At 33.7% G+C, this 72089-nt stretch overlaps 1 protein-coding gene across 1 annotated transcript; it reads right to left on the bottom strand.

Moving 5' to 3' along the window:
* Positions 1 to 17444: 17444 nt before the first annotated feature.
* Positions 17445 to 35569, bottom strand: LOC126890992 (zinc finger protein 626-like). The gene is made up of 3 exons (XM_050660173.1): positions 35326 to 35569; positions 24187 to 24369; positions 17445 to 17521 (listed from the first exon to the last, which is right to left on the bottom strand). Exons 1-3 carry the CDS (start codon positions 35567 to 35569, stop codon positions 17445 to 17447), a joined length of 504 nt encoding a protein of 167 aa, XP_050516130.1.
* Between the last annotated feature and the right edge of the window lie 36520 nt (positions 35570 to 72089).

Raw genomic sequence — 72089 nt, 5'->3', positions numbered from 1 at the left:
TTACAATGTATTTGAACTAAGTTTCTATGCATATGGAAACTACCTCAAATACTTTGTAAGCGTTAAGGTGTTTTATTTTAAAGAAAGTTTTTTTGTCGTAAATTGAACAAGAAATTAAAAAATGATTTTTTGTTTGACATATCTCAGTGGCGTCCTATTTTTTTCTTAAAAAACTCTGACCATTACCCGTACGCGCGCCAATGATGAATATAAAATTCTTCTGTTACCTGTAAAGGAGAACATTTTAAACATTTCTTGCAGCTTTGCACCTAGTTAAAAACTTGTTAATAATATTCTCTGTTATTGTTCCAGTTTAGTATTATTATATTGGATATTTCTTAATAATGTATTAAGAAATGAAAAATATGCGTCAGGATGTTTTATTTTTCTACATAAAAACGGTGCACCATGTGAAAAAAAGTAAGAAAGATTTTTTATCAAAAATTAAACGTGAAATTTAACAATAATTTTTAATTTGAAATATCTCAGTGGCGTACTATTTTTTTCTTTAAAAAAATTCAGACTATTACCCGTATGCGCGCCAATGATGAATACAAAATTCTTAATTGTATGTCAAAAAATGCGCAATAACTGCCTCCTAAAACTCACCAAATTTCATTTTCATAGCTCAACTGGTCTTAAAGCAATAAATAAATTGGCAGTTTGAAATAAAAATTTCAACACCCCGTATCTCGGAAACGAAGCATTTGCGGACATATGTTTATAGAGCAAACCGGCATTACTTCTTCATGTAGAATTAGCCCTTAAAGTTTTTCATACTTATTTACTAACACCCTGTATAAACTGTGTTAACACATTATACCTAATAATGGAACAAATAAATTTAAACGATTTAATATTTAATAGCACCGAATTTGGGGTATTTCTAGTTTCAGAGTCTTTGCTATTATCAGAATATAATGCATATAAAGCGTCACATATGTTTGCTACTTTGTATCTAAGAACTCTAAGCGCATCTATTCTACTTTCCCATCTAGTATGTACTAGAAAAAGGTTTTAGTGTCAAAATTCGGACTTCATCTTTTAAGACTTGGCAACGTTAAGTTGATGCGGAAAAAATCGTAAATTTCCTGCACCATAGCAAAAAACTTATTTGCGTCACATAATTTTTACAGCGTCAATAATTACTAAAGTTAAGCTATGGGCTGGCACGTAAAAGGCTCTAGGGTTTAATTCAAGAACTATTTTTTGTAAACATTACATTAGTGCAACCGTTCATATTCGCACCATTATCGTAGCCCTGTCCTCTTAAATCCTCTAAAGAAATGTGAGTCTCCAAAAAATCTAATAAAATATTTGTTAAACCTTGTCCTGTCGAACCTGATATTAATATAACTCCTAATAAATGTTCTCTAATTTCGATATTTGTTTTGATTTGTTGTTTAATAAAACAAACTTTACGACAGCGGTAAGTTGGTATGACTTGAATCAGGAATGGAATCTAAAAATATCGAAAATATTTGCTAGTTTTTAAAAAATAATTTCATTTATTATTTTTTCTCCTGAGAGGGAAATTAGTTCGATTTGAATATGAACACCTAAATAATGAGTCATATTTAATGGAGTAATTTTAATCCTATTAATGTGGTCGGCTATCGTATCATTAAAGTTTGCAAGTATTGTCTCAATTAATTGCACAGAGTCCATTTTGTTGCTCTTTAAATTACAATTTCTTTTATCACATCCAACCTTTCTGTTAGTAGTATTAATCATATATTTATGTTTTTATAATTTTTATAATTTCCTTACAAAATTTTTGTTTTATCTAATCTATAATCTACTTAAGTAAATCTTTAATCATATATTTATGTTTTTATAATTTTTATAATTTCCTTATAAAAATGTTGTTTTTCCCTATTTTAGGGCGGCTCACGCTGCCTCCTTGCACCCCGGGTCGGAATGGGTCTGTATACCAATAAAGATGAGAAATGTAAGTTGTTATGAACAGTGAATGATAACGCTAACACAAAGTTAACACAAGTTTTTGTTAAATAAGTCGTATTTAGTAATTGTTTAACACGGGAGCAGTCGCGCTCACTTCTGTCACGTAAGCAGTCGCGCGTAGAACAAAATCTAACAATACGAATTTAAAACAAATTTCTATTTTATAATATTTTTGTTTGCTTGTTATGTTAAAAATATCTATTTCTAACAATTTTAAAACTAATTGGTTCCCACCAAAACCATAAATTCCACAAAAACAAATAAAAATGAAATTAAAAAAAAATCCTACGCATTACTACAATCTTCTTCGAGGCACTTACAAGTGGAAAGTTATGTTGCGAAATTTTTCATTAAGTTATCACGGAAAATGATAAAAAGTTGGATTTTTTTAACGGCGCGACTGCTCCCGGGTTAAAAGGGGTCCCATTTCAAATTCTGCGGGGGGCCCCCACGGAGTTTGTTACGCCACTGGATTTCATTTTCCTCATTATAACCAATTGAAGCTATTAGTGCATGAAGGTGTTAACTCAGTTTTTTCAAAAATGCCAAAAATGGTATGCATGAAAGTGTTAACTCATTTTCTTGCTTTAGTAAAGACTTTGGTGCATAGATGTCGCTAGAGACCCTAAAAACCAATGTTGAAAACACGTCAATTCAAGCTTTGTCTAAAGTAGTCCGAGCAAGAAGGTGTCAACTCTTGATAGTTGTACGAGAAGGGGTTAACTTGCTGTATTCAGTATACATTAGTTTGTTTATATTATGCACGTGTTTTTTGGCGGTGCTGTATTGCTGTGAATTATTGAAAGTGAATTTTGTATTTATTGTGTTGGGCAAAAACAGTAAGTACTCCTTTCACATTATTTACTTAATATTATCGCTAAACTTATAAAAAAAACTACTTTTTACTTTTATACATAACCTCAAAATGAAAAAATACTCTGAAACTGTGTAAATAATGCTAGGATTTTAAATTTCAGCTTTGAAAATATTCTATAATGGGTGAACATACAAGAACTAATATTATTATGAAGCTAAACTAATGAAGCTGAACTAATATTAGCTATGGATGCTGCTAAAATTAGTGACCAGGAAACACAAAGCGAAGAGGACCCATTTTTAGATTCTGGATCAGACTACACCCCAGAATATGATTTCCCCTCAGACGAAGAAAGTTCTAATGATTTCCCCTCAGACGAAGAAAGTTCTAAAATTTTAAATAGAAAGAGAAAACGATCCGTTGTTAAGAAAGGAAAACAAGGTAATAAAATATCAAATCAAAATGCACGTACGGTTTTTAAAAACCAAAAGCAAGGTGTAATACGACCTGGTCGTATTACTATGGTATTTTAGTAAATATGTAGATAATATGTTCGCTTTAGAAAACCAGAAAGTACACAGTATAAAATGTGTAATGATAGGCTGACGCTCCGTCCAAACATCGACACTCGGAACCGTGCGATTCTCTCAAATCGCGCAGGTGCCCCCACTAAGTTCCACCTCTCCGAACCAACGCCGCCAGAGGGATATTTAAGAGCATCGTAAGCGACGATCCGGCAGTCCTGAACGACCGTTCTGGGCTCCATAACCAGCCAAGCGAAGTGAGCGAGGCCGGCCAACCTGAATCGCGACGTGCACCGTTCGTGAGGTGATTCGTAAACTCAGGCAGGCCAACTCGAGACGAGACGCACGGTGTACCGAAGTGAGGTAATGTGCGACTCGTAATTCAACGGAGGCAAGCGTATTGAGCGAGCCCCGATAGATATAATATATTTGAATACCTCTGTTAATTTTGGTTCTTCTGTTACAGACGCCCATCCGGAGGAAGACTTCGCTGGAACGGGATAAAATATCAAATTATTATTTTGCGTTATATTGTTATAATTTAGAGTTAATAAATTTGCTTTGTTTTCAACCTGTGTTTTACTGAGTCTGTCGTCCTGAAAGAACTACCCGTTACAAATTTGGCGCCCGAGCAAAAGTCGAAATATACGCAAGTAAACGTCGTTATTCGACGCCCAGATAATACCAAAAATGCCGACAGATAAAGACACAGACTCAGTATCAGGTGCCACGACGGGTACGTCATGGATAAATCGTCTTTCCAAAGAGGAATTACAGCGCGACGCCGAAAGATGCGGGTTGGATTCCAAAGGAACCGTCGACGAGTTAAGATTAAGACTCAGAACCTTTTATAAGGATCGCGGGGAAGCGACAGGAACAATCCCAAAAAGCAATACTTCCAAGGAAGCCGAACCAGAAACACTGACCCAAGAAATTTCATTAATCAGAAACCAATTACAAGACTTAACAATGACAAAACAAATGAGGCAATCAGATTTGCTAAATCAAGTGCGGAGGTGGAACACACACTTCGACAAGAAACATTCGGATGCAGTAGACTTCATAGAAAGGATAGATGAATTAAGCCTAGCCTACGAGATCGATAAGCAAGATCTGCTAAAAGCATTACCAGAATTGTTAGGAGACCACGCATTGTCATGGTACCGAAACAACAACAGAAATTGGGATTCATGGACGGACTTCATCAAAGATTTTAAGAAAGCTTTTTATCCCAGAGAATATTTGCTACAGCTAGAGGAGCAAATCAGAAACAGGAAGCAAAGGAAAAACGAACCAGTGGATAGATACATCACGGATATTCAAACATTGATCAGACGAGAGGGATCTTTGTCAAGAAACCAAGAACTCGACAGGATATATAAAAATATGCTGCCAGAATATAAGCTATACGCTCGCCGCCGGGATTTCGAAGACTTATCGGGATTGCAAGAATTGGCCCAAGAGTACGAAACTTTGGAAGACGAAAGGACCCGAGAAAATAAAAATTTTCACGGAAATTGGAGACGTACAGACCCTACAGAATACGATGCCAAAAGGACATGCTTCCGGTGCAAGATGACAGGTCACTTCCGTAGGAATTGTAAAAACCCATGGAAAAAGTTTTGTTCGCGATGCGGCAAAGAAGGGGTCTACAGCAGTGACTGCTGTTCCAGACGTCAGGGAAACGAATAACAGACTGGAGAAACAAGGAGTCGTCCCAGTCTGAGGAGCAAGATTCGACTCCGCTCGTTCTAGCCGTTACACAACAAGCAGGAAACGACATGCGACTATTCGCATCACTGAAAATCGGACAAAGTTCCTACAAAGCATTAATTGACACAGGGACCACCCAAAATTACGCCGGAGATAGAATAGCGCAGATATTCAAACACTCCCTACATAGCTATAACGGAAGAACTAGACTAGCAAACGGATCTTCAATGGAGCTCAACCAGAAATTAACAATTGACTGCGAGATCGATAATTTACAAACAAGACAAACATTTATAATAATGCCAGGGTTAACGGAAGATGCAATACTAGGAGTGGAATTCCTCAGGGAACATTCGATCGAACTTAAGTTCGATAGGGATACATCCAAACAGTACGAACAACATCAAGAGGAAACATGTAACATTTTAAAAGACTCCACCCAAAATACAGAGATAGAAAGGTTCCTAAGAAGAGAGCTTAGGGAATTCGAGAAGTTAACAGGTCCCACCAACTTAATAAAGCACGAAATAAAATTGAAGAAAAGGTGCGATCCCGTCAAACAGCCGTATAGGCGGCAAAATCCCGCAATGTTGCAGATCATCAACCAAGAGGTGGATAAAATGTTGAAAGAAGGAACTATCGAACCCTCTGCAAGTGGTTGGAGTTCACCGATTGTACTAGTTAAAAAAAAAGATAACTCGTACAGATTTTGCATTGACTTTAGAAAAGTCAACGAACTATCAGAAAAGGACGCGTATCCGTTACCGCGGATATCAGAAATTTTGGATAGACTTAAGGAAGCAAATTTCATCTCAACTCTCGATTTGAAGCAGGGATATTTTCAAATACCCCTGGAAGAAACAAGCCGCCCAGTGACAGCATTTAGCGTACCCGGAAAAGGTCATTTCCAATTCAGAACTACCCCGTTCGGACTGCACTCCGCCGGAGCAACTTTCCAACGACTGCTAGACAAAGTAATACCGCCCGATGTAGAATTCGCGTTCGCATACTTGGATGATATCGTGGTAATATCGAAGACATTCCAAGAGCATTTATATCACCTACAAGAGGTCTTCCGAAGACTAAAAGAAGCCAGATTACAACTTAACTTCGAAAAATGTACATTCTGCCAGCCAGAACTCAAATATTTAGGACACGTTGTGGGAGCAGAAGGAATAAAAACTGACCCGGAGAAGACCAGCGCTATAACCGAACTTGCACCACCGAGAAATGCACGTCAGCTCCGTCGCTTTTTAGGAATAACCTCATGGTATCGGCGATTCATAGAGAATTATTCGACAATAGCAGGACCACTAAACATGCTTCTAAAGAAGAAGATAAGATGGAAATGGACGGATAAGCAGGAAAACGCGTTTAAGGAACTCAAAGCGAAACTTACGACGGCTCCAGTATTAGCGTGTCCCGATTTCTCAAAAACATTCTACCTACAAACAGATGCATCAAACTGCGGACTTGGAGTTGCGCTAACACAAAAATACGACGGCCAAGATAAGGTAATCGCATACGCTAGTCGAACCCTCACACCAGCCGAGACAAAATATTCCACAACGGAAAAAGAATGTCTATCCATAGTGTACGGGATAAAGCAAATGAAGCCATACATAGAAGGGTACAACTTCAAGGTTATATCGGATCACCAATCTCTCAAATGGCTGAAGAATCTCAAAAACCCGTCAGGTCGATTAGCCAGATGGAGTTTAGAACTGCAGCAGTACGATTTCGAAGTCATATATAGAAAGGGAGTTCTGAACAAGGTAGCAGATGCTTTATCACGGCAACCACAAGAAACCCTTAATGAGGAACCAGAGCTGGAGTTGTTAGCATCGGAACTAGAATCATGCGATTGGTACGATAATTTATATAGGAATGTGCTCCAAAACCCAGGTAATTTCCCGGATTTACAGATATCAAACGAGAAACTATATAAACACATTTGGAGCAGCCGCAATTTAGCCGACCCAGAATTTAACATCACATGGAAATTATGCGTACCAAGTTATAAAAGGAAAGAGATTTTGAAAGAAAATCACGACTCAACCACAGCAGGCCATTTAGGAATTGCAAAAACAATTTGCCGGATAGCGCAGAAGTACTACTGGCCTAAGATGTTCAAACAAATTGCAGACTACGTTAGAACCTGTACGAAGTGCCTTCAATATAAACCGTCTCAAATGCAACCAGCCGGGAAAATGCAACCGTCAGCTGTAGAAAAGCCTTGGCATACTGTCTCAATCGATTTAGTGGGACCATTCCCAAGATCTACAAAGGGAAACGCTTTCCTGATAGTCGTGCAAGACCGGTTCACTAAATGGGTCGTCGCCCAACCAATAAAAGCAGCTTCTACGAACTCCCTCATCGACTTTCTACGATCAAAAGTAATTATGCAATTCGGAATCCCAAAGAAAATCATCTCGGACAACGGCGCGCAGTTCACAAGTAGCAGCTTTAGGGCATTCATGAAGTCATACAATATAGATCACATTCTGACACCACCATACTCGCCTCAATGCAATCCAGTAGAACGAACAAACAAGGTACTGAAAACAATGATAGCTACTTACGTGGAGGATAACCATAAAGACTGGGACAAATTCATACCAGAATTCTGCTATGCCATAAATTCGTCAAAACATGATTCGACAGGATTTTCACCAGCGCTTCTCAATTTTGGAAGAGAATTAGATACAACAGACGTGACAAATGACCAGGGTATACAGGGGTACGCAGAAAACTTAAGCAAGTTAGAAGCGTTGAGGGAATTGGCAAAAGTACACATGGAACACGCTTTCGAGGACCAAAAGAAACATTACGATTTAAGGCGAAGAAACTGGCGGCCACATCCAGGAGACCGTGTCATGAAAAAGGAACACTATCTATCATCGGCTAGCGCAGCGTTCACCAGCAAGTTAGCGCCAAAGTACTCAGGACCATACACAGTAACATCCGCGATATCGCCAGTAATCGTAAAACTGAAATTTGCCGACAGCAACAGCCGTAAGCAGATAACGGCGCATGTGAAAGATTTAAAGCCATGGGTGGGGGAAGACGTCTCGACAGAAATCCCATCCCCACCAAAGGAAATCACTATATAAGCAGCAATATTAGCATTCAGAATTTAGTTCGTCCACATCCACCATGGAAGATATTCTAGAAATTCCTGAACAGATGACCCCCCTAGGAACGCCAGAGAGACCCGGTCTGCCCGTGACACCAGGGAAAGACGCGGAACGGATGTTAAAGAGATTCCACGAACTATTTGGAACGCCGCCATCCCCGCCAAGGAAGCAGAGTGTCCTCGAATCCCCGGCGGCCCCAGATACACCAACGGGGCTCGAAGCCCAAGCCGCATCCACTCCAGGAGAACCTCAAACCGCAGAATACTCTGACCTATTGGAAGTCGTCCCAAAGCGACTAATTGAAGGAGGGACCAAAAGATACAGAATTTCATGCAATAACGGGAGAAAAATTGTAATAAAGATACCACGAGGGATAGATGGAATCAAACGACTATAGACGCCAAAAAAAAAAAGGTATGTTACTTCTTTTTTTTTTTTTCGAAGAAGAGGGGGTGTAATGATAGGCTGACGCTCCGTCCAAACATCGACACTCGGAACCGTGCGATTCTCTCAAATCGCGCAGGTGCCCCCACTAAGTTCCACCTCTCCGAACCAACGCCGCCAGAGGGATATTTAAGAGCATCGTAAGCGACGATCCGGCAGTCCTGAACGACCGTTCTGGGCTCCATAACCAGCCAAGCGAAGTGAGCGAGGCCGGCCAACCTGAATCGCGACGTGCACCGTTCGTGAGGTGATTCGTAAACTCAGGCAGGCCAACTCGAGACGAGACGCACGGTGTACCGAAGTGAGGTAATGTGCGACTCGTAATTCAACGGAGGCAAGCGTATTGAGCGAGCCCCGATAGATATAATATATTTGAATACCTCTGTTAATTTTGGTTCTTCTGTTACAGACGCCCATCCGGAGGAAGACTTCGCTGGAACGGGATAAAATATCAAATTATTATTTTGCGTTATATTGTTATAATTTAGAGTTAATAAATTTGCTTTGTTTTCAACCTGTGTTTTACTGAGTCTGTCGTCCTGAAAGAACTACCCGTTACAAATGATTGAATGATTGTCTTGATTTAAAACAAAACATTGCTTTTCATCCCTAGAAAATATAACGTAATAAATAATCAAAATATTCTTTTTATTCACGAAAATATAAAAATAATCTAATTTTTGTCTCATGTATTTCTACACAATTCAATGTTTTCTTTAGAAGTCACAATGTTCTATATTTTGGTAAGTAAAAACTTTTGTATTTTTAGAACAAAAGAAAAAGCAAACACAAAATTTTATTGACGTAAACGACCCTATTCATATGATTGAAAATGAACCAAAAAATAATAAAATCGAAGTAGTAGAAGAACAAACACAATATGTTATTGACCTAAATGATCCTATTCATATGATTGAAAATGAACCAAAAAATAATATAACCGAAGAGGTAGAAGAACAACAGATTACTGGTAAGACTTAAGCAAATTGTATGGTACCTACTTGATAATAAAAATAAGCGAAGTTTGACATTATTTTGGTCAGAAAACTTGTTTTTCTGCTAGATAAATGTTTATTTTTTTTAGGCATTATGGGAGAAGAAAATGTAAACATTCCTGAGGTTAATGTCAACCAACGGCTAATAAATGGTAAAAAATCAAGGAAGCGTAAAGCTCACCCACAAAATTGGAAAAGAAACATAAATATGTTAAAGAGAGAAAAAGGAGAAGCATATACTGACTATAAAAATAGACACGTCCCAAAAAAATCGTCTGCAGTTGGAATACCACTGTGCACAGCAAAATGCAGACTAAAATGCAATATCAGCTTTGCCGATACTGATCGAAATACTTTATTTAATAAATACTATTCACTGCCTACCACTGATGAAAAAAACATCTATGCTGTCAATAAACAAAATGTATGAACTATATAAGAACCAGTGTTCTGAACAAAATCTGCAATTTGTCAAAAACAGTCGATACAGACAAATTTTTGTTTCCGAATTTAACTTTGGTTTTGGATCTCCAAAATCAGATACCTGCAAGGTTTGTGACTCTAAAGAAAATAATGACCAACACGTTAGGCGCTACAAAGCAGCATTTGAAGAACAGAAAAAAGACAGAAATTTGGCAAATGAGGGTACCATTTTGTACATAAATTTTGATATGCAAAAAACATTGCCTTTACCAAAGCTGTCTACCAGTGTTGCCTTTTATCTTAGACAAGTGTGGCTATATAATTTGGGTATTCATTGTGTAAGTAAAGGTGATAGTTTTGGTAATGGGTTTTTTCACCTCTGGACTGAGGACAAAGGTGGTAAAGGTCCAGAAAAAGTGGGAAGTAGTATTTTATCGTTCTTTCAAAACATTAATATTGAAAATAATCATTTAGTAGCCTGGAGCGATTCTGCAGGTGGACAAAATAAGAACTTTTTTATAGTTTGTTTATGGCATTACCTAGTCCGCCAAGGGACTTTTAAAATTATTGACCATAAGTTCCCTGAGGTTGGCCACAGTTTTATGGATATTGACAGAGACTTTGGGGCTGTCGAGAAAGTTATCCGAAAAGCTCAAAATATTTATACGGTAGACCAGTACATGACGTTAATGAGGGAAGCTAGAAAAAGGAATCCATTTGGGTTAACTAGAATGGAAGATAAATTTATTGATTTAAAAGAATTGCCACGAAAGTTACGTTTGTTTGACAGAAAGAAAACTAACAAGGGGGAAAAGATACTTTACCGCAATGTACGATGGATAAGAGTTGATGAATTTGGTATAACAAAATATAGATATTCACTAGATCAGCACGAAGAGTGGAAAGAAGTAGATATTATTAAACACAAACCAACCCGCGCAACAGAAATACACGAAGATCTGTTAGTTCCATTAAATAAATCAAGGTCTATAGCAACCAAAAAATTTGATAACATTCAAGAGCAGCTCCCATTTATTCCGGAGAATTTACGGGGATTTTATATGAATTTAAGTCGATCTGAAAGTGATTAGTATTAAGTATACTTACCTACTTTTATATTTATCAATTACCACATTTTTGTATTTCTTTTCATCAATAAATATGAGTTAATTCTTTCTTTATTGGTCATTATTTCGAATAATAAAATAAATGACTGTGCATAAAGGTGCTAACTCAATTTTTTTGTAAAAAAAATTAAAAAACACATATAACATAAAAAAAATTTGTACAATCTAATCGTCCTTTCAAAATTACTTTTATTGTCTGTATATTCATGCAATTTGATTTTAATTTTATGTTAAAAAAAAAGCTCCGACAATATAACTTTAAACCTTAATATCTCAAAAGTGTTAAAAAGTGACTTGACACCTTCATGCAGTAATAGCTTCAATTATGCCTCGCTATAGAGGTGTTATAGTTCAATAGGAATTCGTATATCCGTTTTCGTTATAGAGGGTCCACTGCATTTACCGAAGAAAATCTCTTCTTTTCTTTGTTGCTTGTCCCAAGACACTAATATAAGTTACCTACTTTTAAATTTAATCCAAAAATTGAACTTGGAATTTCGAATGAAGCCTTGCTTTAAGAAATTCTCCGCCACTTGAACTTAACCGCCTTCCAACGATAGAGTGAACCAAAATCTTTTCCGTCAGTCAAAAGCAAGACGTCACATTATTAATCAATCTCGCCGCCAGGAGTAACCAAGGTAATACCCAACTTAAAGGTAAAGTCTATACGATGTCAATTGGAACAAGTATAAAAACACAATTTGACACCAAGTGTTGGCTTCTTCTGTAAAACATAGACGGCACAACGGAAATTAAGTAATAAACTATTACTTTTCAATTCAGGTCTAATATTTGTTAAACAGTAATAATTATATAAAATGAAAATAATATGTGAATAATTAATATCTAATATTGTTAATGATTCACATTTCTCTATGAAATTGACACAAAATATAATAAAAGTACATAAACATTATAGCCCAGTCGGGTTTGCATTTGACCTTGCATTAGGAGCTGGCCCAAATTTTATTTTTCTTATCTTTAGGAGGGGTCAATAGTAATGTAAATTTAAAATCTCGACTGAATTCTGCCGTTGCGTTAGTCGCCATGTTGATTTTAAACGAGAACCGTTTTTGCTCAATATTTTCGCCATTTTCAACTTTTCGACAAAAAGTATATTAACTAAAATTGTTGAAAATTTGATTTTCTATAATTTCTTTTATTACAACTTTTTTCGTGCAGTCGATAATTTCCGAGTTATGGGGGGAAATAGTGACAATTAGAGCATACTTATTGAATTATCTCGTTTATAATTAGTTTTCCGACAAAAATGTACGCATATAAAAATAGAGAGAAATAAATTCTACACAATTTTGATCTCCTTCATCTTCTTGCTAAAATCAATATTTAAGGTAGTATGTATGCCGTAATAACGCGACCGTAAGACCTGATTGATTTTATAGCAATGGTTTTTGTTCAATATCTACGCCATTTTCAACCAAAATTGTTCCAAAGATGATTTGCTAAAATTTCTTTATAACAATTTTTTTCATGCGGTTGATATTTTCCGAGTTAAGTGGGAAAATAGTAAAAAGTGGTGGGGAAGCATAATTATTGAATTGAATCTTGTTTCCGAGCTGTCCCAAATTTTATAATTCTACCCTTTAGGGAGATAAATGATAGTGTAAATTTAAAATCTCGACTGAATTCCGTGGTTGCATTAGCTGCCATATTTGTTGTATTTTCATTTAAATTTGAATTAACTTATTTACACGAGGAAGGCAAATAGTCCCAACTCTAGTTATTTTGCCTTTTATCGCGATAGAAAAGAGGTTTGCTTTAATGAGTGCAAAAACTGGAGCCTCGTAGTGTTCGTCAAAAGCAAGAGAAGCGAGTTGTTCTACAATCAATGGCTCGCAAGTTGCTACTCAACCAACGGCTCGCTAGTTTGCCGGTGTAAAAGCCTAGCTTGTAAGGCTTTTTTTGTGTATGGACTTGGTGCAGTGTTAAATGCAGCTGAGGGCCCTCTTGAAGACCAAATGCAGGGATTGAATTGGTAAGTGGACCTCTTTGCGCCTCATTTAATTCATCATTTTATTCTTTTTTGCTTAAGTTTAAGTTTTTTTATTGAACCGGTGTCAGAACTCCTTTAGAAAACAAAGAATCAGCCCCTATTTGAGATCCTAACATCAAAGAACGCACATTTTGGTCACTTCGAACGTGGATATTGTTTTTTGAGGTGTTTTGATAGTCGGTTTTTTAAAGAATTTAAACTTTTTTGCTTTTATAATTAATTGTTCAATTATTGTTGGGGTGGCTTGTTTTTCCTCGCTTGTATACAAAATTGCTTGTTAACAATTAATTTTGAATAATATAATAAAATTTGCATTTTGAAATAACGCCCAAAAAACATTGCGTACAGTTTTTGCTTCTTTTCTTGTCTAGCAGGTAATGTCAATTGGTTGACCTTGAATGGTTTTCAGGTATTCAATACACAGAATTTTGTGAGTTTTCAAATTTTAAAGTCCTCGCCTTTACGGCAGCTTGATAAGGATTCTTGTTTTTTGATAAATTTATTAAATTTAATTGTTTAGTTCATTAAACTTGTAAAATATTAGCTATTTGAATTTATTTATAGTTAAAATTGCGTTCTCTTTATGCCAGTGGCAGCTTGACCAGGGGACCGTTGATTATTTGTATTTTTAATTTTATCGTTGATTACGTTAAACAAATTTTTATTCTTTTTTCTCCATAATGGCTGATAAATTGAAAAAATATACGTTTCAAAGGAGAATGGCAATGAACGATTTAGAAACGTTATTGCGTTTATCCAATTCTTCTCTTACAGAGGTTCATAAGCAGTCGCTTTTTCGTGTTCGGTACTCAGAGTTAGACGATGTTTTGGAGAGTTTTAATAAAAATCATCAAAACATCGTTACAAATCTTTTGAACTCTGAACCTACGGATGCTCAATTAGATTCTGAGGACATTATTCGTTCCCAATTTTTAAATGATTATTATCAGATCAAGGCTAATTTCGCGGATCTCTTTGAAAATGATGATAATAGTCAAAAAATGAGCAAAATATCGCCGCTTCGAATGCAGTACAACCTCCTAGTAATGTTCGCTTGCCGCAGTTAGAATTAGTTAAATTTTCCGGTGATTTTACGTCAGCAATTACTTTTTTTGACTTGTTCGATGCGCTTGTGCACCGTAGACCGAACGTTGATGATACGGAAAAATTAACGTATTTGATTCAAAGTTTAGAAGGGCCTCCTTTACGGTTAGCTAAATCCTTGCCTTTAGCTAGAGAAAATTATGTTAGGATTTATGATAAATTAAAAAATAGGTATTTAAATAAACGTTTGCGTGCAATGGCACATTGGTGCAAAATTGAAGAAGCTCCCGCAACTATGTTTAAGAATTCTGATAGTTATAGTAATTTAATTGATACCTTTTCGGAAAATTTATCAGCTTTAGAAAATTTGGGTTAAAAAATTTCGGATTTTGTGTTAGCTTACAAAATTCTCACCAAGCTTGACGAGGAGACTCACCAATGTTTTGAATTATTACATGGGTCTAGTGAAATGCCTACTTTTATTCAATTATCTGATTTCCTAGAAAGTCAATGCATTTCGTTTGACTCATCCTTGTTGTCGCCTTGTTCTCCCAAAGATTCTAATAGAAAAAATAAATCGCCTTCTAAGCACAATGCAAATAAAAATGGTTCTAAAGTCAATAATCGCTATAGTTTTTTTTCGAAGCCTAATGCGACGACTTGTTTGTTATGTTCTGCCGATCACCATTTAAAAGATTGTTCTTTATTTTTAAATAAATCTCCTTATGAACGGTACAACGCTTGTAAGAGAATGCGTCTTTGTTTTAAATGTTTAGAAAAACACGATTCTCGTAGTTGTAGTGTCACCTCTCGTTGTGGTCATTGTAATTCATCCCACCATAGTCTTTTACATTTTAAAAGTTCTGAAAGTGCCACTCACGGCGCTACTTTTGTTGCTGCCGCTCCGACTGCTGCTTCTTCTGATGCTCAGGTTAATACTGGAACATTGAGCTCACACGCTGCATCATTAGGTAGTGTTGCCTCAAAAAACTCGAGCGTTTTGTTAGCTACTGCTGTGGTAGAAATTATGGATGGTTGTGGATTGTATCAACCTGTTCGAGCTTTAATTGATGGGGGCAGCATGACCTCTTTTGTATCTCAGTCTTGTATTCGTCAGTTAGGTATTAGACATTCTTCTGCTACCTTATCGGTACAAGGTATTGGTGCTATAAAAAGTACAGTGGTTGGTCGAGTTGATCTTCAGATAAAACCTGTGGATAGAGTGGATACTATTTTTTAATTGTGAGGCGTTTGTGTTGCCAAAAATTTGTGAGGACCTACCCGTTGTCAGTTTGGATGTTGAGCATTATTCTTATATTGCTAATTTAAAGTTGGCAGATCCTCGGTTTCATCTATCTGGTAAGGTGGACTTATTGCTTGGAGCTGATATCTTTTCTCAGTTATTATTAGAAGGTAAAGTTCAAACTCCTAGAGGTATGCCTGATGCTCTTAATACCGTTTTTGGCTATGTCCTTATGGGTCCCTGTAGTTCGGTTGCTATGACATCTGCCACCTCGTTGTTTTGTCACGTGGATCAAATGGTTTCGTTGGAGGAGTCTGTAAAGCAGTTTTGGAGTTTAGACACTGTTCCTGAAGTAGAATGTTCAGCTCCTGAAGATATTCTTTGTGAGAAAAATTTTGTTGAGAATGTTTGTCGAAATGGCTCTGGTCGTTATACCGTTGCTCTACCTTTCAGGGAATTATCTCCTGTTTTTCCAGGAATGTTTGAGTTAGCTGTAAATCGTTTTCTTTCCTTAGAAAAAAGGCTTTTGAAAAATCCTAGTGTTTATCAGGAATATTGTACCTTTATGAAAGATTATTTGGATTTGCATCATATGGAGCTTGTGTCAGAAACTTCTCGTCCATTATCTTGTTACTATATTCCTCACCATGCTGTATTAAAACCTGATAGTTTGACTACCAAGTTGCGAGTTGTATTTAACGCTTCTGCTCGAATTGGAAATCAGAATTCTCTTAATCAGTGCTTGTTTACTGGAAAGAAACTACAACAAGATATTTTAACTATTTTATTGGGTTTTCGACTTCATAAATATGTCTTATCCACGGATATTAAGCAGATGTATAGGCAGATACGAGTTGATAAAAGTCATTGTGATTATCAGAGGATTGTTTTTAGATTCTCTTCTGATGAAGAGTTACAGGAATTTCGGTTATTAACAGTTACTTATGGTGTATCATCAGCTCCTTTTCTTGCTTTAAGGACTTTGTTGTAGCTGAGTGAAGATGAAGGTAGAGAGTTTCCCCTTGCCGCTGAAGTTTTGCGTACGAGTACTTATGTTGACGATATAGTGTGTGGTGGTGATACCTTAGAAATTGCGCTAGATCTTCGGAATTAGTTGATATCCTTGTTATCTCGAGGTCAGTTTGAATTGCGTAAGTGGTCGAGCAATGATATGCGATTATTAGAAGGTCTACCGGAGTCGCATATTGGTAAGAAACCTATTTCCTTTGATGATAATAGTTGTTCGTCACCTCTAAAAATCCTTGGACTTGTATGGAATGCACAGTTGGATTGTTTTTCTTTTGAAGTGACAGCTCTGGACAAATCTTGTACTAAGAGAAGTATGTTGTCTGAATTGGCCCGAGTGTTTGATCCTGTAGGGTTTCTAGCTCCCATGACTTTGTTCACGAAGCACCTTATCCAATGTTTATGGTTGTCCGGAATCGACTGGGATGACTCTCCTCCAGACTCAATTTGTAAAGTTTGGAACCAGTATAAGGAACAACTGTTATCCCTTGCACAGCTTGAAATACCTAGGTGCATGTTCGTGTCCAGGTATATTTGTTGTGAGGTACATGGGTTTTGTGACAGTAGTGAAAAGGGTTATGCCGCTGTTATTTATTTGCGTTTTGTTCTACCAGATGGTCAGGTTTGTGTCTTTTTTGTTTGCGCGAAGTCAAAAGTGGCTCCCATAAGAACTGTAAGCATTCCACGTTTGGAGCTGTCCGCTGCAGTTCTACTATCTAAACTCATGCAGTTTGTAGTCAGAGTATTAGATCCTAAACTTAAAATCGCAAAATTTGTAGCTTGGTCCGATTCTCAGGTAGCTTTAAGTTGGATAAAATCCTCTCCTCATCGTTGGAAAACTTTTGTTTCTAACCGGGTTTCATATATACAGGAACGCCTTTCTCCTAATAGTTGGTTTTATGTTCCTTCTGCTCAGAATCCCGCTGATTTGGCTTCCAGAGGTGTTTTACCTGCTCTAATGTTGGAGCAATCTCATTGGTTTGCAGGTCCTGAGTTTTTGTATAACACCGATCCCATTCCAGACGCTTCCTGTTGCTTTTCTGAGTGTGCTGAAATGTTTGATGAGGAGCGTACGGTAACTTTGGCTTGTGTTAATGATGATAATTTTCTTGAGAATCTATTGAATGACATTTCCGATTTCTCGTTTATACGACGACTTATAGCTTGGATCTTGAGGTTTGCTTGGAATTCAAAATTCCCCAATGATAAGAGAGAAGGTCCCTTGCGTTCAAAGGAACTTTATGAGTCATTGATTATGCTAGTTAAATATACTCAACATCGATATTTTGAAAGGGAGTTCGAGGGAAATGTTTTTTCCAAACCTTTGCGAAAGTTGTCCTGCTTTATCGATGATCAAGGAGTATTACGGGTTGGAAGTCGTCTTAGATATTTGTCTGTTTCGATTGATAAGAAATTTCCTTGCATCCTACCTCGCGAAAGTCGATTAACTTATTTGCTGATTGATTATTACCATAAACGATACTGTCATGCTGGGCTGCATACAGTTAGTTTTTTGCTTGCCCAGTCATTTTGGATTTTGTCTCCTAAGCGTGCTATACGCTCGGTTTTGTCAAAATGTATACAGTGTTGGAGGCCCAATCCTAGAAATTACCAACCTCCAATGGGTAACTTACCCCTAGTTAGAATTTCCCAGGTTAAACCCTTCCTGAATTCAGGTATGGATTTTGGTGGACCGTTTTATGTTGTGATGAATCGCTATCGAGGAGCTAAATCTTGTAAGGTGTATCTTTGCCTCTTTGTTTGCATGGCCACCAAAGCTCTTCATTTAGAGTTAGCTAGTGATTTATCAAGTGAGACTTTTCTCTCTGCTTTGCAGCGTTTCATAGCTCGTCGTGGTAGGGTTGATAATTTATATTCTGATCGTGGCAGTAATTTTGTTGGCGCTGCTAAATACCTTAACCTCATGAAAAATGCTGCTTCAAATGAAAATATTTCCTTCCATTTTAATGCTGCATCTGCTGCCCACTTTGGCGGTTTAGGGGAGGCGGGAATAAAGTCAGTAAAGACGCACCTAGCTCGCGTTATAGGTGATCAGATCTTGTCATATGAGGAACTAAACACGGTCGTAATTCAGATTGAATCGTATCTTAATTCTAGGCCCTTGACCCCTATAAGTTCTGATCCTAATGATTTGTCAGTTCTAACGCCGGGTCATTTTTTAAATCTAGAACCTCTTTCGGCTGTGTTTGAACCTCTTGATGGAGCGTATATTCCTGCATCTCATTTGATGAGATGGAAGTTAATAAATCAAATGCATAAAACTTTTTGGGAACGCTGGAGCAAAGAATACTTGCATACTTTGCATCAGCGCAGTAAATGGACTTCATCCGATAATTTAAAACCTATCGAACTAGGAACGATGGTCCTTATAAAGGATGATAATATCCCTCCGTCGCAACGGTGTTTGGGACGAATATCCCAAGTATTTCCGGGACAGGATGGAATTATAAGAGTTGCGGATGTTAAGACCACCAAGGGAATTCTTCGACGCCCCCTGGTCAAGCTGTGTCCTCTGCCTATCTAAATAATTCCTTAGTTTTTTTTGTTGATCTTGTTATTAGTATGATATTGGTTAATTTTTTTTGGGATTTATTCCAGAGTGCCATGACTTAAGTTATTTTTTTTTGTTTATTAGCTTGTAATAGTTTTAAAATGCACCATTCAAAGCTGCATTTTGGTGGGGGAGAATGTTGTATTTTCATTTAAATTTGAATTAACTTATTTACACGAGGAAGGCAAATAGTCCCAACTCTAGTTATTTTGCCTTTTATCGCGATAGAAAAGAGGTTTGCTTTAATGAGTGCAAAAACTGGAGCCTCGTAGTGTTCGTCAAAAGCAAGAGAAGCGAGTTGTTCTACAATCAATGGCTCGCAAGTTGCTACTCAACCAACGGCTCGCTAGTTTGCCGGTGTAAAAGCGTAGCTTGTAAGGCTTTTTTGTGTATGGACTTGGTGCAGTGTTAAATGCAGCTGAGGGCCCTCTTGAAGACCAAATGCAGGGATTGAATTGGTAAGTGGACCTCTTTGCGCCTCATTTAATTCATCATTTTATTCTTTTTTGCTTAAGTTTAAGTTTTTTTATTGAACCGGTGTCAGAACTCCTTTAGAAAACAAAGAATCAGCCCCTATTTGAGATCCTAACATCAAAGATCGCACAATATTGATTTTAAAGGAGAACCGTTGTTGCTTAATATCTCCATTTTCAGCTTTTTGACAAAAACATCATTCACATCCATATGTGACCACTGGTCTAATTACTGTTTTGTAGATTCTAAGCTTAGACAAACGATTCAGTAACTTACTTTTCATTCAAGTCTTTGTATGCATAAACGCACTTACTTATTAACGCTAAGAATCCGTGGTTGTATTTCTTGACTGATGTTGTTGTCATTTATTATTGAGCCTAGGTAGGGAAAAGTGGAGGCATATTCGTAGGTATGGTTGTCTACCTTCAGATTCTCATATTGATTCGATTTTATGCACTCCAGATATTTTGTTTTGCTTTCATTTATATGTAGACCAAACGTAGCAGCTTCCTGTTTCAGCTCTATAGCTTTTTCGTTTAATACCCTTTTGTTGCGGCTTACATAATTAATTATGGCAACATCATCGTAAATATTACACTTATAAGGTTTTTCAAACAACCTCCTTCACTGTACTGCTTAAAACAAACTTCACACTTTTAAGGTTTTTTCCCAGTGTGTAAATCTCAAATGTCTTTTCAAATGATCTATTCGAATAAACTGCTTAAAACAAATCTCAATACTTGAAGAGTACAGGGGAAAAACAAGGAATGTCACATTTTATACATATTGAGATAAACACGAATAAAGGTTTAATTCTTATGATACCTAAAAACTACTCAGGATATTATTAGCAGAATTCTAGCAATTCTTATTCTGTAATCTTAATATAATATGAATCTATATTAACTTATTAATTTAATGAAGCACCAAAAAACTGCTAAAATTCCTTATTTTTGTTCAGTGGCGTGCGGACAATTCTGGTCCTTCGAATGGATAAAAATTTTTAAAACAATTTTAGACTGATCTTTATGTTTACTGTCTTGAATCGATAGCCTAGTCGATAGTACTCAGTTTTTGCTACCACATAGCGAGAAAACTGAATGAAAAAGTGACATTCCTTGTGTTCCCCCTGTACTCTTCACTTGTAAGATTTTTCTCCAGTGTGAGTCATCATATCGTCGCCTAATAGTCTAAGAGCTAGTGAACCCTCCAACTAACGGTCGTCCTGTAAGGCTAGAAATTTGTATAGTGATAATTCATAGCACACCAAGGCTAAAAACCATGACCTGGCAGGCATCGGCCGTGCACGTGTATCTACCAGGTGAATCGAAAAGTGCATAGTTTAGGGGGAAAATAAACTTTCTCCTGTAAAGTTTAAATTTAAGTATGTGTTTGAGTAAGTCATTTAGAAGAAATGTGTACAATGACAGGCGATTCTGAAGAGCACAAGACCTTGCCAGGCAAGGGGAAAGATTAGGGGTTTTTCGTAAAATTATTTTTTTTGCGTCGAAAATTTTTTTTTGGTTTTTTGAAACATTATAAACAGAAAAGGTATCTAGTGATTTTTCTCTTAGGTTAATAGCTTTTGTTATATAAGCGATTAAAAATTTTGAAAATTGCGAAATCGGCCATTTTTAACCCTAAATCGGACATTTAACTAAAAATTTCAATGTTGCTAAGGTAGGTAGATATTCTTTAAACAATGATTGATGAAATCCCGATTATTTTTTGCAATACAATATCGAAAACCCGTTTGTTTTTTAATTGCTAATCAAGCGGGCGCGACACTGTAGTATAAGTGAGGACGTTTGAGTTTGCATAAATTCATTATCTCGAGAGCAAATTTGAAGAGAAATCCTCAGACAGGTCGATTTTTATTCTTAAATTAGGACTTTTTGGCATATATATAATAATAGTGACGTCATCCATCTGGGCGTGATGACGTAATCGATGATTTTTTTAATTGAGAGTAGGGGTTGTGCAACAGCTCATATGAAAGGTTATTTAATTCTCTATTCAGTAATATAAACATTAACATAATGGTTTATACAGGGTGTACAAAAAATTTTTTCTTCTTTTTGTCTAAATTAATTTAATAAAAATTTTTTTTTGTACACCCTGTATAAATAATTATGTTAATGTTTATATTAGTGAATAGAGAATTAAATAACCTTTCAAATGAGCTGTCACACAACCCCTACTCTCATTTAAAAAATCATCGATTACGTCATCACGCCCAGATGGATGACGTTACTAGTATTATATATATGCCAAAAAGTCCTAATTTAAGAATAAAAATCGACCTGTCAGGATTTCTCTTCAAATTTGCCCTTTCTCGAGATAATGAATTTATGCAAACTCAAACGTCATCACTTATACTACAGTGTCGCGCCCGCTTGATTAGCAATTAAAAACAAACCGGATTTCGATATTGTATTGCAAAAAACTAATCGGGATTTCATCAATCATTGTTTAAAGAATATCTACCTACCTTAGCAACATTGAAATTTTTAGTTAAATGTCCGATTTAGGGTTAAAAATGGCCGATTTCGCATTTTTCAAAATTTTTAATCGCTTATATAGCAAAAACTATTAACCTAAGAGAAAAATCACTAGAGACCTTTTCTGTTTATAATGTTTCAAAAAACAAAAAAAAAAAATTTCGATGCAAAAAAAAAATAATTTTACGAAAAACCCCTAATCTTTCCCCTCGCCTGGCAAGGTCTTGTGCTCTTCAGAATCGCCTGTCATTGTACACATTTCTTCTAAATGACTTACTCAAACACATACTTAAATTTAAACTTTACAGGAGAAAGTTTATTTTTCTCCTAAACTATGCACTTTTCGATTCACCTGGTAGATACACGTGCACGGCTGATGCCTGCCAGGTCATGGTTTTTAGCCTTGGTGTGCTATGAATTATCACTATACAAATTTCTAGCCTTACAAGACGACCGTTAGTCGGAGGGTTCACTAGCTCTTAGACTATTAACCTTCGGATGACCAAGCGGGGGAAATTGTGACCCCAGCGTATGTTTTTCTTTAATAAATTCAAAAGTATTTTTAATTTTTAACTCATTAATTTTTTATTTGACTTTAATATCATTCTAGATATCCTCATATTTTGAAATAAAAAAAAATCCCTATATTTTACGAATTCTTAACTTCTGAAGTTGATTTTTAGTAAAATAGCGTCTATTATGTGTAATTACAAGTAGTTTTACGCTAATGACGTCATCTTTGCAAAGTAACAAGACACTTACTCAACATACACACTACACATGACACTAATACTTATGTTGTGACTGGCTGAATGACATAAAGTCCATGCCATAAAAAATTAACAATTAAAAAAAAAAAAAGATTTAAAAAGATTTTTAAGACATTTGTGCTGCTCCCATGATGTTGGTAAATACGGAATTCACTCTGCAGCTGTAAAATACTGTTCCTTAACTTTTTGGCTACTGATCTATTTAGGAATACGGTGTAAATTTGCTTTCCAATATGGAAAATAACATGAAAAATAAAGTTATCAACTTTTAGCACTACCATAATGTTAACATTTGGTAATGTCGCATGCCATGCCAAGTTGCATCTAAATGAACTTTTTAACAAAACCAATATTTTAAGCATTATTTTGGTGACAATTAACCCTCTGCCATTGGGGTTGCCAAATCTACTAACAATTCTAGAATTTTTGCATTAACATGAACCGAATAAACAGATAGCATTTACGTGGTAAGCTCAATGGTTTCAGAAAAACACGTGCTACAACTAGATAACTGGAGTTACCTAGTTATAGCATTCAGTGTATGTCGTATTCACGATTATTTCTATTAAAAAATAGCTTGATAACTTATCTTGTCAAGTTTTAGCACTGAATATTAGCGGCATTTGAGTTTTATCAACTTTCGTCAATCGTAAATAAATACTTAACCCGTTTGAAGCTAGTTATCAAGTTTTTACACAATATAGAGTCAAATAAAATACATCTTGTGAACTAGTTATCTCAAAAACGTCAATTTTGGAGTTATCAAGTTGTACTAAGGCGACGATATTATAATGCGCTTTCAAGTTACTTGCTGTAATAAACTGCTTAACACAAACTTTACACTTTTAAGGTTTTTCCCCAGTGTGTAAATCTCAAATGTCTTTTCAAATGATCTATTCGAACAAACTGCTTAAAACAAATTTCACACTTGTGAAGTTTTTCTCCAGTGTGCACTCTCAAATGTGTCTTCAAACGATCTATTCGAATAAATTGCTTAAAACAGATAACACACTTGTGAAGATTTTCTCCAGTGTGCACTCTCAGATGTTTTTTCAACTGTGCTGCTTCACGAAACTGCTTAAAACAAATTTCACACTTGTGAAGATTTTCTCCAGTGTGCACTCTCAAATGTATTTTCAAATAATTTGTTGAAGAAAACTGCTTACAACAAATTTCACACTTGTAAGGTTTTTTACCAGTGTGCACTCTCAAATGTGTTTTCAAATTACTTGCCGTAATAAATTGCTTAAGACAAATTTCACATTTGTAGGGTTTGTCTCCAGTGTGAACTCTCAAATGTGTTTTCAAATTGCCTGCTTCACTAAATTGTTTAAAACAAATCTCACACTTGTAAGGTTTGTCTCCAGTGTGCACTCTCGAATGCGATTTCAACTTACTTGGTGTAATAAACTGCTTAAAACAAAGTTCACACTTATAAGATCTTTGTCCAATCTCAACTTTCATATTTTGATTCAATGTTTTTTCTTCAGCTTGTGGACTCACATAATTTCTTTCGTAAGATGAATGTTCAGTAGTTGATGTCTCCTCAATTTCCATTTTGTTTTCGTTTTGGAGATAACCTAAAATACAAATAACTATAATATATACTGAACGGCAAAAAGGTGGCCACCTTATAAATTTACTAAAATAAGAATTTGTTGGAAGTTTTATGCACTGTTTAATATTGCGTCTCAATTTAAATATTTATTGCGATCATGTATGATTGATTTTGACAATTTGTGACTTAGTAGTTTTGACGTTTATGTTGTTGTTTTCTGTAGTCGCTGTTTATCTTCAGTTGAAAGCATTTAATCAAACAGTAATTTAGCTTTTCAAACGTGGATTTTGACTAAGTGAATAATTAAGATATGGTATTATATACAGTAGATGTTGCTCGAATTATTGCATTGCTACAAGAGGGAAGAAGTCAAGTTTATGTACCCGAAACTTTAGGTATTCCGAGAACTACAGTACGGAGAGCTATCCATCGCTTTATGGAGACTGGTACATACTCACGCGCCCAGATAGCATGTAAACTTGTGGCAAGTTTGATTCTTCTTTGATTTTAAATTGCTGCGTCAAATATGACTAAGCAAGTTTGTGTCAAGTTTGCTGCAATATTGTTATGACAAAGATGATGATTCAAGTTTGTAGCAACTTTGCTGCAAGCTTACAGTTGCAAAGCCGTCATCTATTTGGTTGACTTACACGTTACAGTCGGTTCGGTTCGGTTTCGTTCGTTACCCAGACTGATATCACGTCCACGAAAACGAAAGTGTTGCCACCGGAGAGAATTTTTAACATAAAGGGGAAAAAGTTAACTTATAAAGGAATCTTTGCTCCAGTCCATTGTAAAATATTTAAAAAAATCAAAATATTTGAAAATAATTCAACATATTTTCACAGATTTTTTAAATAGGAGCATAGGAGGGAATTTTATCATAAAAGTGGAAATTTTTAAGGTACGTTGAGGGAAAAAGCTTACTCGATAGCTGGCAACACGGGAAAAGTAACATGCCTGCCAAGCTAAGCGGTGATAATTTGTGGTTATGTCCTATGTCCTATCCCTATCCAGTGATGTCATGGCAAAATTAGCAGTGCGGGAACGCAGTGCCAGAACGCACTGCTAATTTTTGTTTACAAAACCTAAATTCTCTATTATTTTTTTTTTCTTTTCTTAACCAGTGCGGGAACGGCGTTCCCACGCGTTCCCTCACCATGACACCACTGTCCCTATCCTATGTTGATATTTTTCTTTTAGTTTTTTACAACATTTACCGTACAATTATCCGAGACTATTACTTTAATTACTAAGCTGAAGCTTCTTTTCTTCAGTTTTTCATAGACCCACCTGCTTGTGGTGATTATAGGTACAGATTGGTATTGTCCCTTTCATGATCATTTTTCAGTGCGTAACAAATGATAGGAAAAAGGGTAAGTCCGTGATAATACACATTTATGACATTTATTCTAACATGACATTTTAGTTAAATCTGACAGTTGTCACATTTTATTTTCAATTTGGAATAAAAACAAATCAAATGTGTTTCTTGCATTTATAAAATGGTATTTTCTTTGATTTGTATAGTCTTATAAATTATACAGATTATATTTGTAATATTATGATCTAATTAAAAAAAAATTATTTTTTTATTATGGCGCCATCTATCGACAACTAGAATAACTAGAAGAAATGTTATGAAAATGTCACCAACGAAATGTAATCACCGACGTGCCTTTTTTTCTGTCACATACAATTTAATGCGTTAGAAAGAAATCGAAAAACTGTGACGCACTGAAAGATGATCATGAGAAATACTGTATTCTTTTTGCTTTGGTGAAATTGAGGTAAGTTTTTTTATGTTTTTCGTAGCTTCTAGCTGTATTACTGTCTAGCTATTTACTATTTAAAATAAATTATATTTATAATAATATTACAGTGGAACCTCGATAACTCGGATTAATCGGGATCGCGGCCGATCCGGGTTATCGAAAATCCGGGTTAGCCGGAGAGCATTGTAAAAATTAATAAAATAAGGTATACTTATAGATAAAGTCCGTTATAATTAAAATAACATGAAATATATATGCACAGTACACATCTAACTTACCTATTATAGTTGTATATTGTAGAGTATAGTATAGACTATAGACAGTATAGATAGAGTATTGTTCATTTCTAGGTAAAAAAAACTCAGTCAGTTTCGGTTGTGTCAATTTCGTCTGCCATCGGAACGATGTTATGTTATTTAAGAACAGTGGCTCTTTCATTGTTTAAAGTTTAAAAGACCATTGTTCTAAAAATAATTTTTTAAAAGACAGTTGAAAATAAATAAAGGAATAAAAGGTGCCTGTTGTTTGCGATAGCCCGATAATGGATAATGAACGTCTCTCTGTCGCCGCTGCCGCCATGTGCCATGAGTTATTTTTATCGTATAGTTCAAATTACACAAATACCCATTATCTCTCAAATATTATATTATGGTCGAAGCCAAGTTTTATCAATGAAACTCGATATTTTTAAGACATTCCAGAAGCGGCTACAGATAAAATGTTTTAACATAATACATACATTTTTATTGTTGAAATGTTTGTCTGATGAAAATCGGTCCGGGTTAGCCGGACTTCCGGGTTATCGGGGGCCGACTTATCGAGGTTCCACTGTATATGTAAATAAGTTTTAGGTTTTATTGTAAAATTGTTACTTTAACATCTTTTTGTCTCTTTTAATAGCAAATATTAATTATGTTCACACAGCAAGAGTTTATAACAATTTCTTCTATATTTGTTTCAGAGCTGACAGACAAAACTGAGCATCGGAATCTGAAGCTAGCGGGTTTAATGTAAGTTCCAATAAATAATTTTAGACAATAGATTGTATTTTAGTTGAGTGATTACTGAATAAATAGTTATATAAAATGGTATTGTATTTTTTATTCACGTTGTTTTATTCAAATTGTGGCTAGTATGTCAAAACAAACCTTAAGGAAGTTTGTATCAAGTTTGAAAAAACAAACTTCATGCAACAAAACAAAAACAAACCTTCAGCAATTTTGTTATATCAAGTTTGAAAAAAAAAACTTCATGCAAGTTTGTCACACTCCAACTAGCAAGTTTGTCACACTTCAACTAGCAAGTTTGTCACACTCCAACTAGCAAGTATGATTTAAACTTGCTGCAAGTTTGCAAAGTTGCCATGGCAAACCTGCAGCAAGCTTTCATGTTTGATGTATCAAACTTGTTGCAAGTTTGAAACAAGTTTATATTGCTATCTGGGCGTCGACATGATTCCGATCGTAGAAGAGTTACCGCGAATAGATGATCGTTTTATACACGAGCGGCACACCCTCAAAAAAGCGCTTAGTTTTCGAGATACTGACCACGGAGGGGTGAATGGCTAATTTTATTCATACTTTATATTTTCGAGGGTGCCGAAAACGAAAATGAGGTTTATTTTGAATTTTATGTGGGGAACATTGTCAAAATCGCAATTTTAACCTAAAAATAAAAAAAAATAAATCACGTTTTTTTGCGTTTACCTCGCTACAACTCAGTTCCATTTTAATATTTTTTTCTAAAATTTTTACAGTATATAGCTTTAACATTTCTGAAGACAACGGTACCTGTTTCAAGCTTTTATTCTTATCCTGATAAAGGTTATGAATTTTTCAAAGGAAAAGGTGCGGATTTGTGCATTGCAAAGTTTAATTGCAAAAGTTGTGTGACAAAGTTCAAAATTTAGCTTCTTAATCACGTTTATGTTAAAATCGAGAGTACAAAGAAGTTTTCTGGTAAGTTTTAGATCAAAATGTTTTATAGAAAAAAAAATAGTGCATCTTTTAATGTCGACATTCGAAATCCCCAATATAACGCTTATTTTTCGAGATACTGACCATGGGTGGTGAATGGCTAATTTTGGGCTTAGATTATGTTTTTGACCGTGATGAAAACGAAAATGAAATTTTAAATTTTAGGTGGGGGAATATTGTCAAAATTGCAATTTTACCTTAAGATTAAAAAAAAAATTAAATCACGTTTTTTTGAGCTTAGCTCGCTACAACTCTGGTCCATTTTAATCTTTTTTTTCTAAAGTTTGTACACTATATATCGCTCACTTTTTTGAAAAAAATGGTTTCTGCTTTAAGCTTTTAGTCTTATTCTAGTAAAAGTTATGAATCTTTAAAGTACAAGGTGCAGATTCGTGAATTGCAAAGTTTAATCGCAAAATATGACTGCCAAAATTTGAAATATAGATTATCAAACTCAAAAATAAAGCATGGGTACAAAAAAGTTTTTTGGAAAGTTTTGGATCAAAATGTTTTATAGAAAACAAATGGTGCAACTTTTAACATCTACGTTATAAATCCCCAAAATAACGCTAATGTTTCGTGATACTGATCATTGGTGGTGAATGGCTAATTTTGGTCTTACTTTATGTTTTTGATGGTGTTGAAAACGAAAATCAAGTTTATTTTGAATTTTAGACCTAAAACTTCTTTGAACTCTATGGTTTAACATAAACGTAATCAAATAGATAAATTTTTAAGTTTGTCACCTAATGGGATTTAACTCTGCAACTCAGGGATCTGCACCTTTTATTTTTTTAAATTCATAACTTTTATAAGGAAAAGACTGAAAGACTACAGTTATTTTAATAGTCTTCACAAAGAGAGAAATATACGCTGTAGAAATTTTAGAAAAAATATTAAAATGGAACAGAGTTGTAGCGAGTTAAACTAAAAATTCGTGACTTCACTTTTTTTTTCATTTTTAGGTTAAAATTGCGATTTTGACAATGTTCCCAAACATAAAATTCAAAATAAATATCTTTTTCATTGTAAGACCAAAATTAGCCATTCACCTACCATGGTCAGTATCTCGAAAAATAAGCGTTATTTTGGGGATGTACATATAACGTCTATATTAAAAGTTGTGCCATTTTTTTTCTATTAAACATTTCTAAATAAAACTTTCTAGAAAACTTCATTGTACTCTATGTTTTAACATAAACGTGATTAATAAGATAAATTTTAAATTTTGCCAATCAACATTTGCGATTAAACTTTGCAATTCACGAATCTGCACATTGTACTTTAAAAAATTCATAACTTTTACTAGAATAAGACTGAAGTCTTAAATAAGATACCGTTGTCTTCAAAAAAGTGAGCAACATATAGTTTAGAAACCTTAGAAAAAAATATTAAAATCGACCAGAATTGTAGCGAGTTAAACACAAAAAAAACGTGATTTCACTTTTTTTTTATTTTTATGGTAAATTTGAGATTTTGACAATATTCCCCCAGCTAAAATTTAAAATAATAAATTTCATTTTTGTTTTCAGCACTATCAAAAATATAATCTAAGGCCAAAATTAGAAATTCACCACCCATGGTCAGTATCTCGAAAAATAACCGTTATATTGGGGATTTCTAATGTCGATAATAAAAGTTGCACTTTTTTTTTTTCTATAAAACATTTTGATCTAAAATTTTCCAGAAAACTTCTTTGAACTCTCTGTTTTAACATATACGTGATTAAAAGTCTAAATTTTAAATTTCGTCACTCAACTTTTGCGATTAAACTTTGCAATGCACAGATCCGCACCTTTTCCTTTGAAAAATTCATAACCTTCATCAGAATAAGAATTAAAGCTTAAATCAGGTACCGTTGTCTTCAGAAATGTTAGAGCTATATATTGTAAAAATATCAGAAAAAAATATTAAAATGGAACAGAGTTGTAGCAAGGTAAACACAACACAAAAAAACATGATTTTATTTTTATTTATTTTTAGAGGAAAATTGCAATTTTGACAATGTTCCCCCACATGAAATTCAAAATAAATCTCATTTTCGTTTTCAGCACCGTCAAAAACATATAGTATGTCTAAAATTGGCCATTCACCTCTCCGTGGTCAGTACCTGGTCATTTTGGGGGTGCCTGCCGCTAGCCTATTATTGTAATGGAACTTTTAAGAAATCGCCATTTCACTGCAATTGTTGCAAGAAACCGTCTGCACGAGGTTCGAAAAGTTAATGTAAGAGAAGGGTTAGAAGCCGCCTCAATGAAAGAAGACTAATGGCAAGAAAGTCGGCTATTGTTCCCGAATTACAACATTAACACTTGGATATACAGGATTGGAACCGAATTCTCTTTACTGATGAATCGCGGTTCTGTAAGTCTGGCGATGACCGAGAGAGGGTTTTAAGATGGAGAAATGAAAGATATGCCCGCCCATGCTTGTATGTCCCAGAGAAGAAAGTTTGACGTTGGTGGTGTCATGGTTTGGGCTAGAATCTCATTTGAAGTTCGAACTGAACTTATTTTCATCAATGGCCTCCTGAATGCTCACCGGTACATAAAGGATGTTTTGACAAAAGCAGTAGCTTCTGCTTTAGTCCCCAATAAATGAACCATTTGGTCCATTTATTGGGGACAATTTCGTGTTTATGCATGATAATGCACGACCGCATACTGCAAGAATCGTGAAGGAAGTAGGAATTAATACTCTAGAATGACCAGCCTGCAGCCCTGATCAGAATATCTTCTTCTTTTTATATAGACATTACTCTGTCTGTTTTTCAATGTGCCCCCAGTAAGTTGTCATTCCATCTTTTTCGTGGTCTTCCCACTGATCGTCTTCCTATTGGGGAACCGTCTCTCGCCGTCCTTACTACTCTATTTGTTGTCATTCGGCTGATGTGGTCGTTCCATTCTACTCTTCTGCTTTTCACCCAGTTATTAATGTTGTCCACCTTGCATCTCCTTCGTATATCTGCACTTCTAGCTCTATCCCACATCATCTTACCATCGATTTTTCGCAATGTTTTCATCTCTGCTGTTTCTAGCATTCTTTTTGTTCTTTCTGTATCAGGTCGTGTTTCTGCCGCGTATGTCATTATTGGTCTGATGACTGTTTTGTAAATTCTGCCTTTCACTTCTTTTCCGATGTTTTTATTTCTCCATATTGTTTCATTCAGGCAACCTGCGGCTCTGTTTGCTTTATTCACCTGATCTTCCACTTCTGTTTTGAGCTTTCCGTAGCTGCATATAGTATGATGCCTAGATATTTAAACTCCATGACTTGTTCTTTTATTTGACCCTCCAGCTCTAATTTACACCTTATTAGATCTACTGTTATAACCATGCATTTAGTCTTTTTTGGGGAAATTAATAACATGTTAAATTTTCTAGCGGTTATATTAAATTCGTGCAGCTTACGTTGTAAATTATCTTCACTTTGAGAGATTAGTATTGCGTCGTCTGCATAGCATATTATTTTAAGTTGTTTTTCTCCCATTTGGTATCCTTTTTTGGTTCTTACTTTTTTTATTATTTCGTCCATGATCAGGTTGAACAACAGAGGACTCAGGAAATCTCCCTGTCTTATCCCATTGCCGGCTTCAATTGGGTCAGTTAGTTCTTCTTCTACTTTTACTGTGTTGTTCTGGTAGATATTTTCGATCAGATTCGATATTTCAGATCAGAATATCATCGAACATATTTGGGATGAACTTCATCGTAAGGTTAGAAGTTAACCAGGCCAGCCAGAAAGTCTTGCATAACTTCAAAGCATGCTTCTTAAAGAATATGAACGTATTTCTCAAATTTTCATTAAAAATTTGTTCCTTTGCCTTCCAAATCGTATGCAAACGGTTATACAGAGAGAGTCTGTAATTTGGAATAAATTCAATATCTCAAATACTAACTGTTTTTTTTTTGGAAAATGCCCAGACCCGTCGATTAGAATTTCAAATTGTCCTTTTTGACATACAATAATAATGTATACAGGGTGTCCCAATTTAGAGATATGACGTCGTTGTTGATTTTCTTAAATGGCAACACTGTCATTTTGATAGCTATTTTGATAGGGTGTGTAAAGTTATACACAACTGTAAAATATCAAATTTTAATTCTTTACCATTTACAAGATAATAGAAAATAACAAAGTTATGCCTGTAGTTTGGAATAAATTCAATAATTAAAATACTAATTGTTTTTTTGAAAAATACTCAGACCCGTCGATTAGTATTTCAAATTGTCATTTTTGACATACAATAATAATGTATACAGGGTGTCTCAATTTAGAGATATGACGTCATCGTTGATTTTCTTAAATGGCAACACTGTCATTTTGATAGGGTGTGTAAAGTTATACACAACTGCAAAATTTCAAATTTTTATTCCTTATCATTTACAAGATAATAAAAAATAACAAAGTTATGAAAAACAAGTAATCAAAAATAATTGAATTTAATTATTTCAAATAAGCAAATGCTCATAACGTTGCCCATTGACAATTTGACAATAATTGAGGGCAACATTATGAGTATTTGCTTAATTGAAATAATTAAATTCAATTATTATTTGATTATTTGTTTTTCATAACTTTGTTATTTTTTATTATCTTGTAAATCGTAGGGAACAAAATTTTTAAATTTTGCAGTTGTGTATAACTTTACACACCCTATCAAAATAGCTATAAAAATGACAGTGTTGCCATTTAAGAAAATCAACGATGACGCCATATCTCTAAATTGGGACACCCTGTATACATTATTATTGTACGTCAAAAATGCAATTAGAAATACTAATCGACGGGTCTGAGCATTTAAAAAAAAAACAATTAGTATTTTAATTATTGAATTTATTCCATATTACAGACATAACTTGGTTATTTTCTATTATCTTGTAAATGGTAGAGAATAAAAATTTGAAATTTTGCAGTTGTGTATAACTTTACACACCCTATCAAAATAGCTATCAAAATTACAGTGTTGCCATTTAAGAAAATCAACGATGACGTCATATCTCTGAATTGGGACACCCTGTATACACTATTATTGTATGCCAAAAAGGACAATTTGAAATACCAATCGACGGGTCTGAGCGTTTTTCTAAAAAACAATTAGTATTTGAGATATTGAATTTATTCCAAATTACAGACTCTCTCTGTATATGTTTTAGGGCATAATAAAGATTAGACAATTTTGTTTAAGTTCTCTCGTAATTTTTATTGTTTGTAATTCGTTTCGATATTACACTATTTTCTTTTCTAGCCTTCTAATTAAATAAATTATGCTAACGAATCAAGCAGTAATGGTCGTTTTTTATTTTAAAATTGAAAGATGTTCAGTATACAATATGAAACAGTGCATAAAACTTCCAATACCTACACTTTTATTTTCGGAAATTTATAGGGTGGCCACTTTTTTGTGGGTCAGTGAATAAATATTTAGGAATAAGGGAAAATGAATACAAAGACAAAGGAATTCAACAATCAAATTATAAGAATCATAAAATTTGAGACAGAAGTGTAGTAAATGATATAAGTGTCTATGTTCCTGTATTTTATGTGCGAAATAGTTATCATCTTGCCTTTTAATGTGTACTTCAATACATTCAATATAAACAGAATAACACAAAAAAAAACAGTAATATTTATTTATTTGACATGGAACCCCATTTTCACTTTGGTTAATCACCAGAATTTAATATTATGTATCCAAAGTAAAGGACCTTTTTATAATTTTCGATGAAAATTGCCCATAATTTTACATGGGCTAACTTTTATTGCCCATATTAACAAAAATTTTCTGAAAGGTTTCAGGATGTTGGTTGGTTAAAGGGAAATTCACAAAAAAGAACAAAACAATAATTTTTTTCAAATATATTCATAATAATCAACGAAATTACTTCATAATATAGTAATTTTTTTCTTGCTTGGTCTAATAATTTGGCCAGTTACCGTAAAACAAATATATTACACTTGTAAGGTTTTTCAAACAACATCCTTCACTAAACTGCTTATAACAAACTTCACACTTTTAAGGTTTTCTCCCAGTGTGTAAATCTCAAATGTCTTTTCAAATGATCTATTCGAATAAACTGCTTAAAACAAATTTCACACTTGTGAAGTTTTTCTCAAGTGTGCACTCTCAAATGTGCTTTCAAATTACCTACTTGACTATACTGCTTAAAACAAATTTTACACTTGTGAAGTTTTTCTCCAGTGTGCATTCTCAAATGTGCTTTCAAATTACCTACTTTACTAAACTGCTTAAAACAAATTTCACACTTGTAAGGTTTTTTACCAGTGTGCACTCTCAAATGTGTTTTCAAATTACTTGCCGTAATAAATTGCTTAAGACAAATTTCACATTTGTGAGGTTTTTCTCCAGTGTGAGTCATCATATGTGATTTCAAATTAACGGCTTGAGTAAACGACTTAAAACAAATTTCACACTTGTGAGGTTTTTCTCCGGTATGCACTCTCAAATGTGTTTTCAAATTACTTGCATGCCGAAACTGTTTAAAACAAACTTCACACTTGTAAGGTGCTTCTTCAGTGTGAACTTTCGTATGCTCATCCAAAGAAATTTTATATTTGAACTGCTTAAAACAAATTTTACATTTGTGGGGTTTTTCTCCGGTATGCACTCTCAAATGTGTTTTCAAATTACTTGCATGCCGAAACTGTTTAAAACAAACTTCACACTTGTAAGGTGCTTCTTCAGTGTGAACTTTCGTATGCTCATCCAAAGAAATTTTATATTTGAACTGCTTAAAACAAATTTCACATTTGTGAGGTTTTTCTCCAGTGTGAGTCATCATATGTGCTTTCAAATTACCTGCCGTAAGAAATTGCTTCAAACAAGTTTCACATTTGTAGGGTTTGTCTCCAGTGTGTATTCTCGAATGTGTTTTCAAAGTACTTGCTTGACTAAACTGCTTAAAACAAATTTCACACTTGTGAGGTTTTTCTCCAGTGTGAGTCATCATATGTGATTTCAAATTAACGGCTTGAGTAAACGGCTTAAAACAAATTTCACACCTGTGAGGTTTTTCTCCGGTATGCACTCTCAAATGTGTTTTCAAATTACTTGCATGCCTAAACTGTTTAAAACAAACTTCACACTTGTAAGATGCTTCTTCAGTGTGAACTTTCGTATGACTAGTTGACTTAACTGCTTAAAACAAATTTCACACTTGTGAGGTTTTTCTCCAGTGTGAGTCATCATATGTGCTTTCAATTTACCTGCCGTAATAAATTGCTTCAAACAAGTTTCACATTTGTAGGGTTTGTCTCCAGTGTGTATTCTCGAATGTGTTTTCAAACTACTTGCATGGGTAAACTGCTTAGAACAAATTTCGCACTTGTAAGATCTTTGTCCAATCGCAACTTTCACATTTTCATTCAATGTTTTTTCTCCAGCGTGTGAACTCACATAATTCCTTTCGTACGTAGGATGTTCAGTAGTTAGTGTCTTCATAGTTTCCATTTTGTTTTCGTTTTGGAGATAACCTAAAATACAAACTAACTATAATACATACAAGGTACATTCCATGTCAAATCACTCAGACAAAAACTTTTGGATCTCCGACTTGTCTGAAATTTGGTTTATGTAGATTAGCTTTTCTGAGACACAACTGTCTAGTGACGTTAGTAATTTATTTTTTGGGAAGTTCAGTTGCTAGGCGTGACCTTCAATAAAGCCAAATTCAACCAGGAGTGGTCCGTTTATAGAGAAAAGCTGACGCAATATAATAAGGAGATCTGAAAAGCCAAAAGATAATCGTGGCGAAAGTTCTGCGAGGAAGTCAAACAGGCTCCCGCATGCTCCAGAATCCACAAGGTCCTGGCTAAGGATGGTATTGTGAATCAGGTCGGCCTTTTGAAGAAAGAGGACGAAACGTATGTGGAAACAATGGAAAGCTTAATAATGCTCACCAAGGCACATTTCCCCGGCTCATCTATTGACAATAATCCTCCGGTAGAGGTAGCTTATCCCAGAAGACCTACTAAGGCGGACTGGAAATTAGCTACTGACATCACGAGACCGGAAAAAGTCAGGTGGGCGATCAATAAATTCCAGCCATATAAATCACCTGGAATGGACGGGATCTGTCCAGCCTTCCTACAGAAGGGACAGGGTGTGATTATCCCGCATCTAACAAAGATCTTTAAAGCTAGTTTGGCATGGAGATATATTCCAACTGCATGGCGAAGGGTGAATGTCACATATATCCCCAAAGTTGGTAGGGTAATGGACCAGACCCCCAAGCCATACAGACCAATAAGTCTATCCTCTTTACTAGCAAAAACGCTGGAAAGATTGATAGACAGGTATATTAGGGACGATGTGCTGATGGAAAATCCACTTAGCGATACCGCGATAAGCGATTCAATATGCATACCAGCCAGGAAAGTTAACTGACTTGGCACTGGATGATCTTAACAGACTGCTCTCAAAGTCGCTAGATGACAAAGATATAGCGGTGGCGACGTTTCTGGACGTGGAGGGAGCATTTAATAACGTCTCCTTCGAGTCTGTAACGGAAGCGCTTAAAATGAGAGGAGTTCCTGCCTTCATATGCGAGTGGACAGAGGCGACCTTAGCAAACAGGATCATGGTTCACAGGACCTGCTGTCCAGGGAGGGTTTTTACTGTCTGGGATATGCGGATGACTTGGTAATTGTAGTTCGAGGACGCTTTACCAAAGTAATTTCAGAGAGACTTCAAGTCGCTCTGAGGATGGTGGACAGCTGGTGTGAGGAAGAAGGCCTGAAGGTTAACCCTCAAAAAACATCCGTTGTTCCCTTCGCCGGGAAAAGAGCACTACAAGGCTTACAGCCACTAGCGCTCAAGGGAGTAGAAATCCCATTCACAAGTCAGGCCAAGTACTTAGGTGTAATATTCGACCGTCACACAGAAGGCCATTATGGCCTTGAACAGATGTAGACGAATATGTGGTAAGAATTGGGGGTTAAATCCTAAAATGAACCTCTGGTTATACACAAGGGTTATAAGGCCCATGATAACTTACGGTTCAGTGGCGTGGTGGAACAAAACGCAACAGTCCGGGGCGATTCGATTGCTCAGTAGCACACAAAGGCTTGCATGCTTGAGTGTTACAGGAGCCATGAGAACAGCCCCAACGGACGCGCTAGAAATTCTACTAAACCTACCACCTCTGCATATATACATACAGAGTGAAGCCAGATCAACAGTACATCGGTTGATCCGGGGCCAAGCACCAATAAGTATGATGCAGGGAACTGATAACTTAAGGCTATACCTGGACAAAAAGGCAGACCCCGTTCTAGACCGAATGGTTACGAGGTATAGCTTTAACAAAAATTTTCAAATCACAATACCAAAAAGAGAGGACTGGGAAACTGGTCCGCCGATAACGGCAAACTCAATATGGTATATGGACGGCTCCAAAACCGATATAGCTGGAATATATGGCTTAAAACCAAGGACGGAAGTCCGGGTATGTCTAGGGACATATGCGACCGTATTTCAAGCCGAAGTAGCTGCTATACAAAGGTGGAAAGGTGCGCTATGGAACTAATCAGCCGAAATCTAGATAACGACTCCATCGCTATCTATTCGGATAGTCAAGCGGCTCTAAAGGCTCTCAGTTCGGGACAGGTCGATTCATGGCTGGTATGGAACTGTGTGAATGTCCTCTCTCAGGTGGGAAGTCGAAACAGATTGACACTTGCCTGGGTGCCGGGACATAAGGGTCATCGTGGCAACGAGAAGGCCGATGAATTGGCCCGAGAAGGCGCATCTACGCCACTGGTTGGTCCGGAACCCTTCTTTGGAATCGCAAATACGATAAAAAGAGCAGCTATACACAAATAGGCGCAACAGAAGTCCCTTGAATGGTGGAACAACTCCCCAGGACAGAGGCAGGCCAAACAGTTCATCAAAGGACATTCGGCTAAATTTACAACATACTTACATTCGCGCAGTCGAAGCACTGTCAGAATGGTAGTGGGTCTGCTGACTGGACACTGTAGACTCAATAGACACTTGAGTCTCATAGGCCTGACAGAAGAGGACACCTGTCGGTTCTGTCTGGAAGAAGAGGAAACCGCTCTACACGTTCTGTGTCATTGCGAAGGTCTCGCACGAGTGCGGTTTCTAGAACTCGGTGAGGAAAAACCGGAAGCACCAGGCTACATGAAAAGGCCACTATCAAGGCTGTTAAGTCTCATTAAGAGGACTAAGCTAGATAAAGTGCTTTAAAAAAAGGGGGAAACACAATAGATCTACAAAGGTCGCAGTGTATCAGGCTCTATTGGCCGCCCCATTTTCTACATTCTACATTCTAGGCGTGACTGGAAATACTACACAACCAAACATACCTGATCTTAGAAAATATTATTAATAGTTAAACAGACATAAATTTACGGGATTCTGCAGAAAGGAACCAAACCACAAATAAACTTATGTGCATAGAAATCGGCCCACTTAAAAATTTGGTCATTTTTTATGTCTCATATTTCCTAAACCTGTTGGCCGATTTAAGCGATTTTTTGAAAATGTTATAGAATGATTATTTATCAATATAATACACTGTAATATTAATAATACTGTAATATTAAGCGATTTTTTGAAAATGTTATAGAATGATTCTTTATCAATATAATACACTGTAATAATAATGTTGCTAAACAGGTAAATTTTCATTATATACCGGGTATACCAATCAAACTGTGTTTTTTCTCAAAGTTCGCATCATCCTGTGGAATATTCTAGCGTTTATAAAATAGTGAAATTAAAACCCAACTATAGCCTCAGGTTTACTTAACATTCTGTTTTTTGATTCATTCGTTTATGTTGAATAATAAAAAAGTTAGGTACTTTACCATCTAGACATGTTCTTCATCAATACACTGTATTTCTAAGTAAGTGCGATAAACTTTAAGGGGTAATTCTGCATGAAAAAATAATGACAGTTTGCTTTATAAACGTATGTTTGCAAATGTTTCGTTTCCGACATACGGGATGTTGAATTTTTTCTTACAAACTGACGATTTATTTTATTGCTTTAAAACCGGTTGAGATATGCTAATGAAATTTGGTGTGTTGTAAGACGTAGTTATTGCACATTTTTGACATACAATTAAAAATTTAATAGTCTCCCTTAGCGAGCATACGTGTAATATGACCGATCATATTAACCGTATGCACACTAATGATGAATATAAAATTCTTAATTTTACTATACTTCTTAATAACTATCTCTTAAAACCTACCAAATTTCACTATACTATATTCTTAATAACTATCTCTTAAAACCTACCAAATTTCATTTGCATATCTGGACTGGTTTTAAAGCAATAAATAAATCGTCAGTTTGTAAGAAAAAATTCAACATCTAGGAAACTGTCATTTCTTTTTCATGCAGAATTACCCCTTAAAGTTTGTCGCACTTCTTTAGAAACACCGTGTATTGATGAAGAACATGTCTAGTTGTTAAAGTACGTAACTTTTTTATTATCCAACATAAACGAATGAATCAAAAAGCAGAATGTTAAGTATTTTTTTTTTTTTTTTTTAATGGCATAGACATTAGTCATACAGCCAGTTGCAATAAACAAAATACAATCCTAATCCTAATACAAAATTAAACAGAAACAATATAGTAACACAATAAATAATACAATACAATAATAATACAATAAAAACAATAATGGAACTCTGATAAAGTGATAAAATATTTATGACAAAAAAAAGAAGATGCAAATCTGAACTTAAATCATAAAAAATCTCATGCCCGCGTACAAATCTTATAGGACCGTGCGTGTATCTGACAAGAAATCTATAATGATATTGTATATTTGTTGTGAGCCTGTAGCCAGCAAAGACTGTATATTGAATGGTGCATGCATATCAAGTTTAATTAAATTTTTATAGAGAGAGTTTGAATGCTGTTGAATGTTAAGTAAACCTAAGACTATAGTTGGGTTTTAATTTTAGTATTTTATAAATTCTAGAATATTCCACAGGGTGATGCGAACTTTGAGAAAAAAACACAGTTTGATTGGTACACCCGGTATACAATGAAAATTTACCTGCTTAGCAACAATATTATTACAGTGGTATTGTTAAAGAGTCAGGCTATAACATGTTCAAAAAATCACTTAAAACGGAAGACAGTTTTAGGAAATAGGAGACATCAAAAATGACCAAATTTTTAAGTGGGCCGATTTCTATGCACGTAAGTTTATGTATTTTTCCTATTAACAGTCTCATAAGTTGTAAAATACCCCGTAGATACTAGTGCAGAAAAGAACCAAGCCACATACGATATATAATATCCTGTATGAGCGGAAGAACCAACCAACATTATCTTTGCAGCATGACAGCGTTCTGCTGAACAGATCCATGTGGGTTGGTTCCTTTATGCAAAACGCTTAATGGATATTTTAGTGTCTAGTAACCGTTACATATGAAAAGTTTGGTTATAAGTATGGTAAGTTATGGTAATGGAAGGATGTCAAAAAAAAATAAGTTCGTCATTACACGTATTAACCCATTTGAACCTACCGTCCTTTATAAAGGCCGGAAGGTTTCTTCTAGTACATTACAAATTTCAATGTTTCAACTGCTTCAGCTTGGGCTTAATTATACGTTCCGCAAAAGCTAATCTGAATTCGCCCTGCCGAGATTCACTTTGAGACATTCGGAATAGGAAACATACATCACAAAAATTCCTACCTCGCACTATTATCTGCTCAAATCAACTTAATTTTTCATTAAAAAAAGAAGAATTATTAGAAATAGTGTGCGTGTATACTAATCTCATAAAATCTTGTGTCGAGTTTATTTCTACAAAATATTTTTATTTTGTACAATAAATAATTTTCTCATCTGTTATCCATACGTTATAATGGTGTAAATAAATAATTATTGAGATTTGTTCCTTCTTCAATCTTCTAGTTATAACACAAAAAGAGATATGGTAGGTAAAAAGAGTTTCTTTTTTGGTGCATGCTCAAATCAGTGTATTCAACTTGAAATAACAGAGAAACAGTCGATTTTAGGTGTATAATGCTACCAATACCATTTATTGTGCTTGAAAAGTCCTTTCAAATATGCAATATTAAATGTCGATTACATTCAAACTAAGCGAGATATGCTGCAAAAAATTGATGACTAACGAATTTTAAGAAAAAAATTGAGAAATATATTTAACCCCTCATCCATAAGAATTTAAATGCATCGTTTTCCTTCTACAATACATTTTACTACAGTGTTATTTTATGTTGAAAAAGTTGAGAGGGTTTAAAATGAATGGTTTTTGAAAAAAGTAAGATCAAATTATAGAGCGCATATTTAAATTTTATTAAAAATCTTCTTTTTTCTCCATGTAACTTGAAAATGATAAGAGATACTGTTTTAAAAAATAAAATCAAAATGTTTATCTAGAAGAAACCTACATTTTTGTATGGCATCTTTTTTTTTTGCATCTCTTATCATTTTTGAGTTACATGGACAAATGTGAAGATTTTTAAGAAAATTTAAAAATGCGCTCAATAATTTGATCTTATTTTTTTCAAAAACCATTCATTTTAAACCCGCCCAAATTTTTGCACATAAAAAGAACACTATAGTAAAATGTAGTGTAGAAGGAAAATGATGTATTTAAATTCTTGTGGATGAGGGGTTAAATATACTTCTCATTTTTTTCTTAAAATACGTTAGTCATCAAATTTTTTACAGTTTATCTCGCATAGTTTGAATGTAATCGACATTTAATATTGCTTAATTTATAGGTCTTTTCAAGCACAACAAAAGTTATTGGTAGCATTATACACCTAAAATCGACCGTTTCTCGTTATTTCAAGTTAAATATGTACACTGATTGAGCATGCACCAAGAAAACAAGTTTTTTTCACTTACCATATCTCTTTTTGTGTTATAACTAGAAGATTCATAAAGGAAAGAATCTCTTTGTTATTTTATAAGCTACAAAAATGTTTTATATAGTTTTTTTAGTTAGATGCATAGTTTTTAAGGTATTCGCAAAAAAACCATTTGAAAAGGTGTTATGTTTCAATGAAAATGGCCAATTTTCAACCAGGAATAACTCAAAAAGTATTGAGTTTTCGAAAAAAAAATATGGAACAGTTTTTGCTTAGTATTAGGTTCTCTAGCAACTTTCGTAGTTATTTAAGCAAAAAATTTTCCACCCCCGAGAAGGGGTGGGAACCGCACCCAAGACGAAAGCACACATTGGCATAGGGTAGACTTTGTTTTTTGGGCTATTCCCTACTTACTGTGAAAATATCACGTAACTCGATATAGTAGGATGGAATTGGGAGCCACATACCCTCATTGACTGCCCTAAAACTCGTAGAAAAAGAAAAGATCTGACAATTTTATTCAACATTATTAATGGTAATAGTAGCTGTCCCGATCTTCTGTCAAAAATTATTATTTTTGTACCTACTCGGTCAACAAGACAAACCCAAACTTTTCACATAAGCTTCCATAGATATAACTATATTTACAACAATTTTTTGCCACGAACACTTATGAAGTGTTGTAGACTTGCAAATTCTCTAAATGACTTAAATATATTCTGCAATTCCTTGGATAGATTTAAAAACCATTTGTTGAACATACAATGTTAATGATATAATTTCTATTAGCAATTTTTAAGCTTAAACTTTGTTTGTTTTTTATATCGTAATGTTCTTTTTTTTCCTTTAACTTATTAGCTTTGTTATCCAATATGTATTGTAATATTTGTTCTTTGTGTTGACACTGTTTATGTGTTTGCTTTTGTCATTGTACTTAATATTCTTTTTTGTAAAAAAACTGGTCCGTGTACGCCGTGGGCGCTCGCACTCCTCTGACTATTATAGACAGTTCTGGACCTCGGAGGTAAACTATACTATGTTGACATGCTGTTTTTTTGCACAGGTTTTTTAATCCACTTGTTTTATTATTTGGATTATAGAAACTGATTATATATCATCATTAAAATATTGCTGAATGCAAGCGTCTGTCAAAAGTTTGTTTCTAACTATATTGGGTGTTTTGATTTGAAACTGAGGGATAATCCAAAATCGTTTTGGCAGTTTATTAACGATAAAAGATCAAATTACAGTCTTCCGAATTATCTGTCTTATGGAAATAGGACTGCTTCTAATGGGCAAGATATAGCTAATTTATTTATGGAGTTTTTTCAGACGGTGAAGTTAATAATCATGATTCAACTTTTTCATTTGACACAGTTGTAGATGATGTTGCTAGCAGGGATATTAACTGTTGCGAGATTATAATTAACGAGATATTTGATGCTATAAGTAGGCTCCCAAAGAAGCTTTCAAAAGGACCGGATGGAATACCAGATTACTTGCTGAAAGTTTGTGTTTGCACAATAGTCTTACCTCTATATATACTTTTTAATAAATCTTTACAAACATCTGTATTTCCCGATGCTTGGAAGGTGAGTTATGTTGTCCCTGTTTTTAAAAATGGTCAAAAAAATCAAGTAGTAAACTATCGTAGTGTTTGTATACAATCTTCAATACCGAAACTGTTTAATTCCCTAGTCAGCAAGCAGTTGAGTTGGCTATGCAAAGGTTTAATATCCGATCAACAACATGGTTTTTGCCAAAATAAATCAACTTTAACAAATCTACTCTATTATCAAACTGACATTTTGCAAAACATGGAACAGTTTAAGCAGATAGATTCCATTTACACAGATTTCTCGAAAGCATTTGATCGGGTGGACCATCGGATCCTTTTGCAAAAGTTGCAAAAGTTCGGGTTCCATCATCAGATTGTCTTGTGGTTTCAAAGTTCACTAATTGGCCGGGTTCAGTATGTTAAAATTGGTGGCGACCTCTCTGAAACTATATTCGCTACTTCTGGTGTTTCTCAAGGGGGACACTGTTCTCCTTTACTGTTCAATGTCTTTGTTAATGATATCGTTAATTGTTTTAGACATAGTCACTGTTTAATGTTTGCAGATGATTTAAAACTTTGGAGGATTGTTGAGGGCCAGACGATCAGTTGCTTTTACAGAATGATTTAGACCAATTACACTGTTGGTGTCGGGTTAATAAGCTGGATCTCAATGTTAAAAAACGTTGTTTTATTAGTTTTACACGTAAAATAATCAAATACCAGTCTTCATATGTCATTGATAATCAACCACTTAAATATGTTACTACTGTCAAGGACTTGGGAATCATATTTGATGAGAAATTAACTTTTATAAATCATATTAATTCAATAGCTGTAAAGAGTAGTAAAATGCTTGGTTTTGTGCTAAGAAATTGCCAATACTTTTCAGTTCATACTGTCAGGGTTGTTTATTGTTTGGTCAGATCAATTTTGGAATACTGTTCAATAATTTGGTCTCCTTATTTTCAAAATCACATGATTTATTTGGAAAGAGTACAACATAGATTCTTAAGAGTGTGTGCTTTTAAATGTGGACTTACTATAGCTAATCATAATTACATGGAGATTGAGCAACACATTTCATTGACTCCACTAAGCATCCGTAGAGATAGATTTTCACTAATGTTCTTATTTAAGTTGGTTAATGGTCTGTTAGATTGTCCTAATATCTTAGAATATGTTACTTTCCACATACCACGTCGTGATTTAAGGCAACAACCAACTTTTCGAATTCCCTTTCGTAGAACAACTTATGGTGTGAATAATCCTCTTGACAGATGCATGTCTTTGGCCAATAATCTGCAGATTGACTTATTTAAATACAGTTTGAACCAACTAAAGAGGTACCTATCTTGTATTACATAGTATTAGGTTTGTTTTAAATGTTTTTGTTTTAACAGTTTAAAATTATTATTTTTATAATAGCCTATGTACTAGTTATCTCAATGATCTAGATTCATTAAGTCTGATAAAATAGGGAACTTGCATAAATTTTTAAATTCGAAAAAAATGTTATAAATCATAACAGAACATAATTTAAAACATGTATCAAAGATAAAAAAGTTTTGTTTGTCTTTCGTTTGGCCCCTAAAGACGATTAAAAATTCAAATTAAAACAGGTGGTCCAAAACGCGTCGTGACGTCACTGGGTTGTATATTTACATTTTTCCAATAAAGTAAACAGAATTTTAAATTTGACGTTATAAACGTCAGTAGAAAATACATTTATGTGACGTTACAAGTGTTTTTGATCGTTTGAACTATTCATAGAAAATTTGTACTTTTACAAAATGGTTTTATTTTCAATAGTAAACCTTTGTTCCTTTCCTTCAAAAACAGTATAAAACTCCAATTTTAACAAACTGGTATATATTATTACAATGACATACGATAAATGTCATTAGAATATAAATATTTTTGACTTATTCCACGACGATGAGCTGGCCAAATACCCAAGTAGGTGGAGGCCAATAAACTAAAGAAGGAGAAGAAGAATATACCTAAATATAAGGTTGTGTCTAGGTATACGCTAACGTGTACGCAAATAAAAAAGTTGTGATCAAAGAGTGTCAGTGATTTCTTATTTTTTATTTGTTTAGTGTTTCTTTTTAAATTAACTATGGAGTGTGGACAATTATTTAGTTCTTTTAACGAGTTTAAGAACATTTTAAAACAGTACAAAAAAGATAAGAGACTATAAATTAATATATATTTTTTTAGTTATAAATGAAATAGTATTACCGTCCAAGATTAAAATAAAAGGAAGACCTAAAGCTTTCACAATAATAATTAACTTGTTCTGAAGCTATTATCCTTGTGGCATTTTTGTAATCAACTATTTTAAATGAGAACTAAGCCACAATTTAACTAAAAAATTGATTTTATTAACGTTTCGACGTCTAAACCGGATGTCGTTGTCAAAATACAAAATATTATTAAACAAAAATGTTGTTGCTTAGTAAAAAATTTTTTCTAATACTTTATTTATTTATTTAATCTGACTAATTTTTGTATTTTGACAATGACATCCGATTTGGACGTCGAAACGTTAATAAAATAATTTTTTTAGTTAAATTGTGGCTTATTTTGCATTTAGAATAGTTGATTATAATAATTCACTTAAGTATAAAAATTATTTTAACAATATTTTGTACCTACATGTCATGTCAACTAAATACATATAATTATTTTGCTAATCTAAATATATACTTTTATATATATATATATATATATATATATATATATATATATATATATATATATATATATATAAGAAATACTGGATATTAGTGACTGTCAATATCAACAAACAAGTGGTTTATTAGGGTTGCAGTCAGAAGTTTGGCCAGGATATCAAAGAAACACTCTTTTGACTTTTTGTCTAGCATTCGGGGTTGTTTGACCCCTTTATCAAGACTCTGTAATATAAAACAAAAATGTAAGTATTTTAAAATATTACATTGTTTTAGTAAACCTACTAGTCGTTGAGATTATTAAAGAGAAGCTTGATGATGCTCAACATTTCAAATTAACACAAATATTGAAAACAGAAAACAAAGGACACAATACATTTTAAAATTTTTGAATAATTAGCAGAAATACAATAATTATTCTGTCATGTTAACCTACTGATAATGTAAGTCAAAAACTCTGACACATAGAGAACAGAAAGAAGAAACAATCAAATTAAAAAGTATCAAATAAAAAAGTAATTAAGTGTTATGATTATTGTGGTTCTTTTTAAAACATCAGAGGCCCATACAAGGTGTGTTCAAATTCACTAACTGTACTTAAGAGTATGCAACTCATTATACGTCCATGTGTGTTTTGTAAAACAAACAAGTATTTTTATGTTTTGGTTTTTAGTGTTGCGCAAGTAGATAACAATATATGTTGCTAAGTTTTTCTATATCTGATTTTTTATTTATACATGAGTTGCTAGATTTTATGCAACACATTTCCACAAAAACGCGTTTACAGTGGTTTGTTTCCCTTGCCAAAATACAGGAACCCTCGAAATTGAACTCATGTTTCAATGTTATAGCATGTTCTGTTAGTGCACATGCATTTATTTTGTTAACTTTTATGTCACTACTGTGACTGATGGCTCTACTATGGAAATTACGAGATGTTTCGCCAATGTACACGTTGTTACAATTGAAACAAGGTATAGAATATATACCTATGTTCTATGTACCTATGTTCTATACCTATGTACCTGTTATGTATATTCTATACCTTGTTTCAATTGTAACAACGTGTACATTGGCGAAACATCTCGTAATTTCCATAGTAGAGCCATCAGTCACCGTAGTGACATAAAAGTTAACAAAATAAATGCATGTGCACTAACAGAACATGCTATAACATTGAAACATGAGTTCAATTTCGAGGGTTCCTGTATTTTGGCAAGGGAAACAAACCACTGTAAACGCGTTTTTGTGGAAATGTGTTGCATAAAATCTAGCAACTCATGTATAAATAAAAAATCAGATATAGAAAAACTTAGCAACATATATTGTTATCTACTTGCGCAACACTAAAAACCAAAACATAAAAATACTTGTTTGTTTTACAAAACACACATGGACGTATAATGAGTTGCATACTCTTAAGTACAGTTAGTGAATTTGAACACACCTTGTATGGGCCTCTGATGTTTTAAAAAGAACCACAATAATCATAACACTTAATTACTTTTTTATTTGATACTTTTTAATTTGATTGTTTCTTCTTTCTGTTCTCTATGTGTCAGAGTTTTTGACTTACATTATCAGTAGGTTAACATGACAGAATAATTATTGTATTTCTGCTAATTATTCAAAAATTTTAAAATGTATTGTGTCCTTTGTTTTCTGTTTTCAATATTTGTGTTAATTTGAAATGTTGAGCATCATCAAGCTTCTCTTTAATAATCTCAACGACTAGTAGGTTTACTAAAACAATGTAATATTTTAAAATACTTACATTTTTGTTTTATATTACAGAGTCTTGATAAAGGGGTCAAACAACCCCGAAAGCTAGACAAAAAGTCAAAAGAGTGTTTCTTTGATATCCTGGCCAAACTTCTGACTGCAACCCTAATAAACCACTTGTTTGTTGTATATATATATATATATATATATATATATATATACATTGATTTATTACAATTAAGTTTAAAACATCTGAATAGTTCTGCTTCCCTTCCCTTATATTAACAAATATTTTTCTATCAAACAAACACTAAACATATCAAAATAGCATGTAGGTACCAAAATGTATAGTCACTGCGCAAGTTAAATAATGACGTCACTGGCTTGATGAAGTTTAATTCGCGTCTACCTAACTTTTTTATTTGCGTACACTTTACCGTGTACCTAGACACAGCGAAATATAACCATAATCAAAACTACTGCAAACCTATGTGACGTCACGGGCCGTTTGAACTATTTTATACCGCAGAAGACTTTAAATATGTATTTCTAAGTTATTAAGAGTTTTTGAAGCGTGAAATTTTGGAAATCTCATTTTTAAACAAAACTGAACATTATTATCTAATAAAAAAAATGTGCAAGTTCCCTATTATAATTACTTTGAATTTTTTTAACTTGGATATACCTAGTTATAAGATCTAACCTGTCTTAAAAATTTAACTTATGTTTTTGTACTGTTAATGGGGGTTTCCCGTAAATAAATAATAGTATGGTATAGTTAGACCCAAACCCAGACATCCAAAGTGAAAGTTATCCTCCAACACCAAATTGTTCTATATGGTCCACATAATGTTCAGAAAAAAGTCACACCATTTTGAGCGTCGGGTTTGGGGGGGAGAGGAGGGAGAAATCTGTAAATTCGTAGTTTTTTACGTTTTTCGGCAATATTTCTAAAACTAAGCGGTTTAGCATGAACAACCCTCTACACAAAATTGTTCTACATTAAATTTGAAATAAAAAAGGTCCTATGCATAATCCTTCTAAAATGAACGGTTCCAAAGTTACGGAGGGAGGTAGTATAGTATAATTGGTCCAAAAAAGGCCTAACCCAGACATCCAAAGTAAAAATTTTCCTTCAACACCAAATTGTTCTATATGGTCCACATATCGTTCAGTAAAAAGTTACACCATTTTGAGCGTCCGGTTTGGGGGGGAGAAGTCGGTAAATTAGTAGTTTTTTTTTAAGTTTTTCATCAATATTTCTAAAACTATGCATTAGCGTAAGGAATGTTATTTAAAACGAAAAAGGTTCGATACATAATTGTTATAAAATCAACGGTTCCAGAGTTACGGAGGGTGAAAAGTGGAGGTTTTGGATACTTTTTATATTTACCGATTTCTCCCCCCTCTCCCCCCAAACTGGACGCTCAAAATGGTGTGACTTTTTTCTGAACATTATGTGGACCATATAGAACAATTTGGCGTTGGAGGATAACTTTCACTTTGGATGTCTGGGTTTTTGGTATAGTTATATCATAAATATTGCCCAAAAAATATAAGAAGTATCTAAAACCTCGACTTTTCACCCTCCGTAACTCTGGAACCGTTGATTTTATGACAATTATGTATAAAACATTTTTTGTTTTAAATTTCATGTAGAACATTTTTGTATATAACATTGTTTACGCTAAAGCATAGTTTTAGAAATATTGACGAAAAACGTAAAAAAAAACTACTAATTTACCGGCTTCTCTCCCATCTCCCTCCCAAACCGGACGCTCAAAATGGTGTAACTTTTTACTGAACAATATGTGGACCATATAGAACATTTTGGTGTTGAAGGAAAACTTTTACTTTGGATGTTTGGGTTAGGCCTTTTTTTGGACCAGTTATACTATGTTGAAAAGGCAATATCCTAAGTGTCTACTATACAGGGTGAGGCAAATAATGGGCCTATTAGAAATATCCCGAGAACTAAAGGCAACAGTATAATGAAAATTTGAATTAAGGGGTTTTGAAGAGTCATCTATTTAATGAAAATATTTTCATCTATTTGCTACTTCCGGTTATACCGGAAGTTGCTTATAACTTCGTTTTTTTAAATAGGACACCCTGTATATTCTTAGATTTTTGAATTCTCTTCGATGTCTTCGTTCTTAAAATATGAGGATTTGCAATGTTATACGGGGTATTTTAAAAGATAATTACTTTTGTTTTATTAATTTCGTAGCAACATTCACACCCGGTAGAATTGTATTAGTTTAACATCTAAAACTCTACTTACGCTCAAATGATTTTTAATATAGTCTACTATTGTTAAGAATCATTAGTATAGCTAAATTTTTAATTTCAGTATACAGGGTTGGTCGAAACTCGGAATGAGTATTTTCTGAGTTTTCTTAAATAGAACACCCTGTATTTTAGTATTGTAATGAAATGATATTTTATGGTACTTTTAAATTTCTTAAGCATTCCCTATACCTAACTGCTTTAATTTGTGCTTAATTGTTAATCGCACCAACAGTCTTAACTACGTAGGTATTTTGATTGCTAAACCATTATTGGTAATTTTAAGGATCAGTCTGGATTAATATGTATTTATTTCTGAAAAATTATTTGTGACTGAATTTTTTCACGGCCAACCTAATAAAATTTTACGTATTTTTGTTGCAATTAATGTTTAGCTTGAATCACCAATAACTTCCAAATTAAAGCAATTAGGTATAGGGAATACTTATAAAATAAAAAAGTACCATAAAATATCATTTCATTACAATACTAAAATACAGGGTGTTCCATTTAAGAAAACTCAGAAAATATTCATCCCGAGTTTCGACCAACCCTGTATACTAAAATTTCAAAATTAGCTATACTAATGATTCTTAACAATAGTAGACTATATTAAAAATCACTTGAACGTAAGCAGAGTTTTTAATGCCAAACTATTACAATTCTACAGGGCGTGAGTATTGCTACGAAATTAATAAAAAAACGTAAATATCTTTTAAAATACCCTGTATAATATCACAAAACCTCATATTTTAAGAAAGAAGATATTAAGGAGAATCCAAAAATGTAAAAATATACAGGGTGTCCCATTAAAAAAAAGAAGTTATAAGCAACTTCCGGTATAACCGGAAGTTGAAAAGAGATGAAAATATTTTCATTTAATAGATCATCCTTCAAAACCGCTTCAGTCCAATTTTCATGATTCTGTTGCCTTTAGTTCTCGAGATATTTCTAATAGGCCAGTTATCTGCCTCACCCTATATACTAGTATATGTTGTTTATCAGTATGCTTAGAAAAAATAAATAACTTTAATATTGTCATTAGATTGTCTAGTTTATAAATTCATAAAATACATTTAAATTCAAGATCCTGAACATTTATTTAACTTCTGCTACGCACAATAGTATTATAAGATACTAATAATACTAATAGGTTATGGGCCGCTCCAGTTAGAAGAATATTTTGCAGCAAGAAAAAACTTAAAGATTTGTTTTTTGTACGATGGCTGAAAATGATCATTCGGGAGTTGAAAGTATTGAAAAACTCAGAGGCAGAGAATATTACAGTGCCTGGAAATTCCAAATGACTGCTCTCCTGAAGTATGATGGTAATAATGTTGTTATTTAGACAATCCAGCAAAAAAGCGTCACAAGGAGAAAGCACTTTCAAAAATAATACTTTCTCTGGATAAGAGTGCATATCCTCATGTAATGCAATGCAAAACAGCTGTAGAGACATGGCTTGCACTTGAAAAAGCATTTGAGGATAAAGGTCTTCATCGTCGACTTCGTTTACTACGAAATTTATGTTCAATTAAACTATCCAATTTTAGTACAATGGAGGATTATGTAAACGAAGCGATGGACTTATCTCAGCAACTATCTTCTATTGGAAAACCGATGGATGATGAATTTTTGGGTGCAATCATGCTGCAGGGTCTCACAGAAGCACATGACCCAATGGTAATGGCTCTGGAAAATTCAAATGTTGACATTACAGCTGATTTTGTGAAAACTAAACTTCTGCAGGACAAAAAATGGCAAAAAGGTAAATGTGAAGAAGACAATGCACTCTCGGCGCAGAGATTTAAAAAAAGTACCACATTGTTGGGGTTGCGGTTCCAAAGGACATTACAAAAATCAATGTACTAAGAAGAAAATGGACAAATCGCCAGAAAGAAGTAAATCTCAAAGCAAAAGTAACAAAAAAGGTGGTACAACATGTTTCACTGCATTTAGTATCAACATGAAAGAAGATGTATGGTACGTTGACAGCGGTGCATCTTCACACATGACCGGAAAATACGAAATTTTAACGGATATTACCAACAAAAATTCTGGTCAAGAGATTGTGGTGGCAAACGACTCCAGGCTTACAGTAAAAGGAACTGGTAATGCTACAGTTACACTAAGAGAAAGTCGAGAAGAAAAATTGATACAAAACGTTAGGTATGTACCAAACCTATCGGTAAATCTCTTATCAGTGAATGCCTTAGTAAGCAATGGTTGGTCTGTAGTATTTGACATCAACGGATGCAGACTTTTTCACAATCAAAATATAGCAGTGAAGAAGAGACCTGAAGCCACAGCAACAAATCTCGATGGATTGTATAAACTTAATACAATGGCTAAAGAAAAAATTAACATTGCTAAACCTCAAAATTCACAGATGTTATGGCATAAAAGATTGGGTCATTTAAACCATTTTAGCATGGATCTATTAAAAAATGGTATGGCAACTGGTATACACTATGAAAAACAAGAAACACCTGAGCTTTGCGAAAGCTGTATTAAGGCAAAGCATGCCAAAAAACCATTTTCTAAAAATCCAAACAAAGAAGTTGCTAAAAATAAACTCGATTTGGTTCATTCAGATCTGGCTGGACCTATGGAGGTTCCATCATATGCTGGTTCAAAATATTTGTTTACCCTTATCTATGACCATACAAGTAAAGCATTTTGTTATTTTTTGAAGTGAAAGGACGAAGTTCCTGAGAAGTTTCAAGAATTTTGTGCAGAAGTCAAAACTGAAACTGAAAGAAAAATTAAAGTTTTAAGAAGCGACAATGGTGGTGAGTACTGCAATGCTCATATGAACAAGTTTTTAAAAAGCAAAGGCATCAAACATGAACTTACTGTGCCATATTGTCCTGAACAGAATGGTGTTGCCGAAAGGTTCAACCGCACTATTTTCGAAAAAGTATATTCGATGCTGTTCGAGGTAAATGCTGAAAAACAAATGTGGGCGGAAGCTGCTAACACAGCAGTATATTTATTAAACAGATCACCAACCAAGAAACTGAAAGGTAAAACTCCAGAAGAAAAATGGTCTGGAAACAAAGTTGACCTTACAATTCTACGTATCTTTGGATGTTATGCATATGCTCATGTTCCAAAAATAAAGCGGAAGAAACTCGACCAGAAAAGTAAAGAAAAAATCTTTGTTGGGTATTCAGAAACATCTGCCGGATACAGACTGCTAGATCCTGTTACACACAAAATTGAAATTGCACGAGATGTTGTATTTTTGGAAGAAAAAATGAATGACAAACCGTTTGAAGAAAGAAGCATGTTATTTCCTCTTGAGCAGACTGACATTGAAGTTGCAATGGTTCCAAAGTTGTCTGAAGTTGAAACAGATGAACCTGCTGATCCTGAAACTGTTACAGACCAAGAAAACAATCAAGTTTCAATTCGTCCAAGTACTAGTAAGAGTGTGAATGAGAATGATTGTGGCGAGAATGAAGCGAATGATTGTTTGGAAGTAAGTAATGTAGAGAGTTTCAATGATTTTGAGAGAGATATGGCTGAAAGTGTGCATGAAAGTGTAAACGAAAATGATGTAAATACTAGAAAGTATGTTTCAGAGCAAAAGGTAGATGATACATGTAGTTCGCGATATCCGAATGCCAAAAATGTATGATGATTTTGCAGTTGATAACGAGAGAGTTAGTTATGCAATACCTTGCCTTCCTATTGATGATTTAGAACCCACAACTGTTTCAGAAGCGTTATCAGGTTCAAGAAGTTTTGAATGGATTAAAGCTATCGAAAAAGAGATGAATGCGTTCAAAATTAACAACACTTGGGAACTAGTAGATAAGCCTTCTAACAAAAACATTGTAAAAAAACAAATGGGTTTTTAAAATCAATAGGGATCAGAATGGTGACATTTTAGCTTATAAAGCTCGTTTAGTAGCCAAAGGCTTTACTCAAAAACATGGCATAGATTATAACGAGACTTTTCACCTGTTATTCGTTACAGTAATTTAAGGTTTTTACTTGCATTGACTGCTGAACTAAATCTAGAAGCAGATCACATGGATGTAGAAACAGCTTTCTTAAATGGTAACATTGATCAAGAAATTTATATGTCCCAACCTGAAGGTTTTGAAGTGCCCGGTTGAAGTGCCCAAAGTTTGCAAATTAAATAAAGCAATATTATGGGTTAAAACAATCTTCTAGGCTTTGGTATGAAAAGGCAACACAAGTTCTTCAAAAATTAGGTTACAAACAATCTAAAATTGAACCTTGTATTTTTGTAAAAATTTCTGATAAAATGCTAGTTATCATAGCATTATATGTTGATGATTTTTTCATTTTTTACAATGATGTGAGTGAGGTAAAATTTCTAAAATCAAAATTACACATACATTTTCGTATGAAGGACTAAGGGCCAATTTCATATTGTTTGGGAATGAAAGTTGAGCGAAATAGAAAGCAAAACGAGTTGAAACTTAGTCAAGATCAGTATGTTGTGAAATTGTTTGAAAAATTTCAAATGACTCATTGTAAGACTGTTAGTACACCCCTTGAACAAAATCAAAAACTTTCGTTTGAGGAAGAATATCATGAAGTACCTTTTCAGCAGTTAATTGGTTCTTCTTGCTGTTTGTACAAGACCTGATATTGGATTTTCAGTATCTTATTTAAGTCAGTTTAATACTAAGCACAGCAAAGAGCATTGGTTGGCTGCTAAAAGAGTCTTGAGGTATTTAAAGGCCACTAAAGATGTAGGCTTGATTTATAGAAAGTCAGGTGATGCAATAACTGGCTTTGTGGACTCTGATTGGGGTAATGCCATTCTTGATAGAAAGTCATATTATGGCTACATTGTTACTTTATCAGGTGCTCCCATTTCTTGGGAATGTCATAAACAAAAGACGACTGCATTAAGTTCCACTGAAGCAGAGTATATTGGCATTTCTGAAGCAGCTAAGGGATATTTGTACTTAAAATCTTTGATTTCTGAACTTTTTGAAAATAGTGAAGTTTATACATTTCTTAGCACTTCACAACCAATGACTATCTATAAATCGTGCAATGACTATCACAACTAACCTATAAATCGTGCACATGCTTGTCATTTTCGTCTGTAATAATTTTTGTATTTTTGTGTTTTTAAACTAAAATTGAAACAAAAAAATTGTTGGATCTTGAATTTATGGTGTACTTGTAATCCTGTTATAATTTTTCCGAGTAGAAATATTTTTTATAGTTTTATTTAACAGCAAATAAATTGAGGTTAGAATGCCACTGAAATGTGAAAAATGCCATCTTAGTATTGCTGATGATGAAAAAGCGGCCCGTTGCGATAGCTGCGGTGTTTATTTCCATTTGGAAGAAAAATGTTCTAGTTTGTGTGCCAGTGAACAGCGGGCTATTGTAGTTCAAAAACGTTCATTAATTTTTTTTTTTGTGATGATTGTAAATCTGCATTCAAGAAAGTTCCCCAATTAATTAATAAATTTGCTGCTCTTGAGAACAAAGTTTCTTCCTTGGTGGATAAGATTACCAATTTAGAAAAGGAAGTTCAAGCTTTAAAAAATTCAGGCGCTAGTTCGATAAACTCAGACACAGTGTCCTATGAAGTTCAGGACCGTATTACTAGGGCAAACAACTTAATGGTGTATAATGTTAAAGAGTCTTCTAGTATCAATTTGCAAGAAAGGATTGATAGAGATAAAGCCAGTTTGGAACCTATCCTTCATGAACTAGGTATAAATTCTAATGTTGTGCTTAAAGTAATACGAGTTGACAAAATAAATCATGGTAGATCCAGGCCTACTAAAGTTGTTACAAATAATTCTTATGTAATAAAAGATGCAATGAAATCTAAAAATAAACTTACCGATGGAGTTAAAATTAGTTACGATAACACTAAATTTCAGCAAGACCAGCTAAAAATGGTTCGGTCTGAACTTCAGGCAAGAAAAGATAATGGTGAACTTGATATTTCTATTAAATATATCCGTGGTATGCCAACAATTGTGAAAAAAGCTCCAAAAAACTGAAACGTTCTCCTTTATTACTTTATTACCAGAATGTTGGTGGGATCCATACAAAGCTAGTTGAGCTACGTAACGCTATTGCACATTGTGTATATGATGTTATTATTTTGGTCGAGACATGGTTGACAGATAATTTTACTGATCATGAGCTTTGTTTCAACAATTACAGTGTTTTCAGAGCTGACAGAAACTTAAATACTAGTTCAAAGAACAGAGGTGGTGGAGTTTTAATTTTAGTTAATAGTAAGTTTAAATCTACGTATCTTACCACTCACTTTATTAATGTTGAACATCTGTTTGTTTCTTTGTCAAGCCATAAAGAAACTGTTATTATTGGAGCTGTTTACATTCCACCATCATCAAATCAGGATATTTATGTGGATCATTGCTCTGCAGTAGAGTTTATTGTTGAAAACAACCCTAATAGTAGCTTATATCTTTTTGGAGACTACAATCTTCCACAAGCAACTTGGAATTATTCTACTGATGATGGTCTTTCTGTCTCTTGCCCTGCAGAATATCCTGCATTAACAGTTTGTGAAAGTTTTTCATATTTGAATTTAAGGCAGGCCAATGTAGTTGCAAATCAGCATGGAGTATTACTTGACATGTTTTTGTAATGGTGATTTGTAGGTGGACACTTTATTGTCAAACAATTACCACCATGTTGCACTTTCATGTGAATTAATTGTTAGTGATATTAATCCTTTGTCTTGCGATATTCTGTATTATGATTTTAAGAATGCTGATTATATAGCTTTAAATAATTATCTTGCTCCAATTAATTGGGAGTATTTCTTAGCTAATGATGATATTAACATTAGCATTGAAATTTTTTATCAGATTCTAAAAATAGCATTAGATTTGTTTGTACCTATTAGAAGATACAAACCATCTGTATATCCTCGTTGGTTCTCATCTGAACTTAAAAAGTTGATATCTTGTAAGAAGGCAGCTCATGCTAAGTTTAAAAATACTAACTCAGCTGGTGATTATTCAAACTTTTCTAATCTTCGAGCTCAGTGTAAAACTTTGACAAGAACATGTTATGATAATTATAATTCTAGTACTGATCTGAAGGTCAGTGAAAATACAAAATACTTCTGGAATCACATTAACTCATTGAAACAAGATCACGGTATCCCCAATAAAATGCATTATAATGGTACAATTGCTGAAAGTGGTACAGACATTAGTAATTTATTTGCTACTCATTTCTCTGGTCTTTATAAAAATGATAATATAGATGTGTCAAATATGCAATACGATATTTTCAGGCAGCCTGACATTCCATTTATACAATTTTCCCTAAGCGAAGTTTATGAAGGAATTAGCTCTTTAAAAGGTAAACTGGTTAGTGGTCCGGATGGTATCCCTGCGTATTTTTTGATAAATTGTAAATGTAGTCTTTCCAAACCACTAAATTATTTATTTAATTCTTCGTTAAAATTACAACAATTTCCTGTTAAATGGCGGGATAGTTTTATTACCCCTGTATTCAAAAATGGCCTGAAAAATGATATTGCTAATTATCGTCCTGTAGTATTACTTTCTGCAATACCTAAATTATTTGAACTGTTGTTATATAAACCCTTGTCATGGTATTGTAAAAATATTCTGATCAAACAACAGCATGGTTTTACGAGTGGTAAGTCTTCCAACACAAACTTACTGCTTTATCAACATTGTATCACTTCTGCCTTTGAAAAGAGGTGCCAAGTTGATTCGATTTACACCGACTTTTCGAATGCATTCGATACAGTGAACCATGATTTACTCTTACAAAAACTCGTTAAAATCGGATTTCCACACTATTTAGTGAATTGGTTGGAAAGTTACCTACAATGCAGGATTCAGTATGTGAAAATAAAAAATTTTACTTCGATTCCTATAAACGCAAGTTCTGGCGTCCCACAGGGATCACATTTAGGACCCTTACTATTTAATATTTTCATTAATGATGTAGCTTCATGTTTTAAATATCCTAAGTTTTTATTATTTGCGGATGACCTGAAATTATTTATGGAAATTTCTGAATTATCTGACTGTTTCAAGTTACAAGATGATTTAAATTACTTTATTAATTGGGCTACCAATAATGCCATGTCTTTAAATCCACGCAAATGTTTTACAATAACTTTCTCGAGATCAACAAATCCTGTAAATTTTGTTTATAATATTAATTCTGTTCCTTTAGAGAAAATTTGTGAAATCAAGGATCTAGGAGTAATTTTTGACAGCTCTTTGACATTTGTCTCACACTTAAGATCTATTACTAGTAGAGCTTTGAAAACTTTAGGATTTATAACTAGAAACTCTAGAGAATTTTCTGTTTCTACATTCAGGACTTTGTATTTATCTTTATTACGCAGCATCCTATTGTATGTTTCACCAGTGTGGTCACCTCATTATCGATCACATATTTTATCTTTGGAAGCAGTCCAGAATAGGTTTTTGAGAACTTGTCGGTGGAGATTACATATGCCTCAATTTTCTTCTTATCAGAGAATAAATAATCATTTAAAGTTGTTGTCTATTGAAAAAACTTTAATTATTAATGATCTTTTATTTCTTCATAAAATCTTGGAGGGTAATATAACTTGCCCAGATTTGTTGGAGCTAATCAACTTTAAATTAAACACTATAAATATTAGAGATAAACCATTATTCTCAATTAGTTTTCATTATACCGACTACGGATATAATAGTCCTATACCTAGATTTCATAGACTGAGTAATGAAATTAATAAAACTACAGATCTGCTGGGAGTTAGTCAAACCAGGTTTAAGAACCAACTGAGGGAGTATTTAATGTAATATGTTATTGTGATATATTTATTTGTTAGGAACCAACTGAGGGAGTATTTATGTAATTTTTGTATTTATATTAAGTATTTTATGTAGGTAATATGTTATTGTGATATATTTACTTGTTAGTAGGTTAGTGTTAAAAATGTCTATATATCTTTATATTGTAAAAAGGAGATTTTCCGTTAAATAAATAAATAATGATAACCAAAGTGCTATTAAATTAGCAGAAAATCAAATGTTTCATAAAAGAACTAAACATATTGATTTAAAGTATCACTTTATATGTGAGCATGTTCAGAGTGGTAATGTTAAAGGGGTGATACACACGCGAGTAAGTACGCGAACTTATGGCTCAACGACCTTTTTCGCGTATCACAGCAAGTACGCGTACTTTAAGTCCGCCATCGATCCAACAAGTTTGAAATCTTACTCGTAACCCGTACGTGTATCACTGCCACGAGCCGCTAGCCTCGAGCCATCATGTTATTGCGTTTAAAGTTACACTTATATTTTCACTAATTAAGCAAATTGCCTAGAAATAATTCAATCGTTTATTATTGAAAGGAGACAATTTACATTTTATAAGTTTTGAGAAAACTGTAAAACACTATTTTAAGCTATACTAAATTATTTTTGATTATTTGTTTTTCAGTAAACCTAATTATTTGTAGGCTGTTTTATCCTCCTTATGAAAATATTACCCTCTTATCTATGATATTTTGTTTGTTACCCACACTTTTCGATTTCGTCTTTTTTTATTAGTACATATTAAAAATATACAACACAATAGGATACGATACGAAGTATATATATATATATATATATATATATATATATATATATATATATATATATATATATATATATATATAATCCGGTTCTCTTTTACCGTGAGGTGTCGATATACGAAGTATATAATACGACTAAATTCCTAAATAGCACAAACCACCGACGGCGACCGCAATCTTTAAATCCGCGTACTTTAAGTCTGCCGTGTATCATCGACGGCGAGCCGAGTAAGTCCGCGATCTTTAAACCTGCGTATTTAAAGTTTGCGTGTGTATCACGTGCTTTAAGCTTGCATATATGTCTACTAATGAAATGGTTGCAGATATTTTAACAAAAGCTTTAGGTACTCAAAAGCACAAGTTTATATGTAAGAAACTTAGTGTAAAAGTATAGGTGAGCTTAGTATTAGAAATGGTTTTATGTTTGTGTTATTGACTGTTTATCACACTTTAGGTATTGAGGGAGAATGTTGAAAAGGCAATATCCTAAGTGTCTACTATATACTAGTACATGTTGTTTATCAGTATGCTTAGAAAAAATAAATAACTTTAATATTGTCATTAGATTGTCTAGTTCATAAATTCATAAAATACATTTAAATTCAAGATCCTGAACAATTATTTAACTTCTGCTGCGCACAATAGTATTATAAGATACTAATAATACTAATATACTATACTACCTCCGTAACTTTGGAACCATTCATTTTAGAACGATTATGCATAGGGCCTTTTTTATTTCAAATTTAATGTAGAACAATTTTGTATAGAAGGTTGTTCATGCTAAACCGCATAGTTTTAGAAATATTGGCGAGAAACTTAAAAAACTACAAATTTACCGATTTCTCCCCCCCCCCCTCTCCCCCCCCTGTGACTTTTTTCAAGACATTGTGTGGACCATATCGAGACTGTTATTGCAAAAGGTCGTATGTCAAAAGAGGCACTTTTCAGGAGAGCAAAAAAACTTTATATTTTTTTAGTTAATAATATTATTAATCTGGAAATCTGTTTATAGATTATTTTTATCATTTAGTTTTATGTTACAATGTGTTTATATAAGTAAGTTATTAATTTTAGGTTTTCAACGCACATACGACCTTTTGTAATTAATATTTTAACTTTATTTCAATATACGACATTTTTACTCAGACATAAGACTTCTTGTACTTAAATTAGGGTGGTTTTATTCACATAAGACTTTTCATGAAACACATTTTTATTAAATAATTTTTAATAATTGTTTTACATTTCAATAAATGTATGACCTAAACTAGTGTTTACTAAGTGTCATGACATAAGTTGTCAAAAAATGAACGATAATCCTCTTCTAGTAGGTTTTTCAACTCTTGCAAGTCTTTGAATTTTCTAACTGAGATGGGGACCGGCTTGTTGTACAGTGGTTTGATCTGAGAATATACCTGTGTTATTGGTTTGGGACGTCTGGGCAGAAGCGACTAGTTATCAGAGAACTGCAGTTTATACCAAATTTGACCATCAGAAGTGTACTTGAGGCATCGTAGGTCGGTCACATAAGGATCACCTTTTTTATTTCCGGGTCTGATACTTTTGTAGTAACCATCAGCAAAGCTAGAAAAGTCTTTATAAGTAAGAGTTTCTACAGAATAGGTGCCTGGAATTCTTCGAGCTTCTTTGATGTCTCTAACAAAGTCTGCATGTACAAAATGTTCATGTTTTTTAATCTTCCTTTCAATCGTACTATGTACACTGTCTACGTCCATTTGGGTGTGGCCCATCTCAAGGTACTTTTGATACACTGTAATTCTTTTACTAATAGCTACACTCAACAGAGCATTGGACACTGTTTCGCATCTGTTCTGGTTGGTGCAGCCATCACTCCAAATTATAACTTCAGTTATGTCTGGGCATCTTTCTAATTGTTTTTTAAGAAACCTCACAATCAAAGATGCAAAGATATCCCCATCTAACTGACCATTTCCTTCATGCCAGATGTAGCATGTTACATCATGGTTTGCTAGATTGTAAATAGAATAGTTGTGAACTTTCAGCTTAGTTTTGTAGTAATGATATTGATATTGCTATTAAAATGATATTGCTAATTATCGTCCTGTAGTATTACTTTCTGCAATACCTAAATTATTTGAACTGTTGTTATATAAACCCTTGTCATGGTATTGTAAAAATATTCTGATCAAACAACAGCATGGTTTTACGAGTGGTAAGTCTTCCAACACAAACTTACTGCTTTATCAACATTGTATCACTTCTGCCTTTGAAAAGAGGTGCCAAGTTGATTCGATTTACACCGACTTTTCGAATGCATTCGATACAGTGAACCATGATTTACTCTTACAAAAACTCGTTAAAATCGGATTTCCACACTATTTAGTGAATTGGTTGGAAAGTTACCTACAATGCAGGATTCAGTATGTGAAAATAAAAAATTTTACTTCGATTCCTATAAACGCAAGTTCTGGCGTCCCACAGGGATCACATTTAGGACCCTTACTATTTAATATTTTCATTAATGATGTAGCTTCATGTTTTAAATATCCTAAGTTTTTATTATTTGCGGATGACCTGAAATTATTTATGGAAATTTCTGAATTATCTGACTGTTTCAAGTTACAAGATGATTTAAATTACTTTATTAATTGGGCTACCAATAATGCCATGTCTTTAAATCCACGCAAATGTTTTACAATAACTTTCTCGAGATCAACAAATCCTGTAAATTTTGTTTATAATATTAATTCTGTTCCTTTAGAGAAAATTTGTGAAATCAAGGATCTAGGAGTAATTTTTGACAGCTCTTTGACATTTGTCTCACACTTAAGATCTATTACTAGTAGAGCTTTGAAAACTTTAGGATTTATAACTAGAAACTCTAGAGAATTTTCTGTTTCTACATTCAGGACTTTGTATTTATCTTTATTACGCAGCATCCTATTGTATGTTTCACCAGTGTGGTCACCTCATTATCGATCACATATTTTATCTTTGGAAGCAGTCCAGAATAGGTTTTTGAGAACTTGTCGGTGGAGATTACATATGCCTCAATTTTCTTCTTATCAGAGAATAAATAATCATTTAAAGTTGTTGTCTATTGAAAAAACTTTAATTATTAATGATCTTTTATTTCTTCATAAAATCTTGGAGGGTAATATAACTTGCCCAGATTTGTTGGAGCTAATCAACTTTAAATTAAACACTATAAATATTAGAGATAAACCATTATTCTCAATTAGTTTTCATTATACCGACTACGGATATAATAGTCCTATACCTAGATTTCATAGACTGAGTAATGAAATTAATAAAACTACAGATCTGCTGGGAGTTAGTCAAACCAGGTTTAAGAACCAACTGAGGGAGTATTTAATGTAATATGTTATTGTGATATATTTATTTGTTAGGAACCAACTGAGGGAGTATTTATGTAATTTTTGTATTTTATATTAAGTATTTTATGTAGGTAATATGTTATTGTGATATATTTACTTGTTAGTAGGTTAATGTTAAAAATGTCTATATATCTTTATATTGTAAAAAGGAGATTTTCCGTTAAATAAATAAATAATGATAACCAAAGTGCTATTAAATTAGCAGAAAATCAAATGTTTCATAAAAGAACTAAACATATTGATTTAAAGTATCACTTTATATGTGAGCATGTTCAGAGTGGTAATGTTAAAGGGGTGATACACACGCGAGTAAGTACGCGAACTTATGGCTCAACGACCTTTTTCGCGTATCACAGCAAGTACGCGTACTTTAAGTCCGCCATCGATCCAACAAGTTTGAAATCTTACTCGTAACCCGTACGTGTATCACTGCCACGAGCCGCTAGCCTCGAGCCATCATGTTATTGCGTTTAAAGTTACACTTATATTTTCACTAATTAAGCAAATTGCCTAGAAATAATTCAATCGTTTATTATTGAAAGGAGACAATTTACATTTTATAAGTTTTGAGAAAACTGTAAAACACTATTTTAAGCTATACTAAATTATTTTTGATTATTTGTTTTTCAGTAAACCTAATTATTTGTAGGCTGTTTTATCCTCCTTATGAAAATATTACCCTCTTATCTATGATATTTTGTTTGTTACCCACACTTTTCGATTTCGTCTTTTTTTATTAGTACATATTAAAAATATACAACACGATAGGATACGATACGAAGTATATATATATATATATATATATATATATATATATATATATATATATATATATATATATATATATATATATATATATATTTGTACAAATATTTTCGACCGTACTGTGTTATAGTGTATACAAATATACTTTCCACCTTAAAATTCCGTTAATATTTTCTTTGGTTTACTTTGACCTATTTATTATTAAAAAAAGGATTTTAAATATCAGACAATATTCTATGAATATAAAGTTTATTGCAGTTACCATAACTCCGAAATAATAAATGTCAAAATCAAAATTAAGTCAATGTCCCTTACGATATGTTAAAAAAATCTAAATTAATACTCTTATAGTTGTAAGTAATTAAATATTTAGCTTTTGTTAATTTCTAATCTTAATAAATTTACAGTTTTCTCCTGAAGAAGTCACAAAAGTGTGACGAAATATTGAGAAATAACAAATAGACTTTTATTTCACATGACCGAATTGCTGAAACTTCAATATATATATATATATATATATATATATATATATATATATATATATATATATATATATATATATATATATATATATATATATATATATATAGAACTGGATTCGAAATCCGATGTATTTATCGACCGTGCAAGTATATTCTATAACATTATAAAACAGTGTTGAAATTATCGAGAAATGCGGTATGTGGCTTAGATTGAAACTACATTTAATTCTGTTGAATTCGATATTTCGATGAGTATTTATTAATTTTTCATCTTCATCAGGAACAAACTACAAAATTAACTAACAGTTAGGTACAAACATAATATTACAATGATATAACTTACGAATTGTTGTAGGTATGTTATATAAAGCAATTTAACTTAAAGCTATGCATGTCGTTTCACGAGAACGTCGAGGGCGGCACTGAATCAGGTATCTTTTCTCACATGTGTTAAGGGCCAAAAGTTCCAATATCGAGCCATCTGTTTAATATTCTGCTATTTTTAGAATTTTAAAACATTGCAGTAAATTTCGCTTAATCTACTTGTGTCTGATTTGTAATTAATTGAACGTTTATTACTGTTTATGTGGTACATCTCGAGGAACAATCTTTTCTTATAATTGCTTTCTGAATCTAGGATCTTGATATCTGACAAATTAAATTGGTGTCCTGTTGTTATGGAATGGTGTGCTGCTGCACAAGTATTTTTGTGTGTTTTGCAATCACTTTTGTGCTGCGTTATTCTTTGTTTCAACCATTGCGATGTTTGTCCTATATATTGCCCATCACATTCGAGACAAGAAAGTTGATAGATGATATGACTCTGATTTAGAAGCGGTGTCTGGTCTTTAAGCTTCGAGAATAAGCTATAGTTGGATATGCTATTGTATTTCGCTATTTTGATTTTCGGAATTCCGTTCAGCAGCTTGATTATATTGTTGGTTAAGCCATTTATGAAGGGCAACTTTTTGTAAATCACGGGATCTGATGGTCTGTTGTCACGTTGCCCGTCGTATAAGTCTGAGTTATATATCAGTTGCTTAAGAATTTTACTTGGATAGCCGTTGTTCAAGAATATGTTACAGAGTATTTTTAAATTCTTTTGTGTGAACAGGTCATTGCTGATGTGTAAAATTCTGTTTTTCATTGCCACAACAGTGTTGTGTTTTTGGCTTTTTGAGTGCTGAGAGAAATAATTTATATATCTTCCAGAGTCAGTTGGTTTCTGATACCAATCCAAAATTATCTTGTTCTCTGTGGTTCTTATCACCTTAGTGTCTAAAAAGGGCACACTTTGTTCTTTCTCCTCCTCAACGGTAAATTGTAGGTGTTTGTTAAATCCATTGAAGAGGTCCAGTGTAGTTTGAATAGAGTCCTCGGGGATCGCACTTATCACATCATCCACATATTTGTATATGAACGGTAACTTGAAAGGTAGTCGTGGAATTACTATATCAAATAGATGATCTAAAACTATGGTGGCTAGAATGGGGCTGATAGGAGAGCCCATGGGAGTGCCAAAAATCTGTGAGTAAAAAGTTCCCCCGAAAGAAAAGTAAACATAAGAAAAAATAAAATCGATTAGTTTGAAGAAGTTATTCTTACTTAGTGTGGTGTTGGGTTCAGTTAAGTGCCAATTTTGCTCTAAAATTTCAATGATCAAGTTGAGAGGAATATTCGTGAAAAGCGATACCGCATCTAAGGATATAAGTACATAGGTTTGAGGACCAAACCTATGTACCTATGTAGTTTGAGGACACCAAATTAAACACTGATCCAACGGTGAAAATACAAACCAAATACAACAATATTATTAAGAACCTGAAATCCATAGGTGAGATAGACGCTAATGCTGCAAAACAACTAATGATCTACAACTCGATGTTTCCAAAGTTATACTGTCTACCAAAAATTCACAAAAGCAATGTTCCTCTTCGCCCTATCATCAGCTCAATCAACTCCACTACATACAACATCTCGAAATACTTGGCAAACATTCTAACTGCCACTTTTGAATATCAAACTAATTATAATGTGAAAGATACATTTACGTTTGTAGAACTAATTAAGAATGTTACAATTCCTCAAACCTATGTACTTATATCCTTAGATGCGGTATCGCTTTTCACGAATATTCCTCTCAACTTGATCATTGAAATTTTAGAGCAAAATTGGCACTTAATTGAACCCAACACCACACTAAGTAAGAATAACTTCTTCAAACTAATCGATTTTATTTTTTCTAATGTTTACTTTTCTTTCGGGGGAACTTTTTACTCACAGATTTTTGGCACTCCCATGGGCTCTCCTATCAGCCCCATTCTAGCCACCATAGTTTTAGATCATCTATTTGATATAGTAATTCCACGACTACCTTTCAAGTTACCGTTCATATACAAATATGTGGATGATGTGATAAGTGCGATCCCCGAGGACTCTATTCAAACTACACTGGACCTCTTCAATGGATTTAACAAACACCTACAATTTACCGTTGAGGAGGAGAAAGAACAAAGTGTGCCCTTTTTAGACACTAAGGTGATAAGAACCACAGAGAACAAGATAATTTTGGATTGGTATCAGAAACCAACTGACTCTGGAAGATATATAAATTATTTCTCTCAGCACTCAAAAAGCCAAAAACACAACACTGTTGTGGCAATGAAAAACAGAATTTTACACATCAGCAATGACCTGTTCACACAAAAGAATTTAAAAATACTCTATAACATATTCTTGAACAACGGCTATCCAAGTAAAATTCTTAAGCAACTGATATATAACTCAGACTTATACGACGGGCAACGTGACAACAGACCATCAGATCCCGTGATTTACAAAAAGTTGCCCTTCATAAATGGCTTAACCAACAATATAATCAAGCTGCTGAACGGAATTCCGAAAATCAAAATAGCGAAATACAATAGCATATCCAACTATAGCTTATTCTCGAAGCTTAAAGACCAGACACCGCTTCTAAATCAGAGTCATATCATCTATCAACTTTCTTGTCTCGAATGTGATGGGCAATATATAGGACAAACATCGCAATGGTTGAAACAAAGAATAACGCAGCACAAAAGTGATTGCAAAACACACAAAAATACTTGTGCAGCAGCACACCATTCCATAACAACAGGACACCAATTTAATTTGTCAGATATCAAGATCCTAGATTCAGAAAGCAATTATAAGAAAAGATTGTTCCTCGAGATGTACCACATAAACAGTAATAAACGTTCAATTAATTACAAATCAGACACAAGTAGATTAAACGAAATTTACTGCAATGTTTTAAAATTCTAAAAATAGCAGAATATTAAACAGATGGCTCGATATTGGAACTTTTGGCCCTTAACACATGTGAGAAAAGATACCTGATTCAGTGCCGCCCTCGACGTTCTCGTGAAACGACATGCATAGCTTTAAGTTAAATTGCTTTATATAACATACCTACAACAATTCGTAAGTTATATCATTGTAATATTATGTTTGTACCTAACTGTTAGTTAATTTTGTAGTTTGTTCCTGATGAAGATGAAAAATTAATAAATACTCATCGAAATATCGAATTCAACAGAATTAAATGTAGTTTCAATCTAAGCCACAGACCGCATTTCCCGATAATTTCAACACTGTTTTATAGTGTTATAGAATATATATATATATATTGATACATGTATCCATGTGACTTCCAAAGTAGATTCTCGTAATACGTTGTTACTTCATATATACCGTTATGACTTCCGATTTCGGAAGTCACAACGTTTTGCCTATATTTTTACGAATTTGGCTACTAGATGGTATCAGAAGGCTTATATTAAAAAATTCGCTGGAAGTCATATCGTATCTACCATACTCATAAGATCAGATTTTAGTTCGACGGTATATCACCAGCGCTAGTGTCGCTCCCGTGCTACTATACAGGCTATGTACACAACGCGTAGCGTCTTCCGTATACCACACCGCTCGGTGTGACTTCCGTTTTTTGGCAACCCTGTGTAACGGTTTCCAGACATTTATCTGTTGTAGATTCGCGGTCCTAATCGTACTTAGTGTTTTGTGTGCCTTTTGTTTTTAAACATGAATAATAGCATATCTGCTTTACTTTTAAAGTTAGCCTTAAATGAAGGTACAATAAGTGATTATATATCTCTATAATTATATATTTTCTGTACTTATTTTAATCTATAATATTTACTTACCTATTTACTTATATAAATTCATTTTTCTCGTGTTTTTGTTTACTTCCTTTTTTACAATGAACTTCTAATTTAATCTACACTCACCGGCACGAAAAACGGGCACCCCAAAAAAATGGGTAATTTTTGATGTCTCGTATCTCCCAAACCTGTTGTCCGATTTAAGTAATTTTTTTTAATATGTTATAGCCTTATTCTTTAACAAAATAGCTATGATAATATTGTTGATAGACAGGTAAATTTTCATTGTATACCGGGTGTACCAATCAAACTGGGTTTTTTTTCTCAATTTTCACAACACCCTGTGGAATATTCTAGCCTTTATAAAATATTTAAATCAAAGCCTAACTATAGCTCCAGGTTTTATTAACATTCTGTTTTTTTATTCATTCGCTTACGTTGGATAATAAAAAGTTAAGGACTTTAACAACTAGCCATGTTCTTTATCGATACAGGTGTTTCTAAATATAAGTGCGACAAACTTTAAGGGGTAATTTCTGCATGAAAAAATAATGATCGTTTGGCAAAAGAATTTTATATTTGCAAGCATTTGCGGACATAGCTTTATCAAGTAAACGATCATTATTTTTTCATGCAGAATTACCCCTTAAAGTTTGTCGCACTTATTTAGAAACACCATGTATTGATAAAGAACATGTTTAGTTGTTAAAGTCCCTAACTTTTTTATTATCCAACATAAGCGAATGAATAACAAACAGAACGTTAAGAAAACCTGGGGCTATAGTCGGGTTTTAATTTCAATATTGTATAAAGGCTAGAATATTCCACAGGGTGTTGTGAAAATTGAAAAAAAAAACAGTTTGATTGGTACGCCCAGTATACAATGATAATTTACCTGTCTAGAAACAATGTTATTACAGCGATATAGTTAAAGAATGAGGCTATAGCACAGGGGTGGGCAAAAGCCGGCCCGCGGGCCGGGTCCGGCCCTTTCGCTTACTTTGTCCGGCCCGTTGAAAAACCCCGCAAGTACCTAATCTTTTTAATCCCTTTTATGTGATTTTGTTGAAATCAACAGTAATAGTTTGCATAGTGGTCACATAAATTATTAAATATATAAATAATAGAGAGTATTATAATTACGAACAGCCTTAGCTAACTATATTTTTAAAAACTGTTTAATTGTAACTATTTACTTTAAATTTCTTTTAAAATATAGGGAAATCCCCGGAGATTCATAATTGTTTATTCGGTATTAATAATCGTATTTAACTCTCAAGGTCTCAAGACAAGCACTCGGTGTTTGGGTATCTATTTCAACCATATCACTGACAGTTTATGATCTAAATACCTCAGCACTTTGGTCCCAATAATATGATTCTTTATTTATTAAATCTGAATTAAGTATGGTTGTTTGGAATACCTACTTCAGCATAAAATTCATTGTTACCGATTTTTGCCGAAGTTTTACAACTACTTCGAAAGACGCGTATAAGTTTATTTTGATTTAGCACTGGTCGTATTTCCTATTACTCCTCATATTTCTTTTGATACAGTGTGTTATTTTGCAAATATATAATAAATTGAAAAAGTGGAGGACATTTTGTAAGTAAAATTTGAAAACATTGTTTTTATTTTATTGTATTAAAATATTTATTTGTAAGCATTTGCAAAATGATACAATCTAAAAAAAGAAAAGTTGATTTGGAATGCAGAAATTTTAATGAAGCATGGACAGAAAAATACCTTTTTACGAACATTGGTAAGAAAGCAATTTGTTTAGTTTGCCATTAAACCATTGCTGTTTTCAAGGAATATAATTTAAAGAGGCATTTTACATCAAAACATCCAAAATATGCATCGTTTTCTTTAGAAGAACTTAAAAATGCTGCAGACAACTTAGCAAAAAACTTAAATAAACAACAAAATATTTTTAGCAAACAAAGTAACATCGAGAAATCTACCACACAAGCAAGTTATGTTATTGCACACAAAATTGCTAAGTTATGTAAACCTTTTTCTGAAGCAGAATTTGTTAAACAGTGCATGGTAGAAGTGTCGGAGATATGTTGTCCTGAAAAAAAACATATTTTTGAAAATTTAAGCCTGTCAAGGAGAACAATAGTACGACGGATCGAAAATATTTCAGGAAATTTACTCGACCAGCTAAAAACAATAATTGCTGATTTTACATATTGTTCTCTGGCGTTGGATGAGTCCTGCGATATTACTGACACAAGTCAATTATTAATATTTATTCGGGGCATTAACAAAAAATGTGAAATTCGCGAGGAACTTCTTAGTGTGCATTCAATGAAAGATACAACTACCGGTGAAGACTTCTTTAACGCTGTTGAAGAGTGTTTAGTTAAAGTAAATTTACCTTGGAACAAAATAGTAAGCATCACTACGGATGGCTGTCCTAGTTTAACAGGGAAAAATGTGGGCTTACTAAAACGAATCAGCGACAAAGTAAAACAGTTGCAGCCAGAACAAGACATATTATTTTTACACTGCATTATTCATCAAGAAGTGTTATGTAGAAAAGTTTTAAAATTGAATCACGTCGTTACTGTTGTGACAAAAGTTGTAAATTTTATCCGGGAACGTGCCTTAAATCATCGACAGTTTGTTGAATTTTTGAAAGAAATTGAAAGTGACTTTTACGAAATTCCTTACTACACTGAGGTGAGATGGCTTAGCATCGGTAAAGTTTTGGACAGATTTCAATATTTGCTTGATGAAATAGTATCCTTCTTGTCGATAAAAGAAAAACTACATGATTTTCCTGAATTGCAAAATGAGGCATGGCTAAACGATTTGTCGTTTTCTGTAGATATTGTAAAATATTTAAATGAACTTAATGTAAATTTACAAGGGAAAAACCAGTTCGCTTTCAATATGCACTCAAATGTCAAAGCATTTATGATAAAACTAAACTTATTTGCTGAGAACTTTAATAAAAAAATATTAAACCACTTCCCATCATTACAAACACGACGAGAATTATTGAAAAATTCTGATTTTCTTAAATATAGTTCAGTAACACAAGACCTGCATACTGAATTCCAAAGAAGATTTCAAGATTTCAAAGCTATTGAAAAACCTTTGTCATTAATTAGTCAACCTTTCAATTTCGATGTGCAAGAAGCTCCTGTTGAAATTCAGCTAGAATTAATTGACTTACAGGCAAATAATTTATTAAAAGAAAATGTTCAATCAAACGAATTGAGTGCTTTCTACGGTGCTTTGAATACAGAACATTTTAAACATTTTTTAAACTATGTTCAAAAATACCTAGTTTTATTTGGTTCGACATATATTTGTGAAAGAACTTTTTCGTTGATGGTTTCCACGAAAAATAAATATCGATCACAAATTACTGACGAAAATCTACACCCGGTATTAAGGATTGCTACAAGTGATTTGGATCCCAATTTTGAAGAAATAATATCACATGAACATTCGC

The sequence above is a fragment of the Diabrotica virgifera genome, chromosome 9 (assembly GCF_917563875.1).
Source record: "Diabrotica virgifera virgifera chromosome 9, PGI_DIABVI_V3a".
Lineage (NCBI taxonomy): Eukaryota > Metazoa > Arthropoda > Insecta > Coleoptera > Chrysomelidae > Diabrotica > Diabrotica virgifera.
This window is presented reverse-complemented; position numbering and strand designations above follow the sequence as displayed.

Coding starts and splice junctions, on each gene's coding strand:
- LOC126890992 (XM_050660173.1), bottom strand. CDS start 35,569: ATGGAAACTATGAAGACACTAACTACTGAACATCCTACGTACGAAAGG. Junction 24,370..35,325: donor GAAGCAATTTATTACGGCAG/GTAAATTGAAAG, acceptor TTTGTATTTTAG/GTTATCTCCAAAACGAAAAC. Junction 17,522..24,186: donor TAAGCAGTTTATTACACCAA/GTAAGTTGAAAT, acceptor CAAACATTTCAG/CACACTCAGAAAAGCAACAG.